Source organism: Triturus cristatus, chromosome 7 (assembly GCF_964204655.1).
Source record: "Triturus cristatus chromosome 7, aTriCri1.1, whole genome shotgun sequence".
In the NCBI taxonomy this organism is placed as follows: domain Eukaryota; kingdom Metazoa; phylum Chordata; class Amphibia; order Caudata; family Salamandridae; genus Triturus; species Triturus cristatus.
The window spans coordinates 503510311-503582399 of record NC_140590.1 but is presented as its reverse complement, the minus strand read 5'-3'; positions in this window follow the sequence as shown (position 1 = coordinate 503582399).

Here is a 72089-nt window from a genome sequence, read left to right as displayed (position 1 = left end):
TCTTGTTTTAGTCCTTCAACTCTGTCCATGGCAGAAGCTGTCACCTCTAATCTCCCAGCATGCTCCGTTCTAGCAAACTGGTTGCAGTGAGTATGAGCATTTGTGGTCATTAATTCTTTTGTTTATGAAGGTAGAGGTTATACATTTTACAACATGTGATTTTGTGACATTCTGCAGCTGGTTTTGGGAGTTCAGGGTGTGGGGATATACTGGGTGAATGAGAAGTGGGGCCCTGCTTTGGATCTGCAAAGTCTTCTGTATTCTCTTTACAGAGGCTTAAATAGCACTGAATTAACACGCATAGATCTCCCACCAAATTGTTAAAAATATAGTTTCATGTTTGCCATCGTTGACTGGAGTGCGAGCTATAAATGCTGCTCATCTGCTATAGGGGAAGATAGGGTGGGTGTAAAGGGAGGATGCTGCTACTGACACTTTACATGAACCCCCTGACAGCTTGTGTGACCTTGGCTGATACGTTTAAGGTCCAGTGCAGTTAAATGCGTTATTTAGATACATTCTTTGTATGTAAAGTTCCCTCTCTAAAGTTCCCTCTCTCTTTGCTAAAGGTGTATCTTCCCCATTTCATTTTAAACATTCTTTAAATTACAGGGACTGCTATTTTCGGCATGAAAATGTCGTATATTTCACTTAGACTTTAATGGATGAAATCTGACTACTATGTCATTAACCAATAATAATAATAATAATAATCCTAACCGTGATGTTAATAACCATGATAATAAATGTTATAAAGCCCTCACATACCCACAGAAATAAACAATGACTTAGAAGGAGGCAAGATGTTGAATTTACTTCAGGAAAGAGAACTTTATTCTTGCCGTACCTGAATTGCTTTCTGCTACTCAATATTATGTTAATATTAATATACCCTGTTTCTATATGTAAAGCTTTGTACCTACAGATTGTCATTTTATGGGACTGTGAATGACAGACGTTTGTTTTACTCAACCCATTGCTGCTCGTTCAATTGACCTCGGAAGAATGAAAGGCTGAGTCGGTCCTGCTGGGATTCAAACATGTGATGTGCAGGGGCCCAGAGTGCCCTTAGGTGATTTCACACATTGGGTGCAGCAAAGTTAACGCATATATAACGTAGTTTCAGGCTCCTGACACTGGACCAAAATGTCCTTGATGACACTGTATTGTCTGCTAACATCATGAAAGAGACGGAAACAAACTAGGTTCGCTTCAAGCCAAGTTTTACTCCCGGGAATTAAAGGTAAACCGATTTCACACCATCACTGCTGTGTTTACTTAGCAAATGGGGCAAAATATAAGGTTAGATATGCAGCTGTTAAACACTTTGGGGCTTATTTACAAGCCCCTTGCGCCACCCTTACGTCACTTTTCCCATATTAAAAAAGACGCAAAAGTGGCACAAGGGGCTTGTAAATCTGCCCCTTTATTAACATTTTGATTTGCCACCATCCTGTTTAAAAGCGTTTGTCAGCACCGCTGCCTACCAGCAGCACCAGAGCAGAGGGTGCTTAAGAGGTTGCCTTAATTGCAAGACCATGTCACACACGCATGGACATCTTTCCCGATCTTTCTCCATTTCTCTTTGTACCTTTCTGTAATAGTCTCTGCCCTTGTCTCTCCTTCCACTTCTTTTTATTATGTGTGTATTTCAGTCCCTCCTTGCATTTCAGTCTCTCTTAATCTCAGTGCCAGTTTCTCTTTCTCTCCCTCGCTTCCATTCTTTTTTCATCTGTTTATCTTTATTCCTCCTGTTTCTCCCTTTCTGTGCCATTTTCCTTTTCTTTCTTTGCCAGTCTTTTTGCTGTGTCTCTCCTACTCTCTCTGTATGTTTCAGTCTTTGGACATTTTTGCTTTCTTTACTTCTCTTTTTCATCATTCTGTCTTTATTGTGCCGTTTCCATTTTCCCCTCCATTTTCTTGTCACCTCAGTTGTCCCCTTTCCTCAGATTCATTTTCCTCCTTTCTCTAGCATCCTTTCTGTTTCTATATTATTTCCTCTTTCATTTCTTTGGTAGGTAAAAAACATTGTTATTTACAATGCCAATACCTCTAACTCTCACAAACGCGAGGCCAATTTGAATTGCAAATGCTTGTTTATCTGTATGTACACCAATCCATATCCAATCTCTACCTTATTCAACAATACTGCTCAGTTTCGTATTTAAACAACCATATGATAGCCATCAGAATCAATTGAAGGGCAGAGGGTGCAGTACTCAAAAAGTGCAATGAAGTGCATTATTTACAATGAACCTGCGGCTTTGAAGTAGAATACAACAGTCCAGGATACATGCATTGGTTACTGTGCGCAATGTACTTAGACACTTCAGCTAGCAAGACAAAGAATATATGTAGAGAAAGGTTGGTATCATCGCCATCGTATCAGACAATAAGATACTGATAGAACTCGCTTAGTGATATGTAACGTGTCTCCGAGCAGCGTGCGTGTGTTGTCTGCTGGAGTAATGTTACAAGTCGAAATCTACATCAATGCTGTGAAATGTACAATGGATGTGTAAGGGACATAGCAATGTCACCATAACGCTGCATACATGTACATTCCCCTTACCCAAATAGATACTCTATGGAGGCTGACTGACTGAACAGAAGCTTTAGGGACTTTGTAGTGAGGCCATACAAAGAACAGACAAGAATTGAGACTAAAAACCAGGCATGGCGTCTTCCACTGATCATGGGGCATTTCCGTTGTTCTAATTGTATAGTATGTAAATTCAGGAATAACACCAAAACAATAAATCTGGCAGGCACCCATATATAACTGAAGGGATGTAGCTTTATGGCTAGAGTGGTCGACCTCGAAGTTGGGAAGCCGAGTTTGTGTCTCAGCAGAGACACTCAACATCCTGTGATTCTGGGCAAATCACTAGGCCTGGGCAAAAATTTCGTTCCGTTCGCGGAAATTGCGATAGTTTGACATTTTCGCGTTCCGCGGAGAGCACGAAAATGTCCAAATTTCCGCTTTCCGCAGCTTGGCGATAATTTGTTTCTTGCTCGCGCTGTAAAATAATACATTCTCACGCGCGCGCGATCACCTTACCTAAATCCCTGCGTTCGCCGACAAGTTTTCTTGATCCGGTCGCGTTCTCCATGAGATGTTGGATTGTTTTTAGCCATTTGCGCTGTCTCGCGACAGTTCGCACCCGCAGTGACGTCATGCGTCGCGCAATCACGTCTTTCTTCTCGCGATCATGCACCGCGAGACAACTCAAAACAAGATGGCCGCGCCCACAAGCAACCACATGGGTAAGTTGGTGACCCGCAACCATGCAGAAAATCTCGCGAACATGCGGGAAAAAAAATTCTGCATCTTCGCGATATTTCTGCTTGTTTGCGATAATTTTAAACATTTTCGCGATAATTTGCGAAAGTGGATTTCGCAAATTCCGCCCACCCCTACAAATCACTTAATCTCCCCGTGCCCAACAAAATGAATGTGTCCATCTTTAACGAAACTGGTGCTCATGTAAATTGCTCTGATTCCTGATATCTTTTGGGTCAAGTTCACGCTATTTAAAACTCTTTAAAAAATGTAAAAAAAACATTAAAAAAGGAGTCACTCTAACTGTAATAGTAAGAATGTGATATACCAGGAGTGTGGCCTGGTGTCAGCCAAGATAGCAGCGTAGGGAAAGAGCTCCGCCGTGGCCTCAACGAAAGCCTGAGATATCCTGTATTTCTCCTCCGATTGTGGTGCTGCTGCTGCCTGCAGTGCCAGGGGGAAGCCAACCCCAATGAAATGTGGTGAAAAGTAAGGAGCGGCGCCCTGTAATTGCCGAGATCACTGAAGATGTAGCTGGGAGAACGAATGTGCTTAGAGGCCTCCTGTGGAGCGGTCGGTGCACGAGTAGCACATTGCTGAAACTTCCAACCGCGGGCAGCAGTGTGGCCGTTATGCGGATCCCATGGACGCCTGAGTTGGACCCTGAAGACACTGCACCGCACTGCCACACCAGCCCGGTACGAATTGTCGGGTGGTTTCAGGAATGCAGTATGATCGGCAGAGGTGGCGGCCCACTGTGAGTACCCCGAGCGAGCGGGTGGACTGGGCCCCCAGTGCAAATTCAGTGTTTTCTAGCGACATCTGCTACATCCCTGTGAGAAGGCCCCGCTATTGTGGAAACAACAGGGTGCGCCCCACGATGCCGGAAGATTGCTCTGGCACTGCTGGGCCTGATAAGGAGGATGAACTGACAATGTACGGCCACACCTGCCCGATTGTGACTGAGGGACCGGGCGGCTTCTGAAAGACAGCGGGGCTCGGCAAGCGACCGGACACGGCATTACAAAGGTACTCGGCCACCCTATTGCTGTGATCCTGGGTGGGTGGAACGGAGGTACTCCCCCACACAGATATTGGCCCGATAAAGACTGGAGCTCCCACGGAGGACGACCCAAGGGCTGAGTGGCATGCTCTGATTTTGTCATAGTGCCTGATTCGGGGTCCTGGGCCCATCTGAGTGAGGGTATTATCATCGGGTGGGGCCCCCCTGTTTGCCCCTGATGACGCTGCTCAGGGGTCCTCAAACCTTGCATGTTACTACTTTGATCAGAGGGGCGACGGCCTCCAGTAACTGACTTTGAAGCAGGGTGGAACTTGCGGCCTGTAAATTCTACGGCACATCTGAGATAGCCGTTGTGTGATCGACATTAGACAGAGCCCCCCTGTGCGGCCTATCCACGTAACACAATTGAGTTTACGGCCTGACGGCCACATCTAAGTGCTTGAGACTCTCACGGTGACCCGTTTTCCCTGTGTGGTCGCACTTGGCCGTGCCAAAGCAGAGGATATCAGCATTTTTGACAGCGCTAATATGGTCCCAGGAGGCATACATTTGGGACTTGTACGCACTTCCTCTGTCGTGTGTAACAGAGGCGCATAATACTGTGTGGGAAGGGACCAGCCCCACATCTTGCTTTGACTTGGGGAGAGCACCTAGTCCGCATCTCATTAAGCAGAGACCTGCGGAGCTGCCACATCTGAAGGGAGTGTGAGCTCAGCGGTTGTTCCCCTCCCACCAAGGTCTACTATTTGATGACGGCCCGCCCTCGCGGTCAGAGCCATCCATAAGTAGCGGAGGAACACTGGGCTGCGCTGAAGGACCACGTGTACTGATCAAACAACACCTGGGACCCTCACACAATGAAGCCAAAAGGGGCCCCAACAGTGCAGTCGAATAAGTTGGACACTTATGCCATCCCGAAATAGTCATCAACAGACGGAGGGTGCCTCAGGGGGTCAGACTGAAACCCACTGAACTGTTTCTCAGCTCAATTATGGTGGCCATTCAGGTTCTAGGAACAACACTTGAAACGAAAATAGATAAAGTTTTGATTGAAATGATCCTCCTTAGACGGATATGAACAAGACATCGGAGCGAGTTAGAAGGGCGGAGACTAAGATTACAGAACTTCAATCTACCACATGCAAACTGGAGGAAAAGGTTCAACAACTGGTTCAACAACACTGCCAGGTGGCCCTGAAACTGGAAGACCAGGAGGGGCGGGCCCGCGGAAACAACATCCGAGTGGTGGCATTCCAGAAGGGACAGAAGGCCCCAATATGGACCTTTTTCTTGAGGACTCAATACTGAATCATTTCAAGCCTAAATGGCTCTCCACCTTCTTAACAGTAGAGAGGGCGCACAAAGATCTGGTCCCCCCACCGAAACCTGGGCCTCCCCCAGGACGATCATTGCCAAGATCCTCAATTATAGGGACCGAGACGACATTTTGCAAGCTGCTCGAATTTATGGTGACCTCCTGTATGAGAACACAACTGTGCGGATATTCCCGGACTTTACTCTCAAGGTGCAACAGGAGATACCCACCTTCGACGGAGTGAAGCGAGCCCTAAGGGACAGGGGCATTAAATATATGATGTTCTTTCCTGCGAAACTTAAAATCATTGCTAATGGGAGGTCTTGGTTTTTCACAACTCCATCTGAAGTGTAGGCCTGGCTGGACGAGGGAAGCCCGCAGAAAGACAATCTCCGTGTTGTGGATGGCTGGAGAGATACACGTGAGCGCTCGCCTGGCTCTTCAAATGGGCATGAGGGACTGGACAAGCGTAATCAGTGTTCCTGGTACTCCAGATCTATGAGTCTAGCGACCACAGAGACTCCCAGAAAATGATCCTGCCTCTACAGACACCTGGGGGCATATTTACAAGCCAGGCGATAAAATTATCGCCGCTTTAGCACCAGAAAACTGCCGCTAAAGCGGCGATAATGGGCTTGATAATATACTCTATGGAATTCCAATTGAAGCCCATGTTAGACATCTAACATGGGTTTCAATTGGAATTCCATAGAGCATATTATCAAGCCCATTATCGCCGTTTTAGCGGCAGTTTTCTGCCGCTAAAGCGGCGATAATTTTACCGCCTGGCTTGTAAATATGCCCCCTGGTTTCTAAGACTTACTGCTGCCACCAGAATGAATACAGTTTGAGTTTGTGAGTAGGGGATTGCACTCTTACAGATGATTGATACCGTAGACTGGCTAGTACACTGCAAGGACACTCTCCTGAACTTGGGCTGATGTTGGGCCTCCAGGAGCCTCAGGAAGGTGACGCCCAGCCGCCCTTCATTAGTTGGTTGTTCTGATTTGGGTGACAGGCGCTCTGCTAGTTGGGGATGTGGGTAGTTTTAAACCTACGTAGCAGGGTAGCAGGGGGGGTAACAGTTTACGGGGTATTTTTTGTTGTTGTTGTGCTATTCTTGATTCAGATCACTACTGACATTTGCACTGTTTTGGGGTTCGGGACACACTGTTTTACACTGAAATATGGGGGTGGTGGGTGGCTATATGCAGGGAGGGTTGAGGGATCAGACAGTTGTACATAGTGAAGGGGAACATGGTAAGGGGTAGTTGGGCAGGGGACGGGAGGTTACGACACTCACAAGTTCAATCGACATGGATGACCAGTAAACAACGAGAACTAGACACAGGCCACACTAGCCACATTGAGTACACACTGGGACAAGAGCCTTAAGCTCCTGAGTTGGTACGTCAATGGGCTTGGGGATAAAGTTAAACGTAGCATAGTGCTACAATACATCAAGCGGCACTCTCCAGATGTGGTGCTTCTTCAGGAGTCCCACCTGGTGGGCAACACCTGCAAAGCATTGAATAGATGCACCTACAAACTAGTGGCTCACTCTGGCTTCACCTCAGGGTCTAGAGGGGTTGGTATTTTAATCAAACACTCCTTCCCACTTTCCATACAACTCACTTGGTCTGATGAGCTGGGTCAATACTCCGCAATCTTGGGACAGTGGGAGGGACAAACGCTCACAGTCCTGGCTGTTTATGTCCCGCCGGGCCTTCAGGGCCGTACATTCAAGGACTTAGGTACTATCATACTCTCTTTCCCTGAGGGCCACATAATAGTGGGAGGGGACTTCAACTAGGTAGTATCGGGCCCCTAGAGCATTACCCACCTTGTGACACTGGCACCGCGAGTAGATGGCTCCCAACATTTTTAGATGCCCTATGCCTTACAGATGTATGGAGGGTATATCACCCGGATAGTAAACAATCCACATTTTACTCGGGGGTGCACAACAGCCTTTCCGGAATAGATTACCTGCTGGTGCCCGCATCCCAGATAGCGAATATCTGTGAAATAAAACACATGGCTAGAGGGATATCAGACCACTCCCCGGTGTGTGCCCAAATGGTCCTTGGTGATACAAGGGTGGGAGGCATCGCACCCATCAACCGGTGGTATCTTTGAATACCCAAAGGGAAGAAAGCACTCCTGCAGGCCCTAGACCACTATTTCGAGAAAAATGAGGAGTCGGTTGAGTCATCCCGAATTCTCTGGGAAACATTTAAAACAGTAATGAGGGGACAGGTGCTGTCGCTAATTGCTGGAGCGCGCAAAGAGAAGTTTAAATATCTGGTTCACCTAGAACATACACCCCTCCACCTCGAGGAAGAGATGGTGGAAGTAGACCTTCAGAAGAAATATCATGCCCTGAAACTAAAAAGAGACAACAATAAAGCTATCACTATGGATATGGCCAAAACACTAGGTAGGGATAAAGACGGCAGATTGTATGACCAGGGATACAAGGCAGGAAAATTGATTGCCTGGCTAGACAGGAAGGAGAGGGCGAGGAAATTGGTACCTGAACTGATAAGTGGTTCGGGTGGGAAAATAACAGATCCTCAAGCCATAGTCAATGCCTTCACAGACCACTATAAGATGTTATATCAAAGAAGTTCAGACCTACCAGAAGACTATTCACGAGCCCTCTTGTTGGATATTGGTCTGCCCATTCTATCGGACGAGGAACGACGTACACTGGACAGTGCCCTTACTAACGACTAAATTGTGCAGGCAATAAGGAACCTCCAACCGGGCAAAGCCCTTGGCCCCAATGGCCTGCCCATTGAGTTATACAAAATAAAGCCAGACAAAATATTCCCGTGACTAAGGGACATGTTTGAGGAAGGCATGGACCTGGGTCAACTCTCTCGGGATCAGAGGGTTGCAACATTGGTCACTATACATAAGGAGGGGAAGCCAAGGGGGGAATGCTCATCCTACAGACCAAGCTCCCTACTGAATGCAGAACCTAAAATACTCCCAAAATTACTAGCGAACAGCCTGTTCCAGGTCATTAGCAAACTGGTGCACCCCAATCAGTCAGGCTTCATGCTGCATCATAACACTGCACTAAACTTGTGAAGGCTGCATGGTGTGATGGGAAGATTAGACACGATCCAGGAAGATGCAGTTGTGGTTTTGCCATGATGGCATTTGATACCATCAATTGGCCATACCTCTTTGCAGTCTTGGCCAAGATGGGCTTCGGACCTTGCTTCATCGGATGTGTGAGGCTTCTCTACTACGCCCCTCTGGTGCAGGTTGTGGTCAACAGTAGGAAATCAGGGGCATTTTCTCTGGGCCGTGGGACCCTCCAGGGCTGTCTGCTTACGCCCTTACTCTTTGATCTCTCCCTAGATGATTAGGGGACTCAGGTGAACGGAGGGATGGGAAAATCGCATCTCATTATATGCGGACTACATTCTTCTGCACCTCGCCTCCCCAGGAAAATCGAATCGTATAGTGCTCAATAGCTTCACAAACCTTGGCAAAAACTCAGGGTACACGATTAGCTGGAGCAAGTCCCTGCTGTATTCTTCATGGGGTAGCTAGCAAACACAAGGATATGATGGATGGAGTGCTGAAACTTTGCAAACGCTCACCCCCAGTCACAGATCTTGGTTAAATCCATTATCATTCTTTAGCTCACTTTGCCACTCCAGTTCAGACACAGCTATATGCAAATCAGTCTTGACCCTGTGCCTCATGGGAACAGTCCAGCCCGAACTGCCAGTGCCAAGCCATGTCTTCCCTGGACCGGAAACAAGAATCCTGGGACCGGTTTCGGGCTAACAGCCCTCTTCAGCCAGGCTAGCTTGAATCCAGTGGCAAAGTGAGTAAGAAACCCATGTCTGGGCATACCCTGCCAACTTAGGGCAAACAAAGCAAATACAAGGAGATGATGGACGGAGTGCTGAAACTTTTCAAACACTCACCCCCAGTCACAGACCTTGGTTAAATCCATCATCATTCTTTAGCTTACTTTGCCACCCCAGTTCAGACACAGCTGTATGCAAATCAGTCTTGACCCTGTGCCTCATGGGAACAGTCCAGCCCGAACTGCCATTCCATGTCTTCCCTGGACCAGAAACAAGTATCCTGGGACCGGTTTCAGGCTAACAGCCCTCTACAGCCAGGCTAGCTTGAAACCAGTGGCAAAGTGAGTAAGGGACCCATGTCTGGGCATACCCTGCCAACTTAGGGCGAACAAAGCAAACACAAGGAGATGATGGATGGAGTGCTGAAACTTTTCAAACACACACCCACAGTTACAGATCTGGGTTAAATCCATCATCATTCTTTAGCTCACTTTACCACCCCAGTTCAGACACAGGTTTATGCAAATCAGTCTTGACCCTGTGCCTCATGGGAACAGTCCAGCCCAAACTCCCAAGCCATGTCTTCCCTGGACCGGAAACAAGCATCCTGGGACCGGTTTCGGGCTAACTGCCCTCTTCAGCCAGGCTAGCTTGAATCCAGTGGCAAAGTGAGCAAGGGACCCATGTCTGGGCATACCCTGCTAACTTAGGGCAAACAAAGCAAACACAAGAAGATGATGGACGGAGTGCTGAAACTTTTCAAACATTCACCCCCAGTTACAGATCTGGGTTAAATCCATCATAATTCTTTAGCACACTTTGCCACCCCAGTTCAGACACAGCTATTTGCAAATAAGTCTTGATCCTGTGCTTCATGGGAACAGTCCAGCCCAAACTGCCAAGCCATGTCTTCCGTGGACCAGAAACAAGCGTCCTGGGACCGGTTTCTGGCTAACTGCCCTCTTCAGCAAGCCTAGCTTGAATCCAGTGGCAAAGTGAGCAAGGGACCCATGTGTGGGCATACCCTGCCAACTTAGGGCGAACAAAGCAAACGCAAGGAGATGATGGACGGAGTGTTGAAACTTTTCAAACACTCACCCCCAGTCACAGATCTGGGTTAAATCCATCATCATTCTTTAGCTTACTTTGCCACCCCAGTTCAGACACAGATATATGCAAATCAGTCTTGATCCTGTGCCTCATGGGAACAGTCCAGCCCAAACTGCCAAGTTATGTCTTCCCTGGACTGAAAACTAGCATCCTGGGACCGGTTTCGAGCAAACAGCCCTCTTCAGCCAGGCTAGCTTGAATCCAGTGGCAAAGTGAGCAAGGGACCCACGTCTGGGCATACCCTGCCAACTTAAGGCAAACAAAGCAAACACTAGGAGATGATGGATGGAGTGCTGAAACTTTTCAGACACTCACCCCCAGTCACAGATCTGAGTTAAATCCATCATCATTCTGTAACTCACTTTGCCACCCCAGTTCAGACACAGCTATATGCAAATCTGTCTTGACCCTGTCCCTCATGGGAACAGTCCAGCCCAAACTGCCAAGCCATGTCTTACCTGGACCAGAAACAAGCGTCCTGGGACCGGTTTCTGGCTAACTGCCCTCTTCAGCAAGCCTAGCTTGAATCCAGTGGCAAAGTGAGCAACGGACCCATGTCTGGGCATACCCTGCCAACTTAGGGCGAACAAAGCAAACACAAGGAGATGATGGACGGAGTGCTGAAACATTTCAAACACTCACCCCCAGTCACAGATCTGGGTTAAATCCATCATCATTCTTTAGCTCACTTTGCCACCCCAGTTCAGACACAGATATATGCAAATCAGTCTTGACCCTGTGCCTTATGGGAACAGTCCAGCCCAAACTGCCAAGCCATGTCTTCCCTGGACCGGAATCAAGCATCCTGGGACCGGTTTCAGGCTAACAGCCCTCTTCAGCCAGGCTAGCTTGAATCCAGTGGCAAAGGGAGCAAGGGACCCACGTCTGGGCATACCCTGCCAACTTAAGGAAAACAAAGCAAACACTAGGAGATGATGGACGGAGTGCTGAAACTTTTCAAACACTCACCCCCAGTCACAGATCTGGGTTAAATCCATCATCATTCTGTAACTCACTTTGCCACCCCAGTTCAGACACAGCTATATGCAAATCTGTCTTGACCCTGTGCCTCATGGGAACAGTCCAGCCCGAACTGCCAAGCCATGTCTTCCCTGGACCGGAAACAAGAATCCTGGGACCGGTTTCGGGCTAACAGCCCTCTTCAGCCAGGCTAGCTCGAATTCAGTGGCTAAGTGAGCAAGGGACCCACGTCTGGGCATACCTTGCCAGTCACAGATCTGGGTTAAATCCATCATCATTCTGTAACTCACTTTGCCACCCCAGTTCAGACACAGCTATATGCAAATCTGTCTTGACCCTGTCCCTCATGGGAACAGTCCAGCCCAAACTGCCAAGTCATGTCTTACCTGGACCAGAAACAAGCGTCCTGGGACCGGTTTCTGGCTAACTGCCCTCTTCAGCAAGCCTAGCTTGAATCCAGTGGCAAAGTGAGCAAGGGACCCATGTCTGGGCATACCCTGCCAACTTAGGGCGAACAAAGCAAACACAAGGAGATGATGGACGGAGTGCTGAAACATTTCAAACACTCACCCCCAGTCACAGATCTGGGTTAAATCCATCATCATTCTTTAGCTCACTTTGCCACCCCAGTTCAGACACAGATATATGCAAATCAGTCTTGACCCTGTGCCTTATGGGAACAGTCCAGCCCAAGCTGCCAAGCCATGTCTTCCCTGGACCGGAATCAAGCATCCTGGGACCGGTTTCAGGCTAACAGCCCTCTTCAGCCAGGCTAGCTTGAATCCAGTGGCAAAGGGAGCAAGGGACCCACGTCTGGGCATACCCTGCCAACTTAAGGCAAACAAAGCAAACACAAAGAGATGATGGATGGAGTGCTGAAACTTTTCAAACACTCACCTCCATTCACAGATCTGGGTTAAATCCATCATCATTCTTTAGCTCACTTTGCCACCCCAGTTCAGACACAGCTATATGCAAATCAGTCTTGACCCTGTGCCTCATGGAAACAGCCCAGCCTGAACTGCCAAGCCATGTCTTTCCTGGACCTGAAACAAGCATCCTTTGACCGGTTTCAGGCTAACAGCCGTCTATAGCCATACTAGCTTGAATCCAGTGGTAAAGTGAGCAAGAGACCCACATCTGGGCATACCCTGACAACTTAGGGCGAAGAAAGCAAACACAAGGAGATGATGGATGGAGTGCTGAAACTTTTCAAACACTCGCCCCCCTTAATGGGGACCCTCCCTCTCGACCCAGAGGTTGTCCTATTCAAATAACAAAAGTGGGCTTCAAGTATCTGGGAGTCTTCATTACCTCAGACCCCAAACTTCGATACCAGTGCAACTTACTTCCTCCATTGCAGAGACTGAAGCGAGATGTTGCGAACTGGAAGGCCCTGCCACTTTTATTGCTGGGAAGAGCAGCGCTTTTTAAAATGTGATGTAGTTACCACGCTTCTTCTATGTCTTGCAGAACTCCCCAGATCTGGTCCCGGCGAAATATTTCAAGGAGATAGAGAGCCTGCAGAGAGAACTGCTGTGGGGTGGTAGACCCCGAATAGCTTTGCACAAACTTGTACTTGGTTGGTATGACGGGGGATTGGGCTCCCAGACATCAAAAAGTACTATTGGGCCTCCCAACTGGCCGCCATCAATCATTGCACCTATTGCCTCGGGGGCGACCCCTGGTACAGTATGGGTAAATGGCTACTCCCTGGCGGGAACCACTACAGGTCGATTTATTCTAGACCCCGATGGTATCCACTAACAGGACCAACTAAGCACTCAGTTCAGGTCTGGCATGTGGCAAACTGAAGCCTGGGGTGGGACCAGAAACTCACGCTAGCCACTCCCCTATGGGACTCGGAACAGCTGGGCACCCTGGGGACCTCAAGGGGGTTTGGCAAATAGGACCTCTTTGGGATTTCGAAGATCGGGGACCTATGGGAAAAGGGTTAGGTGGTGTCATCCGCAGCACTCCAGCACGATCATGAGCTAGCTGACACCGAGTATTTTAGATACCTACAGGTCGGGCATGCCCTTCAGTCAAATCTGCCAGAGGGGACCTCCCCCTCGTAATCCTCTCCATTGGAGGACAGACTAATAAATGGCTACCTGCAAGAAATAGCAATATCCCTGAGGTACAAAAAGTTAATTAATAACACTGCCGATCCTCTAGGACCGATACGAGAGTGCTGGGAGGGAGGTTGGGCTGGAGCTGGATGGCGGGGAGTGGCAGGAGGCAGTGGCTTCCCCATGGGAAGTTGCGATCTCGTCTAGGTCACGTGTCGTCCAACTCAAAATTTTACATAGAGTATATGTCTCTGGACCCAGACTAGCGCAAATGGGAAGGGTGACTGACAGAAAATGCAGGAGACAGTGTGGCCAAGTGGGCACCTTTATTCACAAAATATGGGAATGTGGGGGTGTTCAAAAATACTGGAAGAAGATACATGACTGTATGGGTGAGGTGTTAGAAACCCTAATCAGGCCCGTAGCAAAAAGATGCCTCTTAAATGTGTGGGAACCCACGGACCTCAACAGGAAAGACAAATTATGGGTCACTCTGGGTCAATGGTGGGCAAAAGAAATATAGCGCAGTTGTGGGGGGCAGAAGTGTCACCAAAACTCGAGGCTTGGAAAGCAGATATGGACTCATGTATGGTCAGAGAAAAAACAGTGTATGTTGCACGTAACTGCCCCCAAAATGGTCCGCTACATGGGGCAAATGGAATGCCTATTGGGGAAATATTTGTGTCCCACCTGCTCTCCACCCCCCCCATGATGAGCCAACATCACAGCAAATACTGTAACTTCCCTTGTCTCTTTGAAAGGTGCTCTGTAACAAACTGTTGTCAGCTCTTTGTTGTCCCACAACTCTCATATATGTAAAACTCGAGGTCGAACTCATTAATGGTTAATTAAAAGAATCAACAAAAAAAAAAGAATGTGATATACCTGATTAAAGTCTATGTGAATTAGTGTATATTTTCCAGACAACTCAAATGGTGAAGTGAAGAATCTCCCAGCACTGCAGCTGCATTGATGTCCAACAGGAGCACCTCTGGTTAAGCGCTATACTAAGGCAAACCACACAGAGGTGATGCTAGTAGCTACGCTGGTATGTCTTGGAAACAGTGAAGCTGGACATAAGAGGTGGAAACCTGGGAAACCTACTGACTATGCTTGAATGTAGGGGGATGGATCGCCTGCGAAGCACAGGAAAAGACAAAGGAGTAAATGATATCTGTGAATTGAGAGGGATTGGGGCCAGGCTATTATGGTCAATTTATGGTGTATACTTACGGGCCCTCAGAGTATGATGCATGCTGCGGATATAAGCACATTGTTAATATTATGCGTATAGTGTCCACTCACATGCTCGTTGTGATGATATGAGATGTCCTGTATAGTTTGCCCAGTAACAACGTTGTTGGCGCTAGGTTGTTTTATATTAGCGCTAGGATAACGTGACAGGCATGGAGATGACATGTTTGCTATGCATCTTTCACTAATCTACCATTACACTATATGAATAAAAATTCATAATCTTTTGTAGTTTCACTTGAGAATATGGATATGTATGATCGGCATTTGCACCCTTACAATATGAAGAAGTGTGATACACTGTGCCCAGGAGGAGCAGGATTAGGACAAGACTGTTCTGAGATGGTGCTGGACTAATGATGCATTCATTGAGATGACACGTTACCACACGCATCATTCCCTTATCTAGCATTACACAGAAGTATTATTCACATATATCTGGACCACTACTTGAAAATTAGGACTAGAATGAGTCTTTGGTACGTTCCCTTCTAGGTCAGCAACTAATGGTACAAACTGGGATGTACAAACAGCACACACCTTAGAAGCACTACTTGAGTACGTGAACTGGTATTTACACACTCATAATACGAATTCTTTGGTACAGGACTGAATGCCTTGGATAGGTTACTTCTGGGATAGTAATATGGTGTAGTTAGCAAATAAACCGAAATGTGCTTAAAACACACTTACAATATGGCTGCCACGAAGCGCAATCTACTTGTTTTGCTAGGACCGTGGTACATAAGAGCATGCTCTTCTCAGGAGTGAGCCGGCTGGATTTGTTCCAGTGGTGTTACAGAGTGAACGCTGTTTCGGTCTGCATTACGGCTGTAATATGTTATATCTAGGAGCCTCTCAAGGTAGATTGGCAAAACTTCAGATAGTGCAGAATGCGGCAGCACGGTTGCTGCTTAATATCCCGAGGTGGTCATCCATTGGGCCAGCCATTGCTAAATTACACTGGCTTCCTGTGAGGAAAATAGTTTCTTTTAAAGCAATATGTCTCTGACACAAAAATGTGAATGGGAAGGGTCCCAATACTTACATCGCCTGGTAAAGTCAGATCAACCTAGCAGAAGCCTCAGATCTGCTGGGACCTCGCTCACTGCCATTTCCAGGGTGAAAAAAGCCCGTAAGGGTGGATGTTCTTTTGGAATTTTGGCTCACAAATTGTGGAATACTATGCCTTTTGATCTGAGACAGGAAGGGTCAGAATTAGTTTTTCTTTTAGGGAACTTAAGACCTGGTTCTTTAGGCAACCCCAGGGACCCTCAAGCTTGCTATTTAAGGGTCAGTACCGGAGATTATATTCATAGTGCACAGACGCTCTGGGTGGAGTAACCAGGTGCTTTATAAATCATTTTATTATTATTATTTCATCGTTCAGGTTTTTTGTCTATGTCCGAGTAAAAGATTGCAGGTGTATGTTATATTTCAATGTGGACTTCTGATTTTCTTGATAGATAGGTAAGCATTTTTACAAGTGGTTCCAAGATGTTCTATGTAGTGCTTAGTAACGATTGATCACCTGATCCCGAGTGCTTTGTTCTTGAATCACATGTATTAGGATGAGACTTAGTGGAGGCAATGGCATTATACAGATCTTTCTCGGACCATCAATTGTACGACATCGAAGGTGCTGTATCAGTAGGAGTAGTTGATGTTGGATGTCATGTTGTAATTGTGATGCCAAAGCAGGGGTGCATATTCATCTTCTTGAGTCGAGAACAAAAAGTCAAATGGCCAGTGCCTATATGCCTATGCCGTTATTATTGCTGCAGTATCATTAAAGAGAAAAGTGCCGCTGCTTAAAGCTTGGACAGCAAAGTGTGATATTATTGAGACAGAGGTACGGGCATTGGTTTTGCTGTATTTATGAAATTTGCATAAGTGTTATTACTAAAATTCTGCCATTGCATGCACTTGATGTGCTCCCAGGGGCACTTTGCCTACAAGAGCACATGTAAAGAGAGAAGAAAAAGAATAAGCTTTAGGATAAGGGTTGGAAAAACTGAGTGATTGACAATGACAGAAAATTCGGCTTTCTGGCTGCAGCTACACCGACCACTCTCTCCTATGTAAGGTACAGCAATTTTCCATGTTGAAGTGAACTTTGTATATGCAATATTATGATCAGGCTTTTTGCAGATACTAGCTAACATCGAAAATGAAAGATATGTGTACAGTCTGTTCTGCTGACCGCACAACAAGATAACCAGCTATAAATTGTACTTAGCTTCGACAGTGGTACAAATGAATTAAATAACAATGTTAATATTGATAAATACGATTTCGATGTATGCCATGATATAACAATGAACTTGCACTGCTGTTGCCGGATCCACTCGAGATGACTTCCCCATCAACCCGAGTCAGAAATACGTTGTCAGGCAGGCCCTGCGACTTAGGCCTGAGGCAACTGATTAACAGATCGCAGGTGGGATGACATGTAACCCTTAGACAAATGGGCGAACAGGAAAACGCAGATCGATCCCACAGATAGGCAGCGACACCACAATGGTCTTAGGTGATAGGCCCCAATTAAACACGTTTGACCAGAAAGTCAGATGCCACACAAAGTTACAAACACTCAGCCAATCAGAACACAGCATACACATTACATACAGTGATCACACATTCCCCATGCTGGACATCCTAACATGCACCCACTGGCCCCACATTGTGTCCACACAAAGTGAAGACCCCCTGCGCTTCTTATCAAATTACCAAATTTATGGCCACATGACTAGGCCCAGATTTCTGTCTCCAAAGGAATGTACAAATTGCTTTATGTAATGCATAAAGAGACAGCTGAAAACAATGTGCTTTGAGACAGTCTTCAGATCGCTGCATTTACTTAAACCAACTGTTCCTGTTATGCCAATAGGACACTTGTCTTTCATTTTTTCAAGGTAAATTCATATTCAATCAACAAGACGGTTAAAATATGTTTTTTTAAGAACAGTAAATTGTATTTCAAAGAATAAAGATTGCATCAGTCAATATACCCAAGTATACGTAACATAAGAGCTACCCAATAATACAGACCTCTATTCTTGAGATTACCTCTAGAGCAAGACACTCTGTTTTTTAAGTCAGAAATAGTTTATTTTTCTCAATAAGAAATCACCCAGGACACGGGTCACGGGTACTCAATACTCTCTGACACATACTGAAAAATAACCCGATCAATCAAACAATCAATCATAGCATTTGTAAAGCGCACTACTTACCCGTGAGGGTCTCAAGGTGCTAGGGGTGGGGAATGCTGCTACTGTTCGAAAATCCAGGTCTTGAGGAGTCTTCTTAAGGTCAGTAGGTCTTTGGTCTGCCGTAGGCTGATGGGGAGGGTGTTCCATGTCTTGGCGGGTAGGTGGGAGATTGATCTGCCACCGGCAGTCACTCTTCAGATGCGGGAGACAGGGGCGAGGGCGCGGTCGGCGGAGCTGAGCTGGCGGGTGGGGGTATAGAAGCTGAGTCGGCTGTTGAGATACGCTGGTCCGGTGTTGCGGAGTGCCTTGTGTGCGTGGGTGAGGTACTTGAAGGTTATCCTCTTGTTGACGGGGAGCCAGTGCAGGTCTCTCCGGTGGGGTGTGATGTGGCTGCGGTGAGGGATGTCAAGGATCAGGCGTACGGATGCGTTCTGGATTCGTTGGAGCCGTTTCAGGAGTTTGGCCGATGCTCCTGCATAGAGGGCGTTTCCGTAGTCCAGTCTGCTGCTGACGAGGGCCTGGGTGACCGTCCTTCTTGTTTCGGTGGGGATCCACTTGTAGATCCTGTGGAGAGTGCGGAGTGTGTTGAAGTAGGAGGAAGAGACAGCGTTGACCTGCTTCGTCATGGAGAGGGTGGGTTCGAGGATGACCCCTAGGTTGCGTGCGTGGTCGGTGGGTGTTGGAGCTGTTCCCAGTGCGGTCGGCCACCAGGAGTCATCCCAGGCTGAGGGGGTGGATCCGAGGATGAGGACCTCCATCTTGTCCTAGTTCAGCTTCAGTCGGCTGTTCCACATCCATTCAGCGACAGCCTTCATTCCTTCATGGAGATTGGTTTTGGCGGTGTGGGTATCCTTGGTGAGGATCAGCTGGGTGTTGTCGGCGTAAGAGGTGATGTTCAGGTCGTGCAGTCGGGCGACGTGGGCGAGCAGTGCCATGTAGATGTTGAACAGCGTTGGGCTGAGGGATGAAACCTGGGGTATGCCGCAGATGATCTCGGTGGTTTCAGAGCGGAAGGGAGGGAGGCGGATGCTCTGTGTTCTGCCGGAGAGGAAGGAGGTGGTCCAGTCCAGGGCCTTCTCTTGGATCCCGGCGTCATGGAGGCGTGTTAGTAGTGTGCGGTGGCCGTATTACGCATTGTCATTGATTGCGTCCCGCACACCTTTTAAAAAGTGCAGCAGACGCAAACAATGAAAATGAGCCCCATTATGGTGAATGCACTGCCACCAGGGCAGCCACGAACTAGCGCTGCCCCGGGGACAGCGTATTCATGTGAAAATTCAGAGCAGCTGCTTGCAGCTGCTAAGTGTTTTTGCAGTGCTGGCGGCAACCTGCCTGCACTTTTAAAGGCGATAAGAGATCCCCTTGCAGGCGGGTGCAGTCACTAACCGAGAGCAGCCCTCTGGAAGGGAGAAAGGAGGTCCTATCGAAATCCCAGACATTCCCTTGCAAACGGGTGTAGTCACTAACTGCACTGCCCTGCAAGGGAATCTCTAATCCCCTTTGAAAGTGCAGTCAGGTTGCCGCCTGCACTGAGAAAACACTAGTTTGCGGCTGCTCTAGGGACAGCGCAGTCCCCATAATGGGGTGCATTGTCATTATTTGTGTCTGGCACACCTTTTAAAGGGTGCGCCGGGAGCAAACAATGCCATTGCGTAATACAGCCCCTGATGCTAAGACACTTCAAACCATTATCCATTGGGCTGGGCTCTCCCAGAAAACAACACGTTAAGCCAGATCGTAAGACACTAAATTGAAGCAAAGTGAAGGACTAGTTTTGTGCGTGCAACTCACCCATTCTTAACTATGATCGTTAAATTGCCACTCTGAACCTATTCATAGTAAAACTGAGTGGTTTGAGCCATTTCATGCATATTATTGACATTCTGAGATAAATCATGTGTAGTGCATTTATGATATTTAAATTCCTATTTTTAATCTAGCTATTCCTATGGCAGCTGTCACGTGCTAGTCATCGGCGATGTAATACCGGATTGTAAAGATACATTTTAAATAAGATGTTGATTGCATGGCACATCATGTTGAGAGCCACGACTGTACTTGCGAATGAGGAGAATTGATTACTCTACCCTGACTACTAGGTCATTTAATTTAAAGCAAAAGTAACACGTTTTTTTTTAAGACAGTCAGGAGTGAAATTAGGTGAGCTATCCTGCTGCAGCAGATGGGCTCGTGCACTCTCCCAGAGAGCCCTACACCCAGGTTCTGAGGCAGGCTACACAAATAGACCTCTGTCACATCAGTAATTGTCTTCTCTTGGATTAATGAGCAGTGCACCGACAGTACTGCATCAGTGAAAGAAAAAGAAATGCTTACGTACAATGCACTTTGATGTCTCTCAGGTGAAAACTGAACTCTAGGGCATACTTGGTTTGTGAAGAAAATGACTCCAGTGATATGTATTTATATATATTTTTTTTTTCACTGAAAAAAAACAAAGGGTACAGGGACATAATTAGGTTTATATTTGATTCGCACAAAACCAGAGACATTAAGCCTTCATAATTAGCTGAGCTAACTGTAACTGTAACTTATGCCCTGCAATGCACTGCTTATGACCTCACATATTAAATCAATCATTACATGGTCAGTTGCGGTGGTGACACTGTCTATAGTCACAAAACTGCAGATATTCAATGTCAGGGCTGGGCCTGCGGCTATTATTCTTCAGCAATTGTCACCTCTGGACTATCGGGGGAGACTTGTGGTTATAGTGACAGTGATGTATGGATTTGCAACTCATCTGCAGTGGCAGTCAGGCCTGAAGGACATCACGCATGTACTTGGAATTGTTGTCCCTTTACACAGTTTGCCAAAGGAACCATGCTGGAAAGACAGGTGATCCCTCTCAGCTTTGGTTGGGGATCAGCACACTCTGATCACAGGCATCTCCTTCTGAGTGTTCCAAGCATTAGAAACATGGCTGAGCTCCTCCGTCTGGACAGTCTGCCAAAGTTAAATGCTACAGGACATGAACAGCAGTAGGCAGCAGCCAATCGGACTCTCCTAGTTCGTTGTTCCTGTGCTCATGCAGAAAGATTTTTGCCCCAAATAATCTTGATTACTCAAGCTAACATAACGTTTAATCTCCATAATTTCACATCACTAAAGTAATGTGTAATTACTGAAACTACTCCAATTGCTCCAGCAAAATAAACATTTCTCCCAGGCCTAGTTAGGATTAATTTGCACAATGAGGCTCTCTGGGGTTCGGTTCTTGGTGAGACAATCTAGATCACCAGGCACCGGTCTATGATGTCTTCTTCACCTACTGATTCACAGGTGGGCAAGAACAAGACTGACAAAGTACCCATCAAAGTATCAGTGACATCATTGTTGAAGGGGAGAACGAGCTCAAACGTAACTGGCCTATTCTGTAAGATCTTTGTAAGGACATTTGTTTTGGTCTTAGTGAAGAGTAACTCAAATTCTATTGCCTCAACTGTCCTCTGGACCACCAATGCAAATGAGGCACGACACCTCTTTGAGATCCAGGGAGTAAGTCAAGCTCTGTCTCATGCCAGGCAGGCATCACACTCATTGGTATTCTGTAAATCAATCTATAAGGCATTACCAGAACAATGAGGGAAAGAAAGACATCCCCAACACCCAGTGCTTAATTTGACCAAGTGAGTTCCGGTGCAGGTCACCTTTGACAGTCTGCCACATGATGGAGTTGTTTGTTTAATTTAGAGCTAAGTAAACAACAGTTGTTTATTAATTCAAAATACATACAAAATTACTCATACCTGCTGCCCAAGCCCTTTTTATGGCTTTGAGGGCCTGGAATAGTGTGAATTGTCCACTTGCAGAAGTGTGATGGTTACTAGTTGTGTCAGTGCTGTCATTGGCAGCGCTGGCAGGGTTCAATGGGTGGTGCAAGCTGCACTGGCCACCTGATAAGGGCCCTAGCACTTATTATTTGCAAATTAGGCACCCTCATTATAATCATAATCATCATCATCTTGGGGTGTCCCCTGCTCTGGCAAAAGACCAGAATCAGAACAAAAAAAGATAATCGAGCCTCTGCTGATAGGTGTGACATGACAGAGGCATTGGCTTGGAGGCAGGTTGCATGAAGACTAGTTGCACTGAAGACAAAGTCAGTTTAGAGCCTGTAATCGTCATTGGCACTGGGTCTTCTTCCTGCACCGGTGGTGTTGACACCAACACTGGTGAAGCAGGGACTGGTGTGGATCTCCGAGGCCAAAGTAGAAGTCTGTGCCGGCGTTGGCATGTACTCAGTAACAGATCTCAGGGGATGAACCCACTGGTATTAATTTGACTGTGGGCTCCTGCATTGACAAGTGCCTCCCCGGATTTTCCATAGGCTTGTGGCCTAGTCTGCCAGTAGGCCCAGGGGTACTACTCATCAATCATCACGGGTGCATGAAAGTTAAACAACTGTTTTTATGTTGTGCATTGAATTTCAACATCATGTATGGCTTTGGATTGAATTGCAAAATGTGGGCTTCACTTTTTTTCTGGGGTATGTTTCACTTTTTGGGTGTTGTAAATAAATGCCTTTTTATGTGTATATGTTCGTTGTTGTTGCTCCCTGATGCTGCATCCATCCCATGTGATGCACAAATTTTTATTTATGGCAAACAGGCTACACTACATTTATGTTATTGTTCTTTGCTATTCTTATTATTCCTGAGTGTACACAGTACAGTACTACACCAGGAGCCCTGGACTTGTTGTCAGTCTCATAAATGGCTACACTGTTTTTGTTCACTGATTTAATAAAATGTAATAATTGTGACCACCCACCACATACTAAGAAGTTATATATTATATTTGTTTGCTTGTACTATCTTTTGACTGATGTTCTTCTGGCTTCTTTGGTTATAGGTGTACAAAAGATGGAGGAGGCGTGTCATCATCGCCCGTTGTGGTGCCAGACTGACGTCCTGCTTCTGTACACGACGTGACGTGTGAGTGACCTGACCAGCCATCTCTGCAACTTGTGCAACTAAGCGCTGTTGACATCTGAAGAAGATGCCCCCAAAGAAAGCAGGTAGCAGGTCCTCTGGTACCAAGAAAATTGCCATGGAGAAGAAAGAACAGAAGAAGGAAGTGTCACTTAAGTCTGGTGTGCCGCCCAAAACCTTTTTTGGGACACCAAAAATGACGCCTGCAGCAGCGGTGTCCGGGGGCCAAGCTGGGGTCAACAACTCTGCATCAGTGGGCCCAACCCTCCAACCCAGGCCAAAGCAGATGAGTGAGGAAGAGGTAGCCAGCCTAATGGTGGAAGGGAGTGATGCTGAGCCTGAACTAAACTTATCGCTATCTCAAAGTAGTACACAATCAACGCAGGAGGGAACACAGCAGATAAGTGGTCAACAACAACAGCCACAACCACCGCCCGCAATAGTAGCTGTTGTTCCTCCCGAAGTAGGAGCAGTTCAGGAAATTGAGCCTCATGCAGAGGAATAAGAGGAAGGCACTCCTTCAGAAGTTCCATTGTCTTCCAAATCCCAAGCAAGGAAACTGAGGGTTAGTGCTCCAGCGCTGAATACCACAAATCCCCTCGCTACAGACCAGACCACAGATCCTTTTCTACAACCACATTTTATTCACTCGTTCACTGGTGGGGCCCATAACAACAATCATTCATTCTACTCTCAGGTCAATGGTCATCGAGAGAGGGGAGTCCTTTCTCTCTTCCATGCGCTGGAAAATGGGAGGAAGATTGCACCAATCACCTGATGAGTAACAACAAGTTCACCTATACCTCCCTACCTCCCCAGGGTCTCAATACATTATAACCTAACAGTTCCTCCCATATATTGGCCATGGATCAGCTAGTTGCTGGGAATAGCAACACTTAACTCTTCTAAACAATATACATCGAAATACTTCAAATAATAACCCGACACAGTTCTTTAAATGCAATAATATGTTTATCTAATTAAAGCATAAGGAAATCATATAGCATTCAATATTTTGGTTCGCATATTTACCTAATCTGGCTAAATGGCGTCCTCTATGTCAAATTCAGATCTTTCGTCTCTATGCCCATAAATCAAAGAATCAGTTCGTAAGTTAATTGGGCATCTAGTCAGTCCATCAGAGTCTCTGGCAGGCAGCTGTCCAGCAGTGTCACCGTCCTCTCCGTCAGCATAACGTCGGGCAATCTGGTAAAATGAAGGTGTGCAAAGGATAATGTCCTACCCTCTCTAGTCTACTTTTATAGTAAATTTTTTAATAACAAATGTTTCAATACATATTTTTTAACAACTTTGATTGGTTGAACCAGGATCATTCTTCCTGATTCCCATGTATTAGATGTTGCATTTGATGCAGCTCTCAATTCATTAATAAAGTAGCAACAGTTTCTAGTCCATTCAGGGCATGTTGATTCCCATGCGGGGTTTGTGTCCTTTAGTGTCATCAATTATAACAGTTCATGTTTAAGGAAGTCCATTGTTTGAGGCTTGGAACTCCTCCCAGGATGTCCTTCACGAGTACAGTCTGCCTGGGGTCAGGACGAGGTTATTGTTGCTCATCTTTTAGCGCAAGCGCACTTCACTCAGTGACTTCTGTGTCTTGTCTGTGCGTCAAAATAGGGATGGCAGCCATTTTGTGGCCACTCCAGAAAGGTCAACTTAAGCAAAGAAACATAAAACGTAATTAATACATGGAAATGACTATAAAATGTTATTCCCTCACTAAACCCTCTATGTGTGTGTATATATCTAGCAAAAGCAACACGCATTGCAGTTTATACTCACAATTTAAAGCACGATTCACAAATCACATCACAAAAGCAACATATATCATGCAAATTCTAAATATCCGACATTAATATGCGTACAAAATTAGTTTACGTATCAATCAAGCCATGCATATGCGATTCCCACGTGTATTTTCTAATTAGTAATGTTGATTAATTAAACACACAGCAAACCATTATTACTATTAATGTTAATCAATTATTCCTGTTAATTCAAAATGATTAAATGGAGGAGGTATACGATTCTTAGGGAAAACCTCGCTCCAGCAATCCCCCCTTTGGTGATTTTATCACCACAAAACACCCAAATTTAGTATCCTTTTACGGAAATTTGAAATGACTTCTTACTCATAGCTCAAAATTCAGTTTCTTCATATTTATCTCTTTTTACTTTCTTATACATACTGTCTTTCCACTCAACTAAAGCTATTTCTTCAAAATCCTTTTCTGGATCTTTTCCTTTTCTCTTAAGTTTATCTCTTTTTATTTTATTATTTGTTTTCTTTTTTCTGCAACACATACACCCTAATTTTATTACTAATACTGCAAATGTCACACATGTTAATGGAAACAGAATTTTACCTATAACAGTACTACCTATTTTAACTAAGACATTTTTAATAGCAGCTATTTTCTTTACCAATCTTGTCCATACATCTTCAACCTCCAGTGGTACAAGTTCATCGTGCAATTCAGTAATATTTTTAATGTAAAATTTTAGATCTTTACTTTCATCTGGAATGTAAGTGCAACAATGTTGAACTTTCAGCATTCCACAGACTCCACCCTCTTTTGCCAAAAGAATGTCAAGGGCAAGTCGATTTTGCATCACCATAGCACGCATGGCAACCATTTCAGTATTAACCAATAAGAATCCATGAGCAGTGCTTGTTGACAAGCGATCCACTACTGTAGATAATCTTCTAATTTTATTTGCATTCAGAGTTATTCCCACTGCCAGTATCAATGCACAAAAGATGTCACCCACAATCTCTGCCCAAGATTCTCTCTTTCTACGCACTAAATGACTATTTAAACTATTTACACCTTCTTCTCTGTCCATGTGAAAGATTTGGGGAAATACCAGGCCTACATAACATGTGCCATACCAATGGTCTGGCAAACAATAATATGCCCTGTTCCCCCAGATAAAATATATTCCAGGAAATACTGGATCTCTTCCACCTTTGAATCCCCATCCACCCATGATTTGGTATGTATCATTACAAGAAAACAATGGTTCTGTCGGGTTTAAGTAAAACAATTGCTTTGTTATGCAAATGAATCAAGAAATGACCACACAAACTAGAAGTACAAATCACGGTAACGCTAGATTTGGAGGGTGTGATGTCGTTCTTTATATAAATTTCAACATTTATATGAAAACACCCATATCACTTGTAACGCAAGGTTACCAACGAAATAAACTGTAACGTGAAGCAGTGAAACAGTGACAAAGTGACAAAAGTGACAGGTTTGTGCAAAATATGTACAGTGATCAAATACAGAAGAAACTTTCTATGTACATCATATACAAGAGGAGGGCCAGTATCAAGGAAAATCACAATGACACTGTTTCATGAGTCAATCAAAATACATTAAGAAAACAGGTCTTGAACTGGTCCTAGCAGTTATCGTCGACGTTTCAACCCAATATAAGCGACATTAAATCGTCATGCAGGGTCTTCATCAGGACATTAAAATAAACCGACCCAGAGAGGAGGTGCTGCAGCGAGAGTCATGATCGCTCAACTTCTAATTCAAAACTCAGTTTGAATTTCTGACGTATTCCACTCACCGGACGCGGTACGCCCGTGCAGAGACCACATTTGATGAGACGCTCTGTCTTTCGAAACGCAAACAACTGATTGCCAGGCTATCCTAGACCACTGGCTAGGTTGCCATCGTTTATTTTAAAGTCCTGATGAAGACCCTGCATGACGATTTAATGTCGCTTATATTGGGTTGAAACGTCGACGATAACTGCTAGGACCAGTTCAAGACCTGTTTTCTTAATGTATTTTGATTGACTCATGAAACAGTGTCATTGTGATTTTCCTTGATACTGGCCCTCCTCTTGTATATGATGTACATAGAAAGTTTCTTCTGTATTTGATCACTGTACATATTTTGCACAAACCTGTTACTTTTGTCACTTTGTCACTGTTTCACTGCTTCACGTTACAGTTTATTTCGTTGGTAACCTTGCGTTACAAGTGATATGGGTGTTTTCATATAAATGCTGAAATTTATATAAAGAACGACATCACACCCTCCAAATCTAGCGTTACCGTGATTTGTACTTCTAGTTTGTGTGGTCATTTCTTGATTCATTTGCATAACAAAGCAATTGTTTTACTTAAACCCGACAGAACCATTGTTTTCTTGTAATAATCCTACCCAGGTTCTGAGGGACACAGGGTTACCCCATTGCTTATACATTGGTATGTATCATGGCACTCACTATTACCCACAAACAGGTTATCATATGCAGTTTGATTCCTTCTTATACAAAGTTTCCCTTTCTGAGGCCTATCTAAAGCTATCATTGGTGTTGACTCTCCTTTTGTCAAGTGTTTCTCCATTTCTATGTCCCAAGCTGTTTTCTCAACCTTTCCTTCTGATGCCTTTTTGTGCATCTTATGCATTCTTTCCTCAACCATATTCAAAAATGTATTTTCTTCTTTCTGCAAACTGCATGTCAAATTATATTTAAACACAGCTTCTAATGTTAGTTCAATAGTCTCTAGAAAAAATTCACCTAAAACCTTTGCAGGTCTTACCTTATTTAACTTATTATTAGCAGGTACTAATGCAAAAATGTTATCTACGTCTGAAAAATAATACTCTAATTTCCCAATCTCATAAAACAAACTAGCTATTACACTACATGTTGTTCCATAAGTAGCTGGAAGGTGATGATAAGTCACTCCCTCTGCCACAGAAGCAGGTAACTGCATGCAGACGTAGCAGTCCCTTACGTCCATAGTCTTTACATATTCATACAATAATTTTGAAAATACATTATTAGAGAAATCGTTAATAGACCTATCTTTATGCAAATGAATGTTTGTTTCTACAGTCGGTACTACCTTTGAGATTTTACCCATGTTAGTTTTGTTTTGACCATTTCCTTCTATTGTATCTATTGTGACTTTAAATGATATTACAAGAGCTAGGATGCTCCATAAAAGCATTAATAATCCTGTACAACAGCAACATGTTTTACACCATCTTTTCATGAATGTCAATCTACTTTTACTACTATCTGTGTTAGCCATTTTCTAAAATAGACTGTGTCTTTTGACTTAGCCTCTTCTACTTTGTGACCAGTTTCTACCCCAAAGCTTCTAAGCTTCTACTTCTACTTGGTTCTACTAGTTTTCTACTTCTTCGTTCTCCACATCAACAGCTTCTTTGATTATTCAGTTTGGCATCTCATCGTCCTTTGCCTCCTTCACCCAATCAGGATACAGAATTTCCTGAATCTCCGCTTCTTCTACTCCAATGTCGGACAAGAGAACTCTCAGGATTTCTGATTCTTCTTCTTCTTTAACCACTTTCAGTAAAGCCTCCTCTGGATTTCCTTGACTATCTGCCTCTTGGGATTCTTCAGGCAGGGCCACATACGTCCATTGCGGCAACTTATACTTCTGGTTAGGTTTTCTTGTTCTTCCGGATTCTTTTGTTACAACTGTTTTTTTCTCCTTTGATTTTTCCTGACTCGTGACTTCATTCACCTGTTCAGCTCTTGGGGATTTCACTCGAGACAGTCGATATCTTAGTCTTTTTACTTTGTTCGGCCAAACTTCTGGTTTTACAGTTCTTCTCCATTTACTTTCTTTGACATTCTTTTCATTCTTTTCTTCTCTCCAAGCTCTTTTTCTCAGAACTCGACCTTCAGGTATTTCGTTCCCACTCTCTTCTGATTCGGTCCCAACTTGCTTTCCCTTTTCACCAGCTTCTTTATCCAGCACTTGTTCTGGTTTCCCTACTTCTTTCCCTCCTCGGATCTCCGCATGCAATCTTCCTGCTGACTACTTGTCCCTTCACCTAACTGGATGTTGCAGTTCCCTACACCTCCTCGGGGGTCTTCCGCAATCTGTCCCTCTCTCTCTGTAACTGTTCGGGTGGAATTTCTCTCAAATTTTCATCCGGGATTTGTTCCTTTAGACTTTCTTTTACTGCTTCTTCTTTGTCTTTGCCTTCCTTCTTTTTAAGTTCTTTACTGGGACCTTTCTTTCTCTGCTCGTCTTCAGAATCTGAGCTGTCAGAAATCTGCAATCTTCTTCTCAGAGAGACACTTCTGGGGACCAGAATCTACTTTGGTTCGTTTTCCCCCCCTTTCAGGATCTTCACGTGTTTTTGGTTCCTCGTGATCTGATTCAGTACTTGACTCTGATTCGTCATAGTACTCTTTCTCCTTGCAATCCACCAGATTTGGTATTCTCAAGGTCTGGCTGGCTTGGATCCAGTTTTTCAGTCCAGCACACTTCACAGCTGTCGTCGTGGTCAGAATGACTTGTCTTGGTTTTCCCCACCGGGGAACCAAACAGTTTCTTCTTCTGTGGACTTTTATCCTCACCCAATCTCCTGGGCTTAGATCATGGGCTTGCTTCTTTTCAAGGGTGGTGGCATCCGCTCCAACCTGATGAAACACAGAATGAACTGCGTCAGCCAGGCCTTTACAGTACTCCAACACCATGTCATTAGAAATCGTCATCAGTTTGTTGACTGGTATATAAGCATGCCTCATCGCACGTCCCATGATTATTTCATGAGGACTTAGCCCTGTAGTTCTATCTGGGGTTGCACGTATGGTCATCAAAACTAGAGGCAAGACATCAGGCCATTTCATTCCTGTGTTCATTCCTGTGGCTAAACACATTTTCCCAATTCTGTTCTTGATTGTACCATTCATTTGCTCAACCACACCAGAAGCCTCTGGTCGGTAGGCACAGTGCAGTTTCTGTTGTACATTTAATGCTTCACTGACCAATTTCACAATCTCATTATAAAAATGCCCTCCTCTGTCTGATTCAAGGGTCACTGGGAACCTGAACCTGGGGATGAATTCCCTCAAAAGTAGCTTTGCTACTGTCAATCCATAATTTCTCCTTGTCGGGTATGCTTCTACCCACCTGGAGAATAGGCAGACTATGACCAGAACGTACCTCAATCTGTTACATGTTGGCATCTCAAAAGAAATCTATTTGCATTCTGGTAAAAGGCCCTCCTTCTCGGCCTATAGTTCCCAGGCTCACCACTGTCTTTCTCCCAGGATTGTACTGCTGACAAATTAAACATCTCTGACATAGGCTCTCTGATATGATTCTGAATTTTGGGTTGTACCAGGTCTGCTTAAATGACCTAATCATGGCATCTCTCACTATGTGTCCCTGGCCATGATACATCCGTGCCATGGTAGACAACATGCTATCAGGCATGACTGGTCTTCCATCTCGATAGACCCACACATGATCCTTTTCCCTTGGTGCACATCCTGCTTTTACCCACTGCCTTGTTTCCTCATCTCCTGCTTCCTCCTGCAATTGCCTCACTTCTTCCCATGTCACTACAACGTTAGTAAACATTAAGGAATAGGAAGTAATTTCTTTCTCCTTTGCCCGATTGACTGAATAATGATTTCTGGCACAGTATTGTGCCATGTCATTGGCATAACGGTTGCCAACGGTAACATAATCCTCCCCTTGGTTATGGGCAGCACATTTCACCACAGCCAATTCTTTAGGCAGCTGTATCGCCTCAATCAATTTTCCAACCACTTCAGCATTCTTTATAGGAGTTCCACTTGAGGTCAGGAAACCTCTTTGCAGCCAAAATCGTGGAAAACTCCGAAGCCATACTGGCTGTCAGTTATCACAGTCACTCTCACACCTTTCCCAATTTTGCATGCTCGAGTCAGAGCCACTAACTCTGCTACTTGGGCAGATTTCACTCCTTTCAAATAGGATGCTTCCATTACTGTGGAAACCGTACACACTGCATTTGCTGCACTCAACACTCCTTCATCTGTTCTCAAACATGACCCATCAACAAACATTACATAATCATTTTCTGCCAAAGGTACATCTTTTATGTCTGGTCGTGGTTTTGTACAATACTCAAGCACATCCAAACAATCATGATCTGCTTCATCTCTCACTTCCACATTCTCACCATCAGGTAACAACGTTGCTGGATTCACATTCACACATCTTGCAAGGCTCACATTTGTTGCACCTAATATGACTTTCTCATACTTAGTCAGCCGACTATGTGTCATATACTGAGTACGACTCCTTGTTAAAAGAATCGCCACATCGTGAGGTACAAACACTTTCAAAGGATATCCCATCACAATTCCTTCACTCTGCTCCAAACTTCGGCATGTTGCAGCCACTGCTTTCAGACAACCAGGTAAGCCTACAGCTACTGGATCAAGCATTGATGAGTAATATGCAATCGGTCTCCTCAATCTTCCATGCTTCTGGATTAACACAGAAAGTGCACATCCATTTCTTTCACTGCAGAAAAACTCAAATTCTTTTTCATAATCAGGCATACCCAATGCTGGGGCTTCACACAATCCATCTTTCAGTCGTTTGAATGCTGCCAATTCTTCCTTGTTTGATTCAAGGGGATCTTTTACATCACTCCTTGTTAGCCGTACCAGAGGTTTTGCAATCAGCGAAAAGTTGCTGATCCACTGGCGGCAGTACCCTACCATTCCGAGAAACATTCTCACTTCTCTTTGCGTCATGGGGGCTCTCATTCCTTTTATGATTCTGATTCTGTCTATTGTTATTTTCCTCAATCCTTTTTCAATGTTATGTCCCAAATACTGTACTTCCTTTTTACAATATTGCAATTTGGCTGGGGAAACTTTTAATCCTCCATCTGCCAGGTGATTTAGTAAGGCTATAGTGTCTACTTCACAAGCTTCACGAGTTTTCGACGCCACAAGGAGGTCGTCGATATACTGCACTAGTACTGAACTCTCGGGCATTTGCAGACTTTCCAATGACTTTTTCAACAATTGATTAAATATTGAGGGGCTTTCTGTATACCCCTGTGGGATTCGGCACCATGCTAAAATACGGTCTCCAAACCGAAATGCAAAAATGTGCTGACTGTCGTGATGCAATGGAATGGAAAAGTACGCATGGCACAAATCAATTACTGTGTACCATTCTGCATCATGATACAAAATCACTGATGGATTTGGCACGATGGGACAGCATGGTACAACGATTTTGTTTATCTTTCTCAGGTCTTGCACTATTCTGAATTTTCCATTTGGCTTTTTCAGGCCCATTATGGGTGAGTTACATGGACTGCTCAATATTTCTCTCAGAATTCCTTGCTTGATCATTTTCTCAATTATTGGAGTTACTCCTTCAACTATTTCAGGTGTCAATCTTTACTGAGGAATGTTTGGATAACTAACTCCATCTTTGACAGTAATTTTTACTGGGTCCACGTTTCTCATTAGCCCTACATCTCCTCCGGTAAGATCCCAAACCTTTACAGACAGTTTCAATTCTCTGGGCAATTCATCTGGATTAAATACTGCATATGTTCCAATAGTTTCACATTCTCTGTTAGCTATTGTCATTTTGTACAATACATCCTCATCTGGTGTCTCAAAAGCTATTCCATCTGGAGTACAAAATATAGTGCAGTTCATCTTGCACAGCAAGTCCCCACCTAGCAAATTCACAGGACTGGTGTCACACACTACAAATCGGTGCATGTCAGAAAATTTCCTTATACTAACCTTTACAGGTTCTGTAAGGTGTGTTTTTAACTGTTGGTTAGATACACCAACTACTTGGATTGTTTCATCCGAAAGAGGAAGATTCTTAACATCTGCTGATCTAACAGTAGATAGAGTAGCACCAGTGTCCACTAGGAAAATAATGTTATCATCATTAATCTTCCCATCCACAAATGGCCTGTCTGGTCTAGTTCTAAAGTTGCGCCAAGTACGCACTCTTCTTCCTCCCTTCGGCACCGTCAGTACTCCATTTCTGATTCACTCTCATCATGTTGCAGCCAATACTGCGAAACAGTGCGAGCGCGTGATGGTTTATTTACCTGTTCTTCATTGTAGAATCCCGATTCTTTACTATACTTCTGTGAGTTTCTGTTCTGTGGAAAAGGTGGTTTTGGCACCTGATTCTGAGAAGTAACCACCTGCTGCTGTTGCTGCAGTTGACCACCCACCTCTTTCCGCACCTGTGGATTCAATGATCGATTTTCAATATTAGTATTTGGAGGGTTCTTACACTCGGATTTCCAATGCCCTAACTCACCGCAATTGTGACATTGGAATTTCTTTTTGGCTTCCTCTATAATACCTTTCCCTTTCCCTGTACCAAATCTTGGTCTTACTCCTGGATTTTTCGCTTGTTCTACAAACTGAGCTTCCTGTCGTTCAGCTACCTTTACCTGTGCCCACATTGCCTTTTCTTTCAAATTTAGTTGTTTTCCCTCAAGCTCATCGCTGAAATATTTTGCATGTCTCAAAACTTCATCTATTTTCTTATTTTGCCAATCAACTGTATGCTGCTTTATCGTATCACCAATTTCTGGGCGTAAACCATATACAAACCTGTATACGAAATGACTCAAATCTTTATCACTCAGGTTCTCATCTCCACTGAACTGTTTACAAGCCTAAATTAGTCTCTCATAATATGCATGTACTGACTCCTTGCTTTCCTGTTGGGTCCTGTCAATTTTTACCCAATCGGTTTCTTTAGGGGGTACTTTATTTTTCAAAAATGCCATAACCTGCTCATATTTCTTCATTACCTCTGGGTCGGGAGCTCCCGTCTTAGGGTCCCTGGGATACTCTTGAGTGGGCCAATTTATCATCAGCTTGCACTCTGTCCACAAATCTGCTGGTGCTATTATATCGACTAGACTATTCAAATCTATCCATAATACCTCTACCAATTTTACAAATCTGTCTACCTGCCGGTACCACTCGACGGGCTTTTCACGTAGTTGAGGGAAATCATTTGTGAAAGACAAAATGTTCTGTCTTGTCCATGGAACATGGACATACCCTCTCCCTGGAATCTCTCTCATGGGGTATTCTGTCATCAACTTTTCTTTCTCTCTAACTGGAAATGCTGAAACTGTCCTTTCTGTGATACTATCACGTTTTCTACACCACTTACTTCTCCATCTGTCAACATCTCCCCATTTTCTCAACAAACCAATTATGTCCTTAATTTGACTTATCCTTCCTGTGGTATTCATGTTCTCTTTATCCCTCTCAGTGAAATCAACTAGATAGGATTTTTGCAGTGCTTTTACTTTGTCAAAATCTATTCCCATTTCATTTGCAATTTCCTCTAATCTTTCATGCAGGTTTTTCGCTCTCCAGGTTGCACTCTTGCAGAGAAACAATAATTCCTCATCCTGGTAGTTTTTCAATTTTTCAGTAGGGATAGTTCCTACTATCAATTCTTCCAATACCATTCGTAATTTGGCCACATCTATTGACTGGGATTCTTGATCCTTTTTCTGTAACTCTCTGATCCATTCATTTAATTCATCTACGGAAGGTCCCACTGAATTGTTTACATTATTTTGTTCTGGGGCCTTTTGTGGTTCTAATAATGTTTCCATTGTCATTCTGCTCTTCTCAGCATAAATCTGATTTACAAATGGATTATTTGAAACATTCGGTTCAAACATATTCATTGTCGGTCCCCACGGATTGTCAATTTGACTCCGTTCATTATTTTCAATTGTATTTTGGCTTCTGTATGGCACTGTCAGACAAATTTCAGTATCTTTTTGTTTCTCAAATATGGGCATTACTGGACCTATCGTTACTGGAACGGTTATAGCTTCTAGATTCTTGGTCAATTCTCTTATTTTCTCAGTTAATTCTAGGGTAGTTTTCGCCAGTTCTACTGAATTCTGATCATTTACCCTACTTCCTGTCTGTTTTTCTATCTCTCTTGCAGAGTTACTTTTCCCTAGTTCGGGTGACATGGTCTCGGTTTTAATTATTCGTAATGTTTCTCTCATTGGAGCACTTGGTGTCAATGCCTCTGGTTCTGGTCGATACGGTGGTGGGTTTTTGTAAAACACTTCATCAAGAACATCATCCTCTGATTCATTCACTTCATACCCACTCGAACCCATATTCCGCCTTTTCTCGGTGCATTTTCTCCCTTCATTCTCTCCTACCATTCTCACAGGATACATACCATCAGTCATACTTGCATTCCGCCACCTTTTCATCCTGTCTTCATGTGTCTTATGTCCGTATGATCTACCAAACATATATCGATAACTCTTACCACTTCTCTGTTTTTCTCGTTCATGCATTTCGTCTTCCCATTCCGTCAATGCCTCAAACTGCGTCAGTCTAGGTCTCGGTTCTAAGTTCATCATTTTGTCTCGGAGGTTTCTCAAGACAGCCAAATTAAAGGAACCATGTTCTGGAAACGCCAGGACTCCATCGTCCTTGGTGTATTTTACCCAATTATCTAACCAAATACAAGTATGATACCCATATTTTGCAATCATTGTAGATGCGGGCGTTTTCGGTGGAGGAAGTAACTGTCCTTCCCTAGTCTCAACTACTTTATCTTTCTTGAACCATCTTTTAATTTTTCCAAACCACGATTTCTTCTTTTCTGGTGGTTGGTAATACATTTTCTCGTTCTCTGTTTACCGTTTAGTCCTCTTACAATGGCACCTCTATTCTGTCCACTCACAACACGACTCTTACTAACGCACCAATCAGGAGTGTCTACGTCACTATTGCAATCCTCCAATCTCAGCGCGATTCACACTAACGCACCAATCAGGGAGCGTTTACGTCACTCTGTATTCTTCCACTCCTAGCGCGGCTTTACACTAACGCACCAATCCGGAGCGTTCTACGCATCCAATCTACTATCCAATCCCAGCGCGGTCGTTCTGACATCAGCAGCCGCTGCGGCAACTCGCTCTGCTCTGCTCTCGTCTACCCCTCCTTTACAAGACCACTCCGTGAACTCTTACTGTAACTTTTACGATTAGATTAGTAACAACACTAAAACATCTCCATTGTCTGCTTCGCTAACCATAGAACAGCAAAAGACCTTTCTCACAAGAATTCCGTCTGTCCCGGGAGCAGCGCTTACCTCTGCCCTGCTACGGAATCGTTAATTCCGTTGATAAAGTAGCTCATCCCTCTACTTCACCCTTCTAGCAAGCATTAGCTAATTGTTTCTCTGGTATTTTAGAAATAACCTAGAGTTTCGCAATCAACCCGAATGCCTTTTCATTCACTCTCGTTCATACAAGAAAATGTAGTACATATGCACAGAATCCTGTCTTTCCCGAGAACAGCGAACAGTCTGTCCTACTACAGAATTATGACACTCGTTAACAAAACAGCGCTTCCCTCTGCTTTGTCCTTCTAACAAGCTCAGAGAACACCTGCTACCTTTTCAGTGATAAGCGTTATCGGTATGCCAATTGGTTTCCTGGTACTTAAAGACTAAAATTTCACAGGTAACCTTCGCTATCATACACACTTCTCCCACACAGAAAATGTCTCTATTGGCAACACACGACGATGTCACCGAATTGAACCCAGACAATGCGCCGTGCAACTTCACTTGTCACACGTGTCCTACAGGGCTACAACAATCCCGTCTTTCCCGAGAGCAGCATCTACCTCTGCTCTACTATGGAACTGTTACAAACTTCTGACTTCCTACATCCCAGAAGCCGTGTAAACAACATATAACTCGACGCGACTCAACATAGATTGTTAGTACACAAACCAATACCAATCAATAATCAATAAGCTATTTACAAGCAATCGTCGCTAAACCCAAAACAATAGCTAACCATCATTCTGCTACCAAGAAAACTGCTCCAGCGCTGAATACCACAAATCCCCTCGCTACAGACCAGACCACAGATCCTTTTCTACAACCACATTTCATTCACTCGTTCACTGGTGGGGCCCATAACACCAATCATTCATTCTACTCTCAGATCAATGGTCATCGAGAGAGGGGAGTCCTTTCTCTCTTCCATGCGCTGGAAAATGGGAGGAAGATTGCACCAATCACCTGATGAGTAACAACAAGTTCACCTATAACTCCCTACCTCACCAGGGTCTCAATACATTATAACCTAACATTTCCTCCCATACTATTGGCCATGGATCAGCTAGTTGCTGGGAATAGCAACACTTAACTCTTCTAAACAATATACATCGAAATACTTCAAATAATAACCCGACACAGTTCTTTAAATGCAACAATATGCTTATCTAATTAAAGCATAAGGAAATCATATAGCATTCAATATTTTGGTTCGCATATTTACCTAATCTGGCTAAATGGCGTCCTCTATGTCAAATTCAGATCTTTAGTCTCTATGCCCATAAATCAAAGAATCAGTTCGTAAGTTAATTGGGCATCTAGTCAGTCTATCAGAGTCTCTGGCAGGCAGCTGTCCAGCAGTGTCACCGTCCTCTCCGTCAGCATAACGTCAGGCAATCTGGTAAAATGAAGGTGTGCAAAGGATAATGTCCTACCCTCTCTAGTCTACTTTTATAGTAAATTTTTAATAACAAATGTTTCAATACACATTTTTTAACAACTTTGCTTGGTTGAACCAGGATCATTCTTCCTGATTCCCATGCATTAGATGTTGCATTTGATGCAGCTCTCAATTCATTAATAAAGTAGCAACAGTTTCTAGTCCATTCAGGGCATGTTGATTCCCATGCGGGGTTTGTGTCCTTTAGTGTCATCAATTATAACAGTTGATGTTTAAGCAACTCCATTGTTTGAGGCTTGGCACTCCTACCAGGATGTCCTTCATGAGTACAGTCGGCCTGGAGTGAGGACGAGGTTATTGTTGCTCATCTTTTAGCGCAGGCGCACTTCACTCAGTGACTTCTGTGTCTTGTCTGTGCATCAAAATAGGGATGGCAGCCATTTTGTGGCCACTCCAGAAAGGTCAACTTAAGCAAAGAAACATAAAACATAATTAATACATGGAAATGACTATAAAATGTTATTCCCTCACTAAACCCTCTATGTGTGTGTATTTATCTAGCAAAAGCAACACGCATTGCAGTTTATACTCACAATTTAAAGCACGATTCACAAATCACATCACAAAAGCAACATATATCATGCAAATTCTAAATATCCGACATTAATATGCGTACAAAATTAGTTTACGTATCAATCAAGCCATGCATTCTAATTAGTAATGTTGATTAATTAAACACACAGCAAACCATTATTACTATTAATGTTAATCAATTATTCCTGTTAATTCAAAATTATAAAATGGAGGAGGTATACGATTCTTAGGGAAAACCTCGCTCCAGCATTAGTACATCAAGTTCTTCACCAAGCCCCCCCTTCTGATGATCTAGATGCCACTTGGAAGCCACAAACTGAGTCTGAGAGGGAGACACGTCACAAGAGCAGGCATTGAAAAAGGAAGGTTCCAGAAAGCCTTACACTTATGGAGGTTGATGTAGAAGAGCAGGATGATGATGATGATGATGAGCCAGTCACCACAAACATCACTCCCGACCCAGAGGAGATGGAGACCAACATTTTTACCCTATCCAAAATGGCTGCAAGGGTTGTAGCATGCATACCTCCAACACAGGTAACACCAACACGACCTCCAGCTTCCATATTTACATTAGCAAAGGCCGGCAGCGTCCTACATCCACCACAAGCACCACCTCAGCAGAAGTAGGTAGTGGTACTGCACAGAGTCAAATTCAATGCACACCCTCCAGTTCATCCGGCATTGGAAGTGGCACCTCCAGCAGGAGACAAAAGTTAAGCTCCCCAGTGTAGGACTTCTCTACGGTTAGCGAAAAGGAGGAGAACATTGCTATATGCTCCATTTGTCATACCTCTGTTAGTCGTGGTAAGCTTGGTACAAACTATGGTCCCGGAAGCCAAATGACCCATCTGAAAAAACACCACGCAATCCAGTGGGAGGAGCACCTTTGTCACATAAAAACTGGAACCATTGCTGTTGGTGGGGATAAACGAGTAGAAGGTCCACTCATGGTAGAACAGGATGAAGAATAAGAGGGAGACATTCTCTGTGGTAGTGGTACACAAAGTAGTCCTGTCCCCAGAACTGCAGTGGTAACACCCACATCCTCAGCAACATCTCAGTGGCACAAGAGTAAGAGTCAGCCTGAGACACCAAGGAGTACTGCTTTTTAAAAAAGTGCGACGTTGAGCACAGGAAGGAATACGCAGCCTACCATTCTTAGCATGTTTACTAGGCCGGAGGGGCAGTACGAACGCAACCACCCAATAGCACGTTTGTACAATGCGAAGCTGGCTAAAATGTTAGCACTGGACCTTCTCTCTTTTTCTTTTGTTGAAGGGGTGGGTTTTCTGGAATTTGTGACCACTATCTGCCCAAAATGGAAGGTTCCCAGCCGCTACTATTTCGCCTGAGATGCTGTTCCAGCACTACATCACTTGCTGGTGAATGTATGAAATTGTTCTGCATTCTGTCCATCAACTGTTGTTTTTGCATTTGTCACCCTGAGTGGGAAGGGTATGCCCAGACGTGGGTCCCGTGCTCTCCATGCCACTGGAATCAAGCTATCCTGGCTGAAGAGGGGTGCTGTTCAGTGTATCCACCTGACAACAGACATGTGGACCAGTTGCCAAGCAACTGATTACATGTGCAGCACTGCACACTGGGTCTCTTTTTCGGGTGTTAAAGATAAGATATCTGGATGTGTTGTTGACACTGCTGAGATTTTTAAAAACACTCGCAAACATGCAACTGTAGCCTTGTTTGCGATGGAGAAATCTCATACTGCTGCAAACATTTTGGATGAGTTTAACAGCAAGGTGTTTGAGTGGCTGCGACCAAGAGGGCTTAACATTGGTTTTGTTGCCACGGACATTGGCAGTAATGTAGTTAGGGCCATGAAAGATGGTGGCTATTTCAGGGTCCATGTTTGGCACACTGCATTAACATTGTTGTTCAAGACTTTCTGAAAAATGAAAGCAAATTCTGCAACTTACTGAGCACCTGCAGAAGAATATGCACACATTTCAACCATTCTTTTAAAGCCCGGAAGAAGCTGAGGGTCATTCAACGTGAGCATAAAATGCCAGTCAAAGTACTCATCCAGGAGGTGCCAACAAGTTGGAACTCAACTTATTACATGCGCTTGAGCGTCTGTTTGAGCAGTACATACCACTCAATGCTTATGTCATGAAGAGGTCCGGAGATCCTACTGTGAAAGGCATGACTGTTGAGATGGCCCAATGGGACCTCATTAAATGCCTGACAGAGATGCTACTTCTTTTGAGGTCTTCACACGTGAAGTCAGCAGGGAGGACTGTACTATGGGCCAAGCTATCCCATTGTTGTACATGCTAGAGCAAGAGCTGAAGGAGGTGTCAGAAATGTACGCAGGTGTGGATGACAAAGTAGACGCATATTATTTGGCGGACACCTTAGCCGTTCGCTTATCTGACAATACAAGGATTCAAAATAACATTCTGTCACATCGACATTACATTACTGCCTCAATTTTGGATCCACATTACAAATTATTGCTGAGCAGTAATGAAGTAATTCCTTTTTTAGAAGTGGATGTTGCCAAGTACAAAACTTGGATAGCTGAGGAAGCCGCTGACTTTGAAAACAAACGGATCTTAATTAGTGGCCCGCCATCCCAGGCCAGAAAAAGTTCTACAGGGCACCCAGAGTCAAGTTCTACTTCAGAGCACGAGAGCAGTGCGTTTGCCTCCCAGCAGTCACCAACACTACCAGCAATAACATCAACAACAGCGCCAACAGGATCATCAGCCACATTTAAAAAAACGGCAGGTGATTGGTTTCTATGGAAAGGGTTTTGTATGTCCATTACTGATGCAAAGGCAAAAGAGGCCAAGCAAATCGGAGCACCCCTGAACATTGAGCGGATGGTTCAGGCCTATCTGGATGACACAACAGAGGACTTCATGGAGCAAACCCCATTGGTGTATTGGTATGGGAAAAGAAGCCAATGGCCAGTGCTCAGCAGGCTGGCGATAAAGTATGTGGCTTGCCCTGTTGCAAGTGTCTCTTCAGAGCATGTTTTCAGTGCTGCTGATGCCATTGTTACTGTGAAAAGGACCAGTCTCTCGCCCAAAAGCGTGGAGAGGTTAACCATGATCAAAATGAATCAGCACGGAGTACAAAATACGTGAATCACAGCAGGAAGAAGAGAGCGACTTCGATGACATAAGTAGTGGGTTACATTACGTACTTTTGTCCGAACCACGAGAGTTTGAGGACGAGCTCCTCTTCCCTGACAACTAGGCTTTCAAATTGTTCTTCCTTCCTTTATTTGTGTGTGTATCTGTTTTTCTGGTTCAAATCTAATCACAACAAATCCAGCAACACCGTCTCCTCTTTTTATTTCCCTATTGGAGTTGCACGTCTGTGCATAACTGTCCACTCCACTCCTCAGAGTCCTGCTCCATATTCCTTACTCTCCCTAAATACATTTCAAGCAAGCCAGACATTGGATGGAGATGGAGAATAGTACAACACATGTTGCCTCTAACAGTCCCTCCATAAGAAATGAAACGTGACTACAGCTATCTTCCATTTTGTTTCCAAGCCGAAGCTCATCACTGTCAGAAGGCTAGGCATCTGATCTGACAGCCAAAGAGAAGAGCAAGACAGGTAATGATTAATGAATGATGGCATGCATTGCATTGGATGCTTGCTGACTACGAGTGAATGTGCATGAAGTCTAACTATACTAGTTTATCTACAAAGTAAAAGTGACTCAGGTGACAGTCAATGTTTCCTTGTTGTTTAATAACCACATTGTACTCCTACTACTGCAGGTGCTGGCCAATATCCGTTGCAATTTTGTAATATGGAATATATTATAAACTTAATCAGTCACTACAGACTGAGTTGGTGTTGGAGAACACGTACCACACGGTCATGATGCTGACCATACTATCTTTGCACATAGTCAGTCAGTTGGATTGGAGTTATTTGATGGAATAACTGTGTTTCATGGGCTGCCTTAAAAGGTAAACAGTTTCAACAAGAACCACAGCAGACCTAGGCTACATGTCCGTGTAGTGGTGTGGACTGGAGTAGAGTGTAGTGGTATGAGGGACAGTGGCCATTGATTTATTCATTTAATTTGGAAAATGCTAGGTTGCTGCAGTGCATATGCCTTTTGTCTGGCTCTGTCAAAACTTAAGGTAAATGGGGTAGGGTGCCTGGCCTGTGCCGTGGTTGGCCTGTTCTGTGCTGGCTCCTGTCCCGTTGTTGTTATAGCTTAATGCTGTAGAGTAGACACTATGTGTCCAAGCTGCCTCAGTCTGAAAGTGTTCTCTCAAGAGTCTTGTCTTCTCTTCTTGCACTCCACTGTAATTGAGTTTATTTTTTATAATTCAGTTATTTTTCAATACCCCTTTTGTTTTTCCATCTACACTTACAGGCTGGCCTTTACCCTGTGCTATAGTGGGAGAAACAATTCAGACTTACCTTACCAATCCGCATCAGGCAGGCAGTGGTACCCAAGATTGATGTGCGGAGTGTCCATGTAAGGGAGGACCAAGATGAATGACGAGAATGATGCAACTCCACATTTGGACCAGGATAATACAATAACTTTAGTATCATTCATCATTCGTCTTTGAATTTATTTGATTCCTTTTTTCTCTTCAATCATTACGACTGTGGGTTGTGGTTTGTTTGGTAATTGATCCCTACAACAATTTTTTAATTTTCTTTGCTAGCTTGAAAAATAAAAGTAAGCCCGGTACAGCATGTAATTTGGTTCGCTCTGAGGGCAGACAGGCAAGGCAAATTTCATATTAATAATTTCTGCCCTGTACAATCTAATTGTGTAGTAGTAGTTAGTAAGTACAACTCATTAACCATCAAGTTCTCTTCATCATCATGCATGCATTTCTTTTTTCTCACTTTATAGATTTCTTTGATAATGGATCATGGTCGTCTTCCAAGATTGTGTTTTACTCTTGTTGTGTCTATGCATACTGTCTGTTTTTCTTTGGCAAACCTTTCCCCAAACCCCCCTTCCCATCCATTCATCAATCCCTAACCATCTTCCCCCGGGCTGTGTGATTTATATTGAGGTGTGATGTGACTTCATTAAATGTACACCAACAATTGATCACACGCTTGCTGGGGCAGATGGTGAAAGCAACACTAATTGAATTTCAACTAAGGCATGGCAAGGATCTTCTTCTGCTTGCCCATCCATGCTGTACTTTACTTTGTTCTACTACTCCTCCCACAGTCTCTCTCAGTCAAGTGACTTTCTCTTTCTTTTTTCAAATGCTATTGCCAGTGTCTACTACTACCACCACAATAATGGCATCTTCTCTATTCATTTGGGAAACCAACCATGCAGCCATCACTGTGCTGAACTTCATCATCAACAATCTAGGAGGAGAGACTGACAGTACTAGTATGACAAATAAAATAACTCAGTGAGGCGTACCGCATCTCTCTGTTTGTGTGTTACAAAATCGGCAGATCTTTTAAATCAAACTCTGGCTGCGGGCATGCAGCAGCAATGAAACAAAGTAACAAACCATGTGACATAAATTGAATTCGTAAAACAGTAACCCACCACAAAACATTAACATCGTATGTTTAAGTAAATAATATATAATTTAATATACCCTAACAAAAATAAACTATCCCACTCTGACCTGACCCACCCCCCTCCCTAACCCCAACCAATGTCCAAAAGTCAGAGTCCAAAATGTCCGTAAAAAAGTTAAAACACAATGCCCAAAACCCAACCACCAACAAAAGGAATTTAAAAAGGGGCACATTGACAAGGTCCTAAAGTCGGCGGCCTTTCAGGTGTTTGTCCACAAGGATTTTAACACGCTCCTCTAGGTGCTCCTCCAAGCGGGCCATCCGGCAGAGCATCTGGCGGCGAAATGCCCTGCAGTTACATACAGGGTGGGGGGCAGCAGTGCTAGATATAGAGGCTTGGCGGTGGGCGGCTGCTGGACCACGGCGCCGTAAAACTGGAGGCAGGGCCTGACTGGGGCCCGGGGCATTGGAGGAGGCTGCAGCTGCAGCCGCCTCCTCCTCCTCCTCCACCTGAGCCACCAGCCACCGATATTCCTCGCAAATGGCCTTCAGTTTACGGTGTCGGGCCCTGGCTGCCAACTCCTTCCTCGTAGGTTTTGGTTGAGAAGGAGTATGTATATCAAGAAAGAAAAACAACATGTTGTAACCAATACTCTTAGCAAAACAGAAACACAAAATCCATTCAGCACATAGTGGCACAGTATCACTAGCAAGCACATAACATAGCATTTGTGATTTTGTGATAAGTATCTATACTCCTACTTCCTTGAACTCTAACTTTTGTGGGAGTTTCCGACATTACACTAGCACTACCTACTCCAGTACACACCAGTCGTCTTGTTCTTATCTCTAGTTTAGCTAAATGACATAACCTTGTTGTAGCCGGCATGCCAGCTCAGTCAGCCAAGCTTGCACCCAAGAGAAACAGATATGAGTCACATGATGCAGACTCACGTTAGTTTTATTTACTACTACTGTCTGCAGGTGGGGAAGCTCATATTTTTGTATTACGGGTGGCACTGGCCATACTCTGTCTGTTACAGGAGGGCAATTGCTCAATTTCACTTTCACCCTGCCCTGGGTACTACAAAAAGGCTGATTATTTATTGGATCCAATGATCATTGCTTATATTATAGATGGTAATACGACATCTGGTCAGTAGCGGTCGGTGGTGGGAGTGCTGCCAGGCGGTGACGTGGAAAGTTGCAGGGTGGGGGTAGTAAGCTATGGATTACGGACAATCACAGGTAATTAAACAATACATATAAATAAATAAAACAAATTTCGTTGCACGCACTGCATCACATTTGGTGGTGCAGTGCGCACAATGAAAATCATTTTATTTATTTTTATGTTTACTTACCTGTATTTGGCCGTAATACATAGTTTACTTCCCACCCACCCTGCCCCTCCCCATGTCACAGCCCGTCAGCACTCCCCCCACCGACCGCTACTGCATAGGGTACTTTGCTTTCATTGATTGTGTAACCAACAGATAGGCCACCCTTTGCAGGTGGTCCTTGGAGGAAGGCGCTTCGACTTGATAATATATATATATATAAGATGTGCTTGCAAACTACTGCGAGTCAACTGTATTCTGAAAATACTACTTATATTCCCCTCCGCTTTGCTACTCTGGCGCAGTTTCTTTTACATTTTCTTCAAAGTAAGACTCTCCAGTGACAGTCTCCACCTATGCTGTCTATTGATGATAGTTCATCCAGGCATACACCCATTAAAGTAAATGTCTATCCTTCTTTTTTATATATCTCTTAACAAACCTTAGTTGGTTTAACCAACAACCACCTATGCGTCCGCTCCTTCCTTGCTTGCCTTGGCTTTGAGTTTGAACCAAACACCTCTGTTTCTTGCTATCTAGTACTATCCACCCATACTGTGTCGCCCACCCAGTTTGGCATCCTCTTTCACCTTCCACCCATCCATCAACAACCCATGCATCTGATCTGATTACTATCAGCCACCTATGCATGCTTCGAACATATCCTTCTCTGCCAGTCAGTCATATTATCTCGCCCGTCCTTCCACCCTTCTTTCCCTCTTTGTTCAACACATCCATCAAGGTCATCTGATCTGAGTTTGTCTTCTCCATAAAACCTTCACAGCTGAGTTGGAGTCAGATAGAAGAGGCCATTGGTTACTCAACTCACGCTGCTAATGCTAAGTAAAGGGTATCTTCTTCAACCGTTGTATAATGTTCACTACAACTTAATAAGTCGCACAGTACAGTGACTGAAGTAGTGAACACACTTCCATCTAGTAGTAAGGTCAAGAAGTAATGAATATAACTTACCGCCGCCCGCCACTGCTGCTGGCTCCCCCCCTGTAGCTGCTGCAGGTGCAGCCTGTTCTCCCACACCCTCCGGAATGGCCGCATCGCCATCGCCGCTGGCCCCGCCGGCACTGGTGGTTGGTAGTATGCCTAGAAAAAACATTACACATTTTAGATGCCTGGAAACCTCCCCCTATTTTATTAGTGTTCACTTGGAAGATTGAAAAAAAAGTTAATACAACATACATCAGCACTAGAGTAGTACAGTCAGTAGACAGACACTAGTAGTGTTATATGGTTCCTAGGGTCATCTAGTCCTACTCTACTCTTTTGAAAGTTAGCCTGAGCCATGTGTAACCCTTTTAGATTCATCATGTCTACTACTCTTTTTGCGCATATTTAATTATACCTCGCAGCTTATTGACATGTGCAGTAGACGCCTTTGAGGCCACATGACGGTTGCGTACAAGTGAAGAGGTCGAAAAACAAGCCACTTTGTTATGGAGTTTGGTTAGTCTGTATTGCTTAGCCATCACATGTACATGTTACACTTTGTGCCATGACTGCGAAATGCTTGCATTATTGCAGTATACTATCTAACGCGCAGCATTTTTCTCATATAATAGGTGGAAGATTCCCTTCTACAAACCAGAGATTTGCAGAGCTTATGATGCATGATGTAACCAGTATTTCTACGTTCTACAGTGAGGGGTCTTCCAGAATTCACACAGATCTTTTGTCTTGTTCTTGTTGTCCTGCACTTGTAAATGTTTACTGTTTTAATCTTATGCTTTTTGCTGTTGACGATGGCTGTAGTAAAATTTCATATAACGACGTACAGAGCTTGTTACTTATTTCAAATAAACCTTTTTGAACTTGCACATAGACTCTGTGGTATTTGGTGTGGTGTGGTGGACTTACACAAGTGAGTGAGCAAAAGGGTGTTATTATGTTCTGGGTTGTCACTCTCAGTCATCATCATTGTGTATCTTCTTCGTGTGGGGGGTCGGGAGTGGGACCTAATGTGAGACACTATGGCTAGTCGGTCAGGGGATCGTGGGTTCTTCTGACTGAGGTGTGATGAGTAAGGTCCAACCTCCCATCACCAACATCCTATTTTGTTGTGCATATTTCTGTATGTGGCTCTGCAGAATCACTACAACAGTAGTAGTATGTACTATCCGATCCAAAATACTAGTCAAATATCTGGTTGGGCATTTTGTTTGTGGGAATTGTCAAAGCCTCAACATTAAGAAGACTAAAAGAGGACAACCAAAAGGACAGGACACAGTGGCTAGAGCTATTGGTCAATCTGAGTTTTATTATTCCAAAGAAAACCTTCAATAAAGAGTGGCCAACTGTGCAAGCTTAGCTACAGACAGAATAATAGAAGTAGTAGTAGTAGTACAGAGAGTTGTAGCAGAGGCAGTTAGAAGGAACTTCGTAAGAGGCAGGTATAACCAGAATTTGGAAACCGATAGTCAAGGTCAAAGAAGCTTTTGTAAAAAATAGAATTAGAAAGTGGAACCATAATTTATAGTTCAGAAAAAAAAGATGCAGTAAAAGTTAGGGAAATATAATTGTTAATATTAACCACTGGAGGACTTACTGGGGCCAGCAGCATGAACCTCGGTAGAGGAGCGGTCCTCTCCTGGTTGATGTTGTCCCGCCGACTCGGACCCTGTCTTCTTGCCCCTGGGTGGTGTTGATGTCCATGTAAGATATAATAAAGAAAGGGACAAACATTAAGGATTTCTGTGAAACAAATAAATCATTTGGAAAAATAGGTCAAAAAACATTTTAGGAAACAACAATTGCAATTAAATTGACCTATCTAATCAGATAGATCGACTACTGGGCTGCTTGCTGGATTCACGAATCGTCTACTTATTTATGAACACTCCAGTGTTCCCTAATCATTCTGATTACAAATACTAACGAAGCCTAGTAAGTACCACCTGACCTAGACCACCTTTTCCAAACGGACCAATTGTTCACTAAGTCTGCATTTCCATTTTTATTTAGGCATCAAATGCATAGATGAGATGGAGGACACATGCATACATTTGTGCATACACCAAATTGTGGGTTGGTTGCATCCGATCTTGTTCCGCTACTGACTGACCCTGCTAAGCCTACCACTCACTAAACAAACTACAAAAGGTTCTACGGAGGACTGGGGTAAGGAGCACTCAGTGACAGAGGAGGCATCACGCAGACTGTAAAACAATTATTAACTAATACTAACTAAAACTGGTATCCAATATCCATCCACCACTATTTCACAGGAGGACAATGAATGGAACGACTAGAGTCTCTCTAGCAATAGCATTACCTAACTTCAGTTCTCTAAAATAAACTCTTACATTAATCAGCCCAAGCTAGCGCAAAGTTGCAAACAAGTAAGAGTAGCACCGAGCACCTGGGTCCTACAATCACAGAAGATTTTGAAAAGTGATATAACCGCAACGCGTTAGCAGCAGTAATCTTGTTATTCGTCAAAAATGTAATTTATACACAATAAGTTACTCACCAAGCCCAACGACCTCGACACCTAGCAGGTCCAACAGGTCCTGCTCCCGGTCCAGGATGTCAGACCACCGGTGGGCCAGCTGATTATGGGTGCGCCGGACCCCTGAGCACCGGAACACTGCCCGGCGCACCTTCACCCACCGACGGTGACGCTCCTGGGTAGCGTACCCAGAGCCGGGCTTGCCGCCTGCTGCCAAGGTCAAGGGGAGGTGGCGCTGGATGAAAAAAACAAGGGAGGCCAGCTCCGCCTCACCAAAAAGTTGCCGGGCCTGCACCACTGCAGGACACATTCGGCCGCAAGGCAGGCGGCTCTTGGGCGCACGCCCCTTGCCCTTTGATGCACTAGAGCTAGACGTGCCCTTGTCCATGTTTCTGGGGTGGTGGGAGGCGGAAAAGAAAAGTAAGAAGGGAAAGAAAGTTAGGGGGAAGAAGTAAGAAAGAAGTAATAAAAGTTAAAAAAACACAGTAAAAGTAGAAATAAAATGCAAAATATAAACTTAGGGAAAGAGAGAGATAGATGATAACTAAAAAAGTCAGAAAAAATGTTTTAAATACTAAGATTACAAAGATTAAGGGAGGATAGAAAAGTAGGCCCAGAACCATAGCATAGAGTGAAAAACAAGATGGCCGCGCCCATTCGCGACCGCGTGGGTAAGTTCGCGCGATATTTCTTGCGAACATGCAATAATCGTCGCGAAGAAGTAAAATGCGCTCCTGAACATGACATGCGTATCGTGAACCCGCTGTACGCGACCCGGAACAGTGGGCGGGACAATTGAAAAACAAGACGGCCGCGCCCATTGGCGACCGCATGGGTAAGATCGCAAGATATTATCCCCCGAGCATGAAAACAGCTCCCCAAACATGCACATTGCACTCCCAAACAAGAAAAAGGCCTCGCGAACGGGCACCCCAAGCAACTACGCATGCTCGCAAAGCTACGCGTAGCTCGCATAGTGCAAGAACATCTTCACATAGCTTCACGTAGCGCGACTACGCAAACTATGCCCAGGGTTACATAGGATGCATGCTGCGGATATAAGCACATTGTAAATATTATGCATATTGTGTCCACTCACATGCTCTTTGTGATGATATGAGATGTCCTGTATAGTTTGCCCAGTAACAACGTTGTTGGTGCTAGGTTGTTTTAAATTAGCGCTAGGCTAACGTGACAGGCCCGGAGAGGACACGTTTGCTATGCATCTTTCACTAATCTACAATTACACTATATGAATAAAAATTCATAATCTTTTGTAGTTTCACTTGAGAATATGGACATGTATGATAGGCATTTGCACCCTTACAATATGAAGAAGTGTGATACACTGTGCCCAGGAGGAGCAGTATTAGGACAAGGCAGTTCTGAGATGGTGCTGGACTAATGATGCATTCATTGAGATGACACGTTACCACACGCATCATTCCCTTATCTAGCATTACACAGAAGTATTATTCACATATATCTGGACCACTACTTGAAAATTAGGACTAGAATGAGTCTTTGGTAAGTTCCCTTCTAGGTCAGCAACTAATGGTACAAACTCAGATGTACAAACAGCACACACCTTAGAAGCACTACTTGAGTACGTGAACTGGTATTTACACATTGGTAATACGAATTCTTTGGTACAGGACTGAAAGCTTTGGATAGGTTACTTCTGGGATAGTAATATGGTGCAGTTAACAAATAAACCGTAATGTGCTTAACACACTCATACAATATGGCTGCCACGATGCGCAATCTAGTTGTTTTGCTAGGACCGTGGTACATGAGAGCATGCTCTTCTCCCAGTTACCCGACTGGATTTGTTCCAGTGGTGTTACAGAGTGGACGCTGTTTCGGTCTGCATTACGGCTGTAATATGTTATATCTAGGAGCCTTACAAGGTAGATTGGCAAAACTCCAGATAGTGCAGAATGCGGCAGCACGGTTGCTGCTTAATATCCTGAGGTGGTCGTCCATTGGGCCAGCCATTGCTAAATTACACTGGCTTCCTGTGAGGAAAATAGTTTCTTTTAAAGCAATATGTCTCTGACACAAAAATGTGAATAGGAAGGGTCCCAATACTTACATCGCCTGGTAAAGTCAGATCAACCTAGCAGAAGCCTCAGATCTGCTGGGACCTCGCTCACTGCCATTCCCAGGGTGAAAAAAGCCCGTAAGGGTGGATGTTCCTTTGGAATTTTGGATCACAAATTGTGGAATACTATGCCTTTTGATCTGAGACTGGAAGTGTTAGAAATAGGTTTTCTTTTAGGAAACTTAAAACCTGGTTCTTTAGGCAACCCCAGGGCCCGTCAAGCTTTCTATATAAGGGGCAGTACTGGAGATTGTATTCATAGTGCACAGACGCTCTGGGTGGAGTAACCAGGTGCTTTATAAATCATTTTATTATTATTATTTCATCGTTCAGCCTTTTTGTCTATGTCCGAGTAAAATATTGCAGGTGTATGTTATATTTCAATGTGGACTTCTGATTTTCTAGATGGATAGGTAAGCATTTTTACAAGTGCTTCTAAAATGTTCGATGTGGTGCTTAGTAGCTATTGATCACCTGATCCCGAGTGCTGTGTTCTTGAATCACATGTATTAGGATGAGACTCAGTGGAGGCAATGGCATTATACAGATCTTTCTCGGACCATCAATTGTTCGACACCGAAGGTGCTGTATCAGTAGGAGTAGTTGATGTCAGATGTCATGTTGTAATTGTGATGCCAAAGCAGGGGTGCATGAGCATCTTCTTGAGTGGAGAACAAAAAGTCAAATGGCCATTGCCTAAATCCATTTGGCGTTATTTGATGCTGCAGTATCATTAAAGAGAGAAGTGCCGCTGCTTAAAGTTTGGACAGCAGGGTGTGATGTTATTGAGACAGAGGTGCGGGCATTGGTTTTGCTGTTTTTAAATTTGCATAAGGGTTATCTTAGAACTGGGGGTCTCTAATTGGCAGAGGTAGGTACCTTTGACCAAATAGGGACCATTGCTTCTAAGTCAGGGAAAGAGGATTACACTACTGGATAACCCCTGCACACCCCCTTGGTAGCTTGGCACGAGCAAACAGGCTTATCTCAGAGGCAGTGTGTTAAGCATTTGTGAACACATACAGTAATACAGTGAAAATACTAAAGATGGACACCACACAGGTTTTATAAAAATAAGTATTCTTTATATAGACTTAACGTAAGACCACAAACGACAAAAATCCACAATACTGTACTCAAAATTGACTTAAAGATGGTAGAATTAACTTAGTTCAAGTTGATGGTAAAAGCGACACAGTTCTCACAAATGTACCTGGATGTGTAATGAAAAATAAACAAAAGGTTCGCCGTGTTGGAGATGCGTCGTTTCCTTGCTTTGGAGTAGACGATGCGTCGCGCCTCAATGCTTGCGCAGAGTAGGGAATGCGTCTTGATCCTTACCGGAGAGGAGGTGATGCATAGGTTCTCGTGCTGCAGCCTGGTTGCGATGCGGCAAGATGGCGCCTCGATGTGATGCGACAATCCGGTGCGATGCGATAAGATGGCGCCCTTGATGCGACGATGGGAAGATGATGCGTACACGCCCTGGCAGCCTTGCGGCGACTCTGTACTTTGGAGCTGTGACAGGCCCTGTGACACGCTTCTCCGATGATGGAGCGGTGACCCTCACAGTTGCGACCCGCTTCTCCGGTGATGCGACAGCAGACAGCTGTGATGAAGACACGCTTCTGGGAGATGCGGCAGCGGCACGCTTCTCCGGCGAAGTGACGGCTACAGCTGCGGCGGCGACACGCTTCTGCAGATAGAATTCCCAGAAAGGGAAGCTGGTGGTGATGTCTCCTGGCCCTGAGACTTCAGCAGGAGGCAAGCACAAGTTCAAGCCCTTGGAGAAATATTCTGCAAGATGATGAAAGTTCTGTAAAAGTTCCTTCTCCTTTCCTTGGCAATGAAGACACCACTGCAGGCCAACCCAGCAAACAGCACACTGGTAGAGGGGCAGTCCAAACTCCTGCAGCTTTCTTGGTTCTTCTCCTTGGCAAAAGGTTTGTCTTAGGGTTTGGGTCCCCATATTTATACTACTTTTCTCTTTGTTCTCTGAAGACAGAGAGGCCTTTGCCTAGTCCAAACCAGTTCTGGTCAGTCCTGGAGCACTTAGTTTACATGACTCCTTCTTTCCTTTCAGAGTGCAGGGCAGAGACATCAGACACACCACAGGAGGTGGAGCCAGCATTGTGGACGGAAGTCCCAACCCTATTCAGGTCCCAGGTGCAACTCCTCCCACCCATCTACATGCAGATCTTCCTATTCAGCCCTGTGCTGACTCAGCCTCTCCCCTGGAATTCCCAGCCCCTGTCACTCACAGAACCAGACACACAATACACAACCTAGCAGAGGCAGGCTTGGACAGTTAAGCAATAAAATATCTAATTTCTAAAAGTGGTATTTTCAAAAACAGAATGTTAAAACTAACTTCACTAAAAGATGTATTTTATCATTCTGAGTTCAGGCATACTAAATTCGAATTTCTACAATGTTCCCTGAGTCAGTTAGGATTATAAGATGTAATAATCAAACTGCCCATTCTGGCCTATGGGGAACAGGTAGCCTTGCAATAGTGAAAAACGAAAATGGCTGTAATTCACTATTAGGACATACCACACACACCAGGGCATGTCCTACCTTGTACTTACATTGCACCCTGCCCTTGGGCCTACCATAGGGGTGTCTGGTATGAAGAATAGGGAAGGTTTAGGGACTGGCAAGTGGGTGCACTTGGTCAGTCATCATGGCAGTACCAGACTGCACATAGGCTCTGCAATGGCAGACCTGAGACACACTTTACAAGCTGCTTCTGTGGGTGGCACAATCAGTGCTGCAAGCCCACCAGCAGCATTTGATTTACAAGCCCTGGGCACACATGGTGCACTGTACTAGGGTCTGACAAATAAATCAAATAACCCAATCATGGAGTCACTAATCAATACATACATTTAACATAGGGAGCACTTGCACTGAATGGCAGTGGCACACTGCCCAAAGCATCTAAACCAGAAAAACATATAAAAAACAGAGTAGGCAATCAGAACAAGCATTTGAAATGCAATAGGTCTCGCATTTGCAAGAGTTATTGCTATTGGCTTTGTAAATGTCAACGTCTTTTACCTATGTGTTTTGGTTTGGAGTGTAGTGGATGTGTGTGGTGTGGAGTAGGCCTGGGCAGCAAATTCCGTTCCGTTCGCGGAATTTGCGGAATTTGGGTAATTTCGCATTCCGCGGAGAACGCGAAATTGCCCAAAAATCTGCGTTCCGCGACTTCGCGAAATTTTTTGCTTGTTCGCGTTCTCAATATGCGTGTTCGCGAGATATTTCACCCCGAGCACGCAAACAGCGATCGCGAACAAGAAAAAAGTATCGCGAACAAGCAATTCCGCGTGTTCGCGGAATTTCTGCGTGTTCGCGGAGATTTTTTACCGTTTCGCGGAGATTTGCGTAACGCGATTACGCAAATTCCGCCCACCCCTAGTGTGGAGTGGAATGATGTGGGTTGTATTGGAATTGATAGTTGTGGAATTGTGTGGGGGTGGAGTACATTTGTGTGGATTGGAATTATGTAGCATGTTAAATAGGGGTGAGAGCTGTGCAGAATAGATAGAAAGGAAGATAGAGTGGGATAGGTAGTTTATGCAGGAAGTGGATTTTAAACTGTGACTTGCAGATGCCGCAACATCTTTACTACAAGCGCATATGCTGCTGAGCCACTGTGACAACTTGAAGGTTACATGGTGTTTATTTTGGGGCAGGGGAGTGGCTAGAAGTTGCACAAACACAGTGTATTTAATCAATGAACACATTTAGTTCACCATTGTCTTCTGGTATTCAACTGTGCTGCTAGAATGCAAAATTACCATCTTATTGGCTCCTGCTCATCACTCTCTTGATTTGCAGTGAGGTCCTGTGTTAAAACTAATTTGTAATTATAAGACATTAATTATAAGTAGTATGCTCCTACCATTTCGAAATGCTTTAAATAACAAGTATTACTCATACCCAATACAATAGTGCGACTAGCACACAGTTTAATGGTACGGAATTTACTGATCTCAGGAGGGTGGAATGCAGACGACCATAATCAGATATGACCGCTTGACCTTCCAATCACTGCATTTGTCAATGGGGACAGTTCAACTCGCAAAACCATCCTTCCATCTTACAATGTTTATAGCACATGTTGGGAATACGCCCATATTTCTGATGTAATAACTCTGTTGATGAAGTGAATGTAAGCTTTGCTTCGGACAAGCTTCTGGCAAAACAGGCAGCTCCTAAAGAAAGACATGCAGATGCTAAGGCCTCTGCGTGTCATGTAAACATACCTTTCCTCCATATGACAAATGCCCTCTCCAGAACTGTCTGAACCACGCCCACATACCAGTGCAGTGGGAAGCCTATGGAGTAGCAAAAGTTATTCTTTAAATATTTTAAAACTTCTTAGATCAAATCCAGAGGCCTTTCTTTGTGTCGATTCTCATACAACTAACAAATGCCAGTATTCACTTGTTTGCAGGCTTGCAACACATGCCTAGTAAAACAAAAAGGTAAAGCGCTTTGATACCTTCGGGTCGAGTTTGCGCTTTATAAAATTCCAAGACACACAAAAAATAACAATATTGTATAATACTATATAAATTGCTCAAGATTACCGAACACAATTTCTAAATTGGCTATTTTTATGTTGCAACCTTGTATTAGGTATATAAACTAACTGAAATTCTTTCATACTATAGGAAAGTTCTTTCAGGAGGAGGGCTGTTTTCTACTCAGTGGGAGGGGGGTGAAAGCTGGGAGGAGACGAGCTGAGAGGCTGGGGGGATAAAACATCACGAAATACATTTAAAAAGTAAAACGTTGCATAGATTTCCAGTGCAAACTGTACGTGGATTATCAATGGTGTCAGCTGTAGCCTTACCGAGTGTAATAAAGAAAGAATGCAGAGATTCTGCTGTGACTTCCATCATGGGGGGAAGGGTGAGAGGAGAGGGGCAGAGAAGATGCCAGGACCAACAGGAAAAGTGAAAGGAGGAGAGGGTGGGAAAAGAAGCTGCCAGGACTGCCATGAGCATTAAAGTAAAGCTGAGTTATTTGTGTGAGGGCAATAAAATATGAAATATCAAAGAAAACCTACACAAAGGCTCTGAAAATTCTGTCTACAACTTCGCGCATGCATGCATAGATTAGTATCACACATTTTATTTTATTTTTTTGCATATTTAAATAGCGCGAACTCGACTGGAAGGTATTGGAGCGCTTTACATGGCACGGTATTTACATTACACATTCAGGCACGGGGAGATTAAGTGATTTGCCCAGAATCACATGATGTGGACATGATGTGGACGCTCGAATCCTGGTTTCCAGCACCAGAGGCGGCAGCCCAGCCGACGGACCACATCCTCTCCCCAATTGCTGCCCGGCACGTTCCTGCTTCAAACAGGGCAGCAGCCAGCTGAGGATGATCATCGTGACTGCGCCATTAAGTTAAAAGAAAATGTTATCAAGCAGAGAGATATCACCATGAACTCATTTACCTAGCGAGGCCGGTGAGCAATTCCATAATGGGCAACCTCAAGGCCGCAATGACCCCCGCGGTTCATTCAGCAGCCAGTGGGTCTTCGGGTCACGGGATTCGCATTTAATTTAATGTGCACACGCACAAGCAGTGCTGCTATTGCCAATGAATGCAGCCTGCAACTTTCTTATGATGCGCGCTGCCAGCAGTAGTAGTAGAAAGTCCCCCCTAAGCTATCTCAGTGTGTGAGTCATCATGTCCGGCTAACATGTGTGTCAAGGCCGTGTGGTGCTGTTCTAAATACTACACTGTATCAGAGTTTTCAGCTGGAGCTGCGGACTCTGAGCAAGCCCCGAAGCATACCGGGAGCTGCTGACTTTACAATTAGGTAGCCAAGTTTGAGTCGTGGCATCGGCTTAACTGTGTGACTTAGGGCAATTCATTAGCCCCACACTGACCTGGGACACAAGCAGGGGGTTAAAATGCTAATGTTAAACTCCGGCGCTCGGAGTTTAAGATAAGCCCCGGGGGAGACATACACCACAGCGGGGAGGGACACTGAACCATCACCGAGTGCAGAGCACAGCGCCCATTTAAAGAACCGCGCTGAGAGTGAAAGTGGGTTTAAAGGCAACCCACTCTGGCGCATTGCCATACACGAAGAAAAGACTTGGCATGCTAAACTAATTAGAAACAAATAGTTCTCCCAAACAACAAATCATGACTTCCAGTGAAAGGAAACTGAACTTAGGCGGTGCTGCTCTGTCAAAAACGGAAGTGACGTTCCGTTATGTGAACCACTTAGGCTGCTGCAACCAAGACAGGCACTGCAGCATGCCAATGGTAAGCAGCAGACAGGAGCAAAGTCTTTTTATCAACTACTCCAGGTCTTCCAGACGGCGCATGCGTGCTGCCTAGTCTCGACCTAAAAAATGGAAGGAAGACTCACGTCAATGGTACCAGGTCTAACAGGTTATGATTACAATTCTGCCATTGCATGCACCTGCTGTGCTCCCGGTGGCTCTTTGCCTGCAAGAGCACATGTAAAGAGAAAAGAAAAAGAAAAAGCTTTAGGATAGGGGTTGGAAAAAGTGAGTGATTGACAATGACAGAAAATTCAGCTTTCTGGCTGCAGCTACACCGACCACTCTCTCCTATGTAAGGTACAGACATTTTCCATGTTGAGGTGAACTTTGTATATGCAATATTATGATTTGCTTTTTCAAGATACTAGCTAACAGCAACAATGAAAGATGTGTATACAGTCCTTTCTGCAGACCGCACAATAAGAGATACAGTTATGTATTGTACTTAGCTTTAACAGTGGTACAAATTAATTAAATAAGAATGTTAATATTGATAAATACGATGTTGATGTATGTCATGATATATGTGCATATAACAACGAACTTGCACTGCTGTTGTCGAATCCACTCGAGATGACTTCCCCATCAACCCCGAGTCAGAAATACGTGGTCAGACAGACCCTGCGACTTAGGCCTGAGGCAAATGATTAACAGATCGCAGGTGGGATGGCATGTAACCCTTAGACAAATGGGCGAACAGGAAAACGCAGATCGATCCCACAGATAGGCAGCGACACCACAACGGTCTTCGGAGATAGGCCCCAATAAAACACATTTGACTAGAAAGTCAGATGCCACACAAAGTTACAAACACTCAGCAAATCAGAACACAGCATACACACTACATATAGTGATCAAACGTCCCTATGCTGGACATCTGGACATGCACCCAATGGCCCCACATTGTGTCCATGCAAAGTCAAGACCCCCCTGCGCTTCTTATCAAATGACCAGATTTATGGCCCTGTGACTAGGCCCAGATTTCTGTCTCCAAAGGAATGTACAAATTGCTTTATGTAATGCATAAAAAGACAGTTGAAACCTATGTGCTTTGAGATAGTCTTCAGACTGCTTCATTTAATTAAAGCAACTCTTCCTGTTTTGCCAAAATAATGCGTGTCTTTCAGTTTTTTCAAGGTGAATTCATATTCAAGCAACAAGATGATTAAAATATTTGTTTAAGAATAGTAAATTGAACTTCAAAGAATAAAGATTGTATCAATCAATATACCCAAGTATACCTAACATAGGAGCTACCCAATAATACAGACCTCTATTCTTGAGATTACCTCTAGAGCAATACACTCTGGTTTCTTAAGTCAGAAAGAGTTTATTTTTCTCAATACGAAGTTACCTAGGACACGAGTACTCAATATTCTCTGACACATACTGAAAAATAAACCTAAGGCTGGTAGGAGTCCTATAACAGCACCACACGGCCTTGACACACATGTTAGCCGGACATGATGACTCACACACTGAGATAGCTTAGGGGGGACTTTCTACTACTACTGCTGGCAGCGCGCATCATAAGAAAGTTGCAGGCTGCATTCATTGGCAATAGCAGCACTGCTTGTGCGTGTGCACATTAAATTAAATGCGAATCCCGTGACCCGAAGACCCACTGGCTGCTGAATGAACCGCGGGGGTCATTGCGGCCTTGAGGTTGCCCATTATGGAATTGCTCACCGGCCTCGCTGGGTAAATGAGTTCATTTTAAAAGGTGTGCCAGGCGCAACAACTGCAATGCACCCCATTGTGGTGAAACCGCTGTCACGAGGCCAGCCGCAAACTAGCGTTTTCTCAGTGCAGTTAGCAACCTGACTGCACTTTCAAAGGGGATTAGAGATTCACTTGCAGGTGGGTGCAGTCGGTGACTGCACCCGTTTGCAAGGGGATGTCTGGGATTTCCGTAGAACCCCTTTCTCTCCAGCGGAGGGCTGCTCTCAGTCATTGACTGCACCAGCCTGCAAGGGATCTCTAATCCCCTTTAAAAACTGCAGGCAGGTTACCGCCTGCACTGCGAAAACACTGAGCAGCTGCAAGCAGTCGAGCTGAATTTTCACTTGAATACGCTGTCCCCAGGGCAGCGCAAGTTCGAGGCTACCCTGGAGCATTCACCATAATGGGATGCATTTTCATTGTTTGCGCCTGCGCACCATTTAAAAGGTGCATCAGGTGCAAACAATGACAATGCGTAATACGGCCCCTGATGCTTAGACACTTCACACCATTATCCGTTGGGCTGCCCTCTCCCAGAAAACAATAAGTTAAGCCTGTCAATTATTGCACCCACCTGCAAGGGGATTTCTGGGAGGTCCATAGGATCCCCCTTTATCTCCTCCAGAGGGCTGCTCTCAGGGCGCGCACTCACAGTGTGCCCCTGAGAGCTTTTTTGCCTCTACACCCAAATCTCTAATATAGCGTGGCCGCAGAGGTAAAGGAATTCCCTCATAGGGCATGCCTCTATACAAATGAGGGAAAGCCCCTGAAGGTAGCGCTGGCGCTTTTACTATCGGTATTACTGAATGCGACGAACATGCGTCTGCACCCCCTTTTGTAATGCAAAGTGCCTGGGGGTGCTCGAAGCTGGCACAAACGCCTGTTGCGCCCCTGGAGCACTTATTCTAATATGGCCCCAGGTGCCAGCTGCTGCCAGGGAGACTGAAATGCTAAACCGACACTGAATGTCTGAGACATGTAACCATGTTTTTAATGGTAGAAGTTAAGCTCACACATAGCTGGAGAGCAACGGAGAGCTGAACATTGTGACTGAGTCCTGAAAGGTGAATTAGGACTACCGACAATGAGGCATAATATTCGGGGGATGATTGTTTTCTATCAGGCTGGAAGAAAGCGTTGTCTGAAAAGGTGTGTCAGTACTATCGTTCTGCAATGGTGGTGTGTAAGAGCTGTTCTGATGTTGATGCTGTTCCACAGCCTGCATTACTATTCTTTTTTAATTTTATTATTTCTCAGAGGAGTTGGGCTACTGTTATAGGACTCCTACCAGCCTTAGGTTTATTTTTCAGTATGTGTCAGAGAATATTGAGTACTCGTGTCCTAGGTAACTTCGTATTGAGAAAAATAAACTCTTTCTGACTTAAGAAACCAGAGTGTATTGCTCTAGAGGTAATCTCAAGAATAGAGGTCTGTATTATTGGGTAGCTCCTATGTTAGGTATACTTGGGTATATTGATTGATACAATCTTTATTCTTTGAAGTTCAATTTACTATTCTTAAACAAATATTTTAATCATCTTGTTGCTTGAATATGAATTCACCTTGAAAAAACTGAAAGACACGCATTATTTTGGCAAAACAGGAAGAGTTGCTTTAATTAAATGAAGCAGTCTGAAGACTATCTCAAAGCACATAGGTTTCAACTGTCTTTTTATGCATTACATAAAGCAATTTGTACATTCCTTTGGAGACAGAAATCTGGGCCTAGTCACAGGGCCATAAATCTGGTCATTTGATAAGAAGCGCAGGGGGGTCTTGACTTTGCATGGACACAATGTGGGGCCATTGGGTGCATGTCCAGATGTCCAGCATAGGGACGTTTGATCACTATATGTAGTGTGTATGCTGTGTTCTGATTTGCTGAGTGTTTGTAACTTTGTGTGGCATCTGACTTTCTAGTCAAATGTGTTTTATTGGGGCCTATCTCCGAAGACCGTTGTGGTGTCGCTGCCTATCTGTGGGATCGATCTGCGTTTTCCTGTTCGCCCATTTGTCTAAGGGTTACATGCCATCCCACCTGCGATCTGTTAATCATTTGCCTCAGGCCTAAGTCGCAGGGTCTGTCTGACCACGTATTTCTGACTCGGGGTTGATGGGGAAGTCATCTCGAGTGGATTCGACAACAGCAGTGCAAGTTCGTTGTTATATGCACATATATCATGACATACATCAACATCGTATTTATCAATATTAACATTCTTATTTAATTAATTTGTACCACTGTCAAAGCTAAGTACAATACATAACTGTATCTCTTATTGTGCGGTCTGCAGAAAGGACTGTATACACATCTTTCATTGTTGCTGTTAGCTAGTATCTTGAAAAAGCAAATCATAATATTGCATATACAAAGTTCACCTCAACATGGAAAATGTCTGTACCTTACATAGGAGAGAGTGGTCGGTGTAGCTGCAGCCAGAAAGCTGAATTTTCTGTCATTGTCAATCACTCACTTTTTCCAACCCCTATCCTAAAGCTTTTTCTTTTTCTTTTCTCTTTACATGTGCTCTTGCAGGCAAAGAGCCACCGGGAGCACAGCAGGTGCATGCAATGGCAGAATTGTAATCATAACCTGTTAGACCTGGTACCATTGACGTGAGTCTTCCTTCCATTTTTTAGGTCGAGACTAGGCAGCACGCATGCGCCGTCTGGAAGACCTGGAGTAGTTGATAAAAAGACTTTGCTCCTGTCTGCTGCTTACCATTGGCATGCTGCAGTGCCTGTCTTGGTTGCAGCAGCCTAAGTGGTTCACATAACGGAACGTCACTTCCGTTTTTGACAGAGCAGCACCGCCTAAGTTCAGTTTCCTTTCACTGGAAGTCATGATTTGTTGTTTGGGAGAACTATTTGTTTCTAATTAGTTTAGCATGCCAAGTCTTTTCTTCGTGTATGGCAATGCGCCAGAGTGGGTTGCCTTTAAACCCACTTTCACTCTCAGCGCGGTTCTTTAAATGGGCGCTGTGCTCTGCACTCGGTGATGGTTCAGTGTCCCTCCCCGCTGTGGTGTATGTCTCCCCCGGGGCTTATCTTAAACTCCGAGCGCCGGAGTTTAACATTAGCATTTTAACCCCCTGCTTGTGTCCCAGGTCAGTGTGGGGCTAATGAATTGCCCTAAGTCACACAGTTAAGCCGATGCCACGACTCAAACTTGGCTACCTAATTGTAAAGTCAGCAGCTCCCGGTATGCTTCGGGGCTTGCTCAGAGTCCGCAGCTCCAGCTGAAAACTCTGATACAGTGTAGTATTTAGAACAGCACCACATTAGCATTTCAGTCTCCCTGGCAGCAGCTGGCACCTGGGGCCATATTAGAATAAGTGCTCCAGGGGCGCAACAGGCGTTTGTGCCAGCTTCGAGCACCCCCAGGCACTTTGCATTACAAAAGGGGGTGCAGACGCATGTTCGTCGCATTCAGTAATACCGATAGTAAAAGCGCCAGCGCTACCTTCAGGGGCTTTCCCTCATTTGTATAGAGGCATGCCCTATGAGGGAATTCCTTTACCTCTGCGGCCACGCTATATTAGAGATTTGGGTGTAGAGGCAAAAAAGCTCTCAGGGGCACACTGTGAGTGCGCGCCCTGAGAGCAGCCCTCTGGAGGAGATAAAGGGGGATCCTATGGACCTCCCAGAAATCCCCTTGCAGGTGGGTGCAATAATTGACAGGCTTAACTTATTGTTTTCTGGGAGAGGGCAGCCCAACGGATAATGGTGTGAAGTGTCTAAGCATCAGGGGCCGTATTACGCATTGTCATTGTTTGCACCTGATGCACCTTTTAAATGGTGCGCAGGCGCAAACAATGAAAATGCATCCCATTATGGTGAATGCTCCAGGGTAGCCTCGAACTTGCGCTGCCCTGGGGACAGCGTATTCAAGTGAAAATTCAGCTCGACTGCTTGCAGCTGCTCAGTGTTTTCGCAGTGCAGGCGGTAACCTGCCTGCAGTTTTTAAAGGGGATTAGAGATCCCCTTGCAGGCTGGTGCAGTCAATGACTGAGAGCAGCCCTCCGCTGGAGAGAAAGGGGTTCTACGGAAATCCCAGACATCCCCTTGCAAACGGGTGCAGTCACCGACTGCACCCACCTGCAAGTGAATCTCTAATCCCCTTTGAAAGTGCAGTCAGGTTGCTAACTGCACTGAGAAAACGCTAGTTTGCGGCTGGCCTCGTGACAGCGGTTTCACCACAATGGGGTGCATTGCAGTTGTTGCGCCTGGCACACCTTTTAAAGGGTGCGCCGGGCGCAAACAATGACATTGCGTAATACAGCCCCTGATGTTCAGACACTTCACACCATTATCCGTTGGGTTTCCTTCTCCCAGAAAACAAAACATTAAGCCTGTTCTTAAGACACTAAAGTGAAACAAACTGAAGGACTAGTTTTGTGCGTGCAACTCACCAATCCTTAACTTTGACCGTAAAATTGCCACTCTGTACCTACAAAATAATCAATGGGGGAGGGAAGGAGAAGCTGTGGTCCATTCGGCTTCCATTCATAGATGCAAAGAATCAATAAAGAGTGGAGGTACCAAAAAAGGAGGGATCAGAGGGGCGTTTTCCGCTCACAAGGAGTGAGTGGGAGGTCCAGACTGGTAAAGTGCCCCGGCAATGAGACTTTTAGAAAGAAGGCTACCAGTAGTTCCTCAGAGAGAGGGGAGGAGTGGAGGTGAATCGGTGATTGAGCCTAAAAGGACTACATGTACACTATGTGTAGAGTGGGTAATCCTTTTGTTGGATTTTAATGCCCTCACACACCCTTTCGGGTGTCATGCTTCATCATCTGGGCTGCTCCTCGTCGGGCCGGCGGTGCAATGCCTAACGGGCTCACCTAAAAAGGGGCACTTTATCGGAGTTCTTTTAATCCAACAGCCGTAAGGTGAAGTGCGGGTGTGTGGGCCTGATTATTGTAGATACAAAAAGTGAGTTAAAACAGGGTCGAAAGTACCAGTATGGAAAATCAATTTATTCTAAAGGTCTCCTTCCCTGATTAAAAAGGTGTATGTAGCACTAGGTAGAGTGTAATGTCTCTAGTTGTAGTGCATGGGATTGGTGGTCAACATGTTTCTCGCAATAAGCTCGTGCGCTCGCGATTCGTCAGGACCTATCAAACTATCTACAATGGTAAGAGGGGACTATCTATAATATAATAGTCTCCTAGTCACAGTGGGTCATGTGAACAAAAACTTGTTTCTAAAGTACCTGTTAAGGTCTGGTGCTACCTGTAGAAAAAACGATACATTAAGTTGATCATTGTTGAGACATATAGCCACAGGTATCAGGAAATACAAATCAAACAAAAAGGCTTGTAAGGTGATTCATCTCCAACATAGTTAAAACGCAACAGTGGTGACTGCTGGTGCTTGAGCGTCAACAACTGCTCCTAAAAAGTGGTGTACCAACAAGGTGAACTATAGTGGCTAAACACCTATGTGGGACATTTAAAAACAATCAAAGCGGCAGAAAATATCATTGAACTCACCCTATTCAGTAGGACTGTAGACCACAACAGTGCTCGGTGGACTCAGCGTGAGGCGAAGGACCTCTAAAAGTAGGTCTGAACTAAAAGGTGATAGCGAGCTTAAATAATGCAATAATCACAATTGATACATCTGGGGACATATGGCACTGTCAAGCTCTAGACATTCGCTGACTGATTAACCCCACGGTCAGGCTATACTCCCAAGGGATGTGAGGTGAAAATACATGTGATTGAAGACTGTCTACTAGTGTTGCAGGGGTCTAATATAAGTAAGTGGGGTCCCAATCATACATCACGAGTTCCTTGCTTTAGGACCCAGTAATTGTGGAATTACAAATAAGGATAGGGAATTGGTCAGAGCATCGTTAATTCACCCGATGTAGACAGCCTGGTGTCAGCGGGAGAGCCGATAGCTCGCGCTGATGTTACGAGAGTGTCACAAGCGCTCGGGGAAAAGCTGAGGTATATAGCGGTCTGAAAAATATGAAGACATGGAATAATACTTACATCTGCCCCGCTAACGCTCTGTCTCTGGACCTACCCGAGCCACCGAGTCTGGGAGGTGGCGACCGGGACGCTAGGTGAAGGTTAAATACATCCGGTCATATCACGTGACAAGGTCACATGATCGGAACTAGACCTCGGTCGAGTAGCGAGGGGTTTATTTGTTCCAGCTGGGATTGTGTATCAATAAAATGTTGATGCGCAGTGTAATCAGTCTTAGAATGACAAAAAATCAGTAGATATGAGTAAATTACTTTCCATAAAGGAAAGAAGGACAACATTGTCGGCCATCTTGGTTTGGGAAGCGAGGTGTCAATAAAGTTTTCTGCATTGTGTCAAATGAGCGCAGGGTGGAGGCAGGATGCACAGACAACCTCAGTAGGATGTAACAAAGGGTTGTGGTTGATAATATGAACCTTGGCATCCACTAAAAAGCATATTCGTTACAGCAATTGTTATTTAGTCTTAAGCATAAGTGAAGATCAAGGCAGAAGAGTGAACTAGTAGCCAAGAGCATGCCACGTTAGAGCTTAAGTGCTCCCCAGGGAATATCATCATTAAGCCCAATAACATTGGAAGACAGACGGTGTATCCATCTCTGTTCCTTCTTAAAGAGACTGTGTTGTGACAATTGAGGGTTGGTTTCTAGAATCAGCCATTTAACAGAGTCTGGGGAGTGTTGTTTCTCTAGAAAATGGGCACTGATCTTGGTGTTCTGTTTTTTGCACCGAAAATTACTGCGATGTTCAGAGATTCGCAATTTTATTGGTCTAGTCGTCATCCCTATGTAGTACAGATTACAGGGACATGTAAGGAGATAAATGCAGTTACTGGTGTTGCAGTTGGTGTGTGACCTCAATTCCCAAGTAAAAGTAGTATTAAGGGTGACAGTTTTATGTACAGACGTGAATGTACAGGCGGTACACATACCACATGGGAAATGTCCTTTTACTGCAGGCAGTTGCCAGAGTGTGTTCTGTGTGGGTTTGATTTTGGGTCTGGGTCTGGTTTGTATTACCAAGTCTTTGATATTTTTCGTGCGTCTGTATGCAAATCTAGGTGGTTCAAGGTTCAATTTCCCAGTATTAAGGATATTCCAGTGTTTCTTTAGAACCTTAACTACTCGGTTGGTGTTGGGTGAGAAGGTTGTGACACAGGTAAGGATGTCAGAAACAGCAGTGGTGTTCTCTCTGGGTTCCAAAAGGGCTTCTCTGTTGTTATTTCGTGCCCGTTTTTTGGACTTGGTGATACTTTTCAGCGGGTATTGTCTTTCTCTTAGTTTATGGGAAAGGATTTCTGCTTCACTTTTGAAAGTATCGATAGTGCTACAGTTTCGTCTCAATCTAAGAAACTGCCCGAAGGGCAAATTATCCTTGAGAGCTCTCGGGTGGTGACTGGTAAAGTGCAGCAGGCTATTGCGATCAGTGCTCTTCTTGTAAAGAGTCGTGGAAAGAATGCCCTCGGTCAACATAATGGTTAAGTCAAGGAAAGCGATTTGTGAGGGGGACGCTGTGATAGTGAAGTTAAGGTGGGGATTCAAATGGTTGAGCCATGTATAGAATGCTTCGTAGCTCCCAGAATCTCCTGACCAAAAAATCAAAATATCATCTATGAATCGTCTCCATAGTAGAATGTTTTGACGGTATGGATTCGTATCACAGAAGATATGTAACCCCTCAAACCAGGCCATGTACAAACAGGCTAGACTCGGAGCAAAGGTACTTCCCATGGAAGTACCTTGAGTCTGGTGGTATAATTGGCCTTTAAACTCGAAAAAGTTTTCGGTCAGGGCTAAGGTGGCACATTCAATGATGAAGGACACTGGAGTAGGCGATTCCCAAGGTTCACCTCCAAGTACTTCCTCAATCACTTCAAGAGTTGCCCTTTGTGGAATGTTAGTATATAGGGCTTCCACGTCTAGAGTGATGAGGAAGTTGACGTTGTGGGTATCCTCTGTTTGGTCCAGTAGGCGTAGAACATCCGTCGTGTCCTGTATGTAAGAGGGCGTGCGTTTCACTAAAGGTTGCAGGAAATGATCGCAAAACTGCGACAAGGGTTCTAGAATTGAGTTAATGCCCGATACTATGGGGCGTCCAGGTACTGGTGTGACCCCCTTATGAATCTTTGGTAGAACATAAAAATAGGGGGTCCTTGGTTCTTTTTGGATTAAGAAGGAAGCCTCCTTCTCACTTAACCAACCGTTGCTCTCTGCGGAGTCTACCAAACCAGTAATTGTAGTTTTTAGACGTTGAGTGGGGTTGTTCGGAATCGGTGTATAGTACTTCCTATTGCCCAATTGACGCAAACACTCGTTGTCATAGTCAGTGGTTGCCATTATAACAGTGGCCCCACCTTTGTCGGCCTGTTTGATGGTAATAGACGGGTCGTCCGCCAACGTTGTAATAGCAAGCCTCTCTGCTCTGCTGAGGTTATTGAACTGCTTATGTGTAGGAATGGTTTTAATATCCTTAAGTACTGCCTGCTCATAAGTGAGTACTTCATTTGGTATCATCCCTGAGTGGGGAGTAAAGGTGGAAGGGTTACGTAAACCTGAATCATTGTCCGGTATGTAGTCTTTGCCCTCAAAGAAAAATCTCAACCGAATCTTGCGGAAGAATTGGTGTAATTCGCAAGTTTGGTTGAAAGGGTCTACCCTGGGGGTGGGGACAAAACCTAGTCCTTTCTGTAGGACGGTGTCCTCTGTGGCTGTCAATTGTCTAGAAGACAGATTGACAACTAAGTTTGTTTCCTGGTGTGACTCCTGGTTTCCACTCCCCGTTGTGGTGGTTCTTCCCATTGTACTCTTTTCTCTTGTGGGGCCCCTCTTCTTCGCCCTCGCCCTCTGCCCCAACCTCTGCCTAAAAAAGGTGAGGGCTGGATCATGCCCTGAGGTGCAAATTGAGGTAAACCTTGAGGGCCAAATTGAGGGGGGCCCTGTGTGTACATAGGGTATTGCCAGAAGGCTGGTCCCTGATAAGGTGTGGGTGGGAAGTAATTGTATCCACGTCTACCTTTCTTCCCTCTAGCCTGATTAGGTCTCATATTCTCAGTGCTAGAGTCACTGTTGGTAGAGGATCCTCTCCTTGAGGAATCCGAATCAATGTCTGATGAGTAGTTGGTATTGGGCGGGACATAATCTGCCTTAAGGTAAGGGTAGACTTTTTCCTTATCAAAGCGTTTGATGTCTTTTTGGAGCTTTGTTACTTTCTGTTTCATTAAGTATTCTCTATGTTCGGCTATCTCATTGTTGATCTCAGTTAGTTTCGATTTATACTGGGAGCCAGGGTTGTTTTGTTTGAGATTACTTTCCATCGTCTGAATACGTGTAAGTAACTCATCTGCCAGTCTCTTCGCAGTGTTCACTATCAGAATGAGTAGGTCCCTGGTACACTTCCACGATATCTGAGACCATTCGACTTTGAATTGCCCATCTTCCCAGAAGATTCTGGGAAAATTCTTCACTACGAGGCCATTAGGAGAGATATTGGCCCTGAAGTACTCTGTCATAAGGGCACCATGTAGTGTGATGCGTACCCATTCTCTTTTCATATCCGAGAGTGATTGCCATTCAGCTGATTGGCTGCCAGTGGCCAATTCTTGGTCGAGACCCAGAATAGACGGGGTCCGGAGAATTTCTGCTGCTTGATCATCCCCATAACTCAAGCCCTGTCCCTCCATGGATGGAAGGGTTGGATAGGAGGATGGGGTGTAAAAACCGTTACAAAATGGGTAACCGTACTGCTTTCCCAAAGGGGAGAGGGAAAAGATTAGATAAGTCGGGGGATAGAACCAATCTCACCCACCAATAAGAGAATCCCACGGGGGTTTAAACCGTGCAGAACGTAGGTACCAAAAAAGGAGGGATCAGAGGGGCGTTTTCCGCTCACAAGGAGTGAGTGGGAGGTCCAGACTGGTAAAGTGCCCCGGCAATGAGACTTTTAGAAAGAAGGCTACCAGTAGTTCCTCAGAGAGAGGGGAGGAGTGGAGGTGAATCGGTGATTGAGCCTAAAAGGACTACATGTACACTATGTGTAGAGTGGGTAATCCTTTTGTTGGATTTTAATGCCCTCACACACCCTTTCGGGTGTCATGCTTCATCATCTGGGCTGCTCCTCGTCGGGCCGGCGGTGCAATGCCTAACGGGCTCACCTAAAAAGGGGCACTTTATCGGAGTTCTTTTAATCCAACAGCCGTCAGGTGAAGTGCGGGTGTGTGGGCCTGATTATTGTAGATACAAAAAGTGAGTTAAAACAGGGTCGAAAGTAACAGTATGGAAAATCAATTTATTCTAAAGGTCTCCTTCCCTGATTAAAAAGGTGTATGTAGCACTAGGTAGAGTGTAATGTCTCTAGTTGTAGTGCATGGGATTGGTGGTCAACATGTTTCTCGCAATGAGCTCGTGCGCTCGCGATTCGTCAGGACCTATCAAACTATCTACAATGGTAAGAGGGGACTATCTATAATATAATAGTCTCCTAGTCACAGTGGGTCATGTGAACAAAAACTTGTTTCTAAAGTACCTCTTAAGGTCTGGTGCTACCTGTAGAAAAAACGATACATTAAGTTGATCATTGTTGAGACATATAGCCACAGGTATCAGGAAATACAAATCAAACAAAAAGGCTTGTAAGGTGATTCATCTCCAACATAGTTAAAACGCAACAGTGGTGACTGCTGGTGCTTGAGCGTCAACAACTGCTCCTAAAAAGTGGTGTACCAACAAGGTGAACTATAGTGGCTAAACACCTATGTGGGACATTTAAAAACAATCAAAGCGGCAGAAAATATCATTGAACTCACCCTATTCAGTAGGACTGTAGACCACAACAGTGCTCGGTGGACTCAGCGTGAGGCGAAGGACCTCTAAAAGTAGGTCTGAACTAAAAGGTGATAGCGAGCTTAAATAATGCAATAATCACAATTGATACATCTGGGGACATATGGCACTGTCAAGCTCTAGACATTCACTGACTGATTAACCCCACGGTCAGGCTATACTCCCAAGGGATGTGAGGTGAAAATACATGTGATTGAAGACTGTCTACTAGTGTTGCAGGGGTCTAATATAAGTAAGTGGGGTCCCAATCATACATCACGAGTTCCTTGCTTTAGGACCCAGTAATTGTGGAATTACAAATAAGGATAGGGAATTGGTCAGAGCATCGTTAATTCACCCGATGTAGACAGCCTGGTGTCAGCGGGAGAGCCGATAGCTCGCGCTGGACGCCCCATAGTATCGGGCATTAACTCAATTCTAGAACCCTTGTCGCAGTTTTGCGATCATTTCCTGCAACCTTTAGTGAAACGCACGCCCTCTTACATACAGGACACGACGGATGTTCTACGCCTACTGGACCAAACAGAGGATACCCACAACGTCAACTTCCTCATCACTCTAGACGTGGAAGCCCTATATACTAACATTCCACAAAGGGCAACTCTTGAAGTGATTGAGGAAGTACTTGGAGGTGAACCTTGGGAATCGCCTACTCCAGTGTCCTTCATCATTGAATGTGCCACCTTAGCCCTGACCGAAAACTTTTTCGAGTTTAAAGGCCAATTATACCACCAGACTCAAGGTACTTCCATGGGAAGTACCTTTGCTCCGAGTCTAGCCTGTTTGTACATGGCCTGGTTTGAGGGGTTACATATCTTCTGTGATACGAATCCATACCGTCAAAACATTCTACTATGGAGACGATTCATAGATGATATTTTGATTTTTTGGTCAGGAGATGCTGGGAGCTACGAAGCATTCTATACATGGCTCAACCATTTGAATCCCCACCTTAACTTCACTATCACAGCGTCCCCCTCACAAATCGCTTTCCTTGACTTAACCATTATGTTGACCGAGGGCATTCTTTCCACGACTCTTTACAAGAAGAGCACTGATCGCAATAGCCTGCTGCACTTTACCAGTCACCACCCGAGAGCTCTCAAGGATAATTTGCCCTTCGGGCAGTTTCTTAGATTGAGACGAAACTGTAGCACTATCGATACTTTCAAAAGTGAAGCAGAAATCCTTTCCCATAAACTAAGAGAAAGACAATACCCGCTGAAAAGTATCACCAAGTCCAAAAAACGGGCACGAAATAACAACAGAGAAGCCCTTTTGGAACCCAGAGAGAACACCACTGCTGTTTCTGACATCCTTACCTGTGTCACAACCTTCTCACCCAACACCAACCGAGTAGTTAAGGTTCTAAAGAAACACTGGAATATCCTTAATACTGGGAAATTGAACCTTGAACCACCTAGAATTGCATACAGACGCACGAAAAATATCAAAGACTTGGTAATACAAACCAGACCCAGACCCAAAATCAAACCCACACAGAACACACTCTGGCAACTGCCTGCAGTAAAAGGACATTTCCCATGTGGTATGTGTACCGCCTGTACATTCACGTCTGTACATAAAACTGTCACCCTTAATACTACTTTTACTTGGGAATTGAGGTCACACACCAACTGCAACACCAGTAACTGCATTTATCTCCTTACATGTCCCTGTAATCTGTACTACATAGGGATGACGACTAGACCAATAAAATTGCGAATCTCTGAACATCGCAGTAATTTTCGGTGCAAAAAACAGAACACCAAGATCAGTGCCCATTTTCTAGAGAAACAACACTCCCCAGACTCTGTTAAATGGCTGATTCTAGAAACCAACCCTCAATTGTCACAACACAGTCTCTTTAAGAAGGAACAGAGATGGATACACCGTCTGTCTTCCAATGTTATTGGGCTTAATGATGATATTCCCTGGGGAGCACTTAAGCTCTAACGTGGCATGCTCTTGGCTACTAGTTCACTCTTCTGCCTTGATCTTCACTTATGCTTAAGACTAAATAACAATTGCTGTAACGAATATGCTTTTTAGTGGATGCCAAGGTTCATATTATCAACCACAACCCTTTGTTACATCCTACTGAGGTTGTCTGTGCATCCTGCCTCCACCCTGCGCTCATTTGACACAATGCAGAAAACTTTATTGACACCTCGCTTCCCAAACCAAGATGGCCGACAATGTTGTCCTTCTTTCCTTTATGGAAAGTAATTTACTCATATCTACTGATTTTTTGTCATTCTAAGACTGATTACACTGCGCATCAACATTTTATTGATACACAATCCCAGCTGGAACAAATAAACCCCTCGCTACTCGACCGAGGTCTAGTTCCGATCATGTGACCTTGTCACGTGATATGACCGGATGTATTTAACCTTCACCTAGCGTCCAGGTCGCCACCTCCCAGACTCGGTGGCTCGGGTAGGTCCAGAGACAGAGCGTTAGCGGGGCAGATGTAAGTATTAATCCATGTCTTCATATTTTTCAGACCGCTATATACCTCAGCTTTTCCCCGAGCGCTTGTGACACTCTCGTAACATCAGCGCGAGCTATCGGCTCTCCCGCTGACACCAGGCTGTCTACATCGGGTGAATTAACGATGCTCTGACCAATTCCCTATCCTTATTTGTAATTCCACAATTACTGGGTCCTAAAGCAAGGAACTCGTGATGTATGATTGGGACCCCACTTACTTATATTAGACCCCTGTAACACTAGTAGACAGTCTTCAATCACATGTATTTTCACCTCACATCCCTTGGGAGTATAGCCTGACCGTGGGGTTAA